The sequence below is a fragment of the Durio zibethinus genome, chromosome 19 (assembly GCF_047325235.1).
Source record: "Durio zibethinus cultivar Kanyao isolate XHJ-2024 chromosome 19, ASM4732523v1, whole genome shotgun sequence".
Classification (NCBI taxonomy): domain Eukaryota; kingdom Viridiplantae; phylum Streptophyta; class Magnoliopsida; order Malvales; family Malvaceae; genus Durio; species Durio zibethinus.
In genome coordinates, this window is record NC_143180.1 from 9,611,013 (window position 1) to 9,681,918 (window position 70,906).

The following is a 70,906-nucleotide window of genomic DNA, read 5'->3' on the forward strand; positions in this document are numbered from 1 at the left end:
ACAATCACAATACACAATCATCATCACAATTCAAAATACATAATAGTTTTCACATTTCACAAATATCATCTCATCGTAGTATACTATAAAGATAGTTAAGCAACAATCACAATTCACAACTAGAATCACAAAGTAAATGATGCAATAGTTTTCACTTTGCACAAAGACTTTACATCACAAAACACATAAGATATTATTTATTTCAATAAAGCAATGCAGCAATTTCAAATTATTCACAGTCATTTGAAAGTCATGTACACTGACAACTCTAGACTTGTTGTCAAGCAAATTACCACATCCTTTTAAACATTTGTGAGTGCGATTTAAAAGTTCTATAAAGTTAGGTTCTCATTGCAAATGAAGTGACTGTATATGTTTAGACACATTCAATGAAACATGTAAAAATACAATTTATATAATTTGTTGACATTTGATGTTAAAAATAACTTGTGAAAAAAGATCATACCATTCTTTTTCTATAAATAGGAAAAGCAATCAAGCCATTAGTATGCTTTGTAATACTTTCTTCTTTTTGTGTTCACCAATTTTGTTTGCCTTTGGCAGAGATTTGCCATTTGGGAGTTCTCCATACATTTTCAATAAAAGTATTCCAAATTGGAGTTGCAATCTACCTTTACTCCATACCTCTACCTTCTATGATATTATCAACTCTATGCTCTTTCATTGCTAATTCTCTCTCGTCGGACAATAAGTCTTTCAATAAATTTTTTGAAATATTATTCCATGCTTTTTGAACAAGATCATCATTTGACTCAGCCCACTAACATTTTTCCTAACATAATAAATAGGAATATAATAAGTCATTGACAATAATTTGAACGTTTAATTCAAATCAAATAAAAATATAACAAAAAAGAAATTTGTTTACTACTTTAAATTTATCAAACATCATAGACTTAACTAACGCAGATATAATTCACTTGAATTGTTCCTGAAATTATTGAGCCAACTTATGATTGTTTAAAACAACTACCAACATCCATTTGCTAGTAAAATTAGTTTAACTGAACAAATTCATTAAAAAACAAACAACAATAAGAAAACAAGTAATACCTTTCTCTTAGCAAAGTAATCCACGCCCACTTTTCTGGATTTGTAGGAGTTGGTAACCTTTTTTTTTTACCCCTTAGTCCTCTACCTAGTTGCCCTCCCTTTTTCTTTTCCAACTGGTGGATCATTTCATCAATGGATCACCCATCATTGGTGTTAGAGGTGACCAGTATGGTTGATCATACTATATCTGTAATGAAGCTAACCTGTATGATGAAGCTGACTTATATGGTAGAACATGTTGTATTGGTTCTGATTATGATCAGATAAGTAAAACCTATCATGGATCCTACCTTAGAACTAGCATGATTAATAGTACTGTTTGCACAACTTCCCATCATAACTATCATATCGAACAAAAACATTCCATAAGTATTCTAATAAAACAAAGAAAAAACTAACATATATAATATTACTTTAGTAATTCAAGATTAAATGATTTACTAATTAAAAAATAAACAAACATTCCATGCTTAGCAGATGATGAAAACATGACTCATTAATGTTAAACTCTAATTTACAATTTAAAAGTTATGACATAACAGAGAGGATTGTATGCTTCGTACAGCCTGACCACAACGGTTCACCCACATCATTCAACAAAGAATAGAAGCTTGCAAGGTCTACACTTGACTTTTCTTTGGATGGTTCTTTTGCCTTATTGGCATCCATAACTAGTTCTCTTGTCATGTCTGTCCCAAAATCAAGATATACAGTATCTATAACCATTCAATTATAGGAATTTTTTTTCTTATTTCCTCTGTCTGTTCAAAGGTATCTCTATTTTTTAAAAAAGCTTGTTCTATTTCTAACTACCCATGTGAAACCCAACTCGTTTAACCTATAGTAAACCTTTTATAATAAAGGTGCTTACACACAGCATTTGTTTTTAAAAACCTTTTATTCTTACATTTGGCATAATGACATGTGATTTTCTCATTACTAATAAAGTCTTGTTGAGAATAAATATATCCAATAAATTCATCCACACCATCGCCTAAGTTTTGAGCAATGTATCCATTAGCATCTAAATGAGAGTACATCCAAGAGCGATATTTGTCCATTATGAATCCTAATTGATTTGAAATATGAGCAATTAAAGTCATATAAAGTGTTAAACGTTTTTATTGATTGACCGTATGAGCAATTATTGCTATACTAAACAAAATTTTCTAAATTATAATATGAGGTAATTATTGGTCTACTTTAACAAATTGTCCATCAAATGGCACAAAACATCTTGCAAAAATTCATCATACTTACTATAAGACAACACATTTACAACAAAATATTATTGACTTTAATGACATAATTCTACCTTTGATCTTGGGCTTTTTAGTGCAATTTTTCATTGATTTTGTGAAGATTTTCTCTAATTAAGACACTTCTACATACAAAGCTTGTTCTACTTTCAAAGTAGGTGGAATGAAAAACAAAGCAAGTTAGTATAATGAAATGAATAAAAAATCATATTCATTATAGAATATATGTCTACTTAAACCCACTTTCAAAATATACATTTTTGGATAAATTATGGAAAAGAAGAATAAAATAGAACAATTTAATTTATTTAATAAAATAGAACAATTTAATTTGTTTATAACAAGTTTGATCAATACAACAAAACCACAATATGTTAATAATTAGTAATATATAAATTATTTCAAAACAAATATAAATCTTATTCTACATCAAACCCAATTATAACCTCAAATCAACATACATAATTTTAATTTCTATAATAATTATTAAATTTTAAAAAATATTAAATATAAACATCCATCAAAATATATATAAATCTTAATACACATCAAACCCAAATTAATCAATATAAATCTTATATATCTAAAAGTTAATACATCTACAATAAAACCTAACAAATCTCAATAATACTTTCATAAATAAAAAAAAAAAACTCAATGAATCAAAAAAACTCATCAACAATACTAAAAATAAACCTAAAAAAATTTAACAATACTCAACATTAATATTATAGACATCGAATTTTATCTAGGATATTTTTCAACATGATTGATTCGGAGCTCATTTGCAAACATAGGTTGAGACCATTTAGAAAGACCATTTACAACCATAAAAGGCTCACAAATTTGGCTATTCGAAAATTCAAAGTCAACCCAAGTCAATTCTAAAAATTCAAAATCTAATTGAAATCAATGTGGTTTAAAATCAAATTTGAGATTTTTTGAAGCATTAAAATTTTCATTGTGCCTTGAGAAGGGTAAAATTACCAAAATACCTTTATGAGGGTATTTTTGTAATTTGATCTTTTCAAACTTAGATTTTTATGAAACTTTTTAGATCTTAATTTTATAATATTTCATGATTTTTTGTGTATTTAAAATCATAACCGTACTTCGAGAATGGTGAAATTATGAAAATATTTTTCTACGAATATTTTTGTAATTTGACTTTCCTGAGCTCAAATTTTTGTTAAACATTTTAGATTTCAATTTTATAATATTTCATAATTTTTGGTGAGTTTGAAACTACAGCAATACACCAAGAAGTGTGAAATTACCAAAAACCCTTTAAGGGGTATTTTCATAATTTGGCTTTTTCGAGATTGGAATATCATGAAACCTTCCAAATCTCAATTCTATAATATTCCATGATTTTTTATGCATTTAAAATCACAATAGTACCCCCAAAAAGTGTGAAATTACCAAAATACCCTTATAAGGGTATTTTCGTAATTTAGCCTTTTTGAGTTCGGATTTTAACGAAACTTTTCAAATCTTAATTTCATAATATTTTATGATTTGTGGTGCTTTAAAATCCCAAAAATGACTATGGAAACATTGATTCTAAGAAAATGACCATAAATACCGAAAACTTTACACCATGGGTAAAATGATCTTTTCATTAGTTTAGAGCATAAAGATTCAACCTTTGCAATGTTTAATGTAAGCTATTGGATCTTTTTCTATTTTTGATTCAATGGCCAAAGGTAGCTCATTGGAAAGAAGAAAACGATGAACTTTGACCCTTGGATGAGATTTCATCCAAGGGTCCTTATTAACAAAGATTGAAATCTTTTCTTTCTTAGAGGAAGGTCTACCAAATGGATAAAAAAGGGGGGGCTAGAAGGTACTAGAATATGAAGAGGGGGAAACTGATTGAAAAAAAGAAAAGAAAAAATGGAGGCTTTTGGTTAAAAAAAAGAGCACAAACGCCAAAGAAAAAAAGCTAAAAATAAAAAAATTTCAGAAGGTAAGATAGCCTACACAAGGGCATAAGCTTGCCAATTACATAATTTGTTTTTACACTATTTTTGCACCTACCTAGTTTTTTCTGCAAAATGGTCTTATTTTTTCATCACATGTTTTATGTTTGGTGTGAGTGTTGAAAAATTTTGAAGCTTTACATGCTTTATGTTTCTGTTTTCTTTACCAAATGGCTGGAGTTTTGTTTCCTATTTTTTGGTTTAGCCAAATGGCTCCTACCTTTTCTAATTGCAACTGCAGCAACTGACTTTATCCCATAAAGTTTTGACAATCCTTACCCTTCCATTTTTTATGACCAACCTTTAGTGAGTATGAGCTAAAAATAAGTAAAAAGAAATCAGAAGGTAACTAGATATCTAAATTGTGCTGCTTAGCTTCTTATGAGCAGTCATGGTTTGGTTGTTTCTTCCACTTAGATTTTGAAAGTTGTTTCCTTTGCTACCTTAAAGGTTTCAACCCTCTCTTAGGTCTATATTCTCTACATATATTTCAATTTTTTCGAGTGGGATTTATATGTGAGTTTGGAATCCAATTTCTTTACAAATAATAATAATAATAATAATAAGAAAAGGAAGCTTCAAGTTCCATAAAACATGTTTTGGTTTAGCCTAGGTTCCCTTTTGACTACTCATAAATTCCAAAACTCTATCGATGATGGTTTAAAACAAGTTGTATGTTGTTTTTTAGTCTAGTCCTTTATTTTCTCATATAAGCTAGTATTTACATCATCCATAAGTCTTTTTTTTAGGTACTGCAATTTTGTTTTTTTGGTGACCCTTGCTTTGCATGTGGATTGTTGTTTGGAAATACAAAGTTTTCTATTTTCATGTGCTGTATGTGACATGTTTGTTTGAGAGAAAGTTCAAACCTTTTCCTTCCATGCATGTTTTTGGTTATGTCTCTCATGAAAGGAAGTTTAAGGCTTCAAATTGCATGTTGTTTAAGTTTCATTCTATTCCATGGCTGTAACTTATAGGGAGTTCTAAATCCTTAAGTTTCCTCCATGTGTGTTAGTAGAATGGTACAAAGGTGGTCCTATTTTACAAAATATATATCTCTTACATGTATGATAATAACATCATCCATGGAAAGCCATGGTGTGGGACTTGGTGGCAGTAATTGAATCTCATAAATATCTTTTATATTTGACATGAGTACAATAATAAAAATAGATTAATATGGTAGAAATTTTCTTCACTTAGAATTTTGTGATAAATGCAATTTTATAAAATTTATAAAGCTTAAAGTTTATTCTCAATAAGTTTATTTTCATGTGTGCTAATCTTAATCATACCTATATTTAATGTGTGTTAAATTTTTTGTAGCTTGGATTCTTATGCTTGTGTTAATACAATGTTTCATGTTTAAACTTATGTTTGGTATATTTTATTTTTGCTTTTCATGCACTTTAAATTTATGCACAATAATAATAATAATAGCAACAAAGATAATAAATTTTATTAAAAAAATGTGTATAAAATTATAGGAATATAAAAATTAATTTTTGGGACATTTATAAAAACGAGGTTATTTCGAAAGTCTGCCTAGATGTTGGAGACTTTTAGAAAGGTTCATAAATTCTTAAAATTCAAACTCAAACCTGCCTAAAATCATAAATTCATTTTTAATTTTTGAGGATTTGCATGAAAAACTTTTATGAAATGATCTATTCCCGAATGCTACCTAGATGTTGGGATATTTAGAAAATTTTATTTCATTAAGAATATACATACATATCCGCAACTCAAGATAATTTCGTTTTGTTAAAACCACAAGTATAAAAAAATAAATAATAATCGGACAAGATTTTTTTATATAAAAATTTGCACCCAAACTTTACCTAGATGTTGGAGAGTCCAGATGGTTTCTCTATATTTGAAAATTTAGTCCTTAAATTCACATTTGATCATTATTTTACATTCGTTATGTTTCTAAATTAATGTATCCATTTATAATGCATATAGATATATATATATATATTTGCTCTAGTTATGGATGTTTAATATTGATTATACTATATTCCATTCTTCTTTACATAAAGTTTTCTTAAAATTTTGATTTTAAATAAATACAACTAAAATAGCATTCTATGAAACATAATTAATTGATATTCTACCTAGATGTTGGAGAGTTATCAATAATTATCATTTACAAAGAATGTTATTTTATTATTTTTAGAAAGAATGTTATGATAATCTTAAATGGAAAGACTATTTTCGAGTTATGTCTTTATGTCAAAGATTTCAAAGGTATTTTTTTAATTTGAAGATTTTCTTAATATTCCTTAATCAAAAATCTTTTTTAGCTGATTTTATTCCTTACAAACAAAGGGAATTATAATTACATTTCATATAAAAAACTATTTTTGTCCAAAATTATAAATAATGCATAACTAATTGGTACCAATTTATAAGGGTTGTGGAGGTGCTAATTCTTCTCCATACGTAACCGACTCCTAAATCCAATCTTGTTTTTCGTAGACCAAAATCATTTTTTTGATAAAGCTTTAAACTTGATTTATTGTTTTATTAAAAAGATAAAATTTTTGAGTAGCCAATCACACCCTTAAAAAAGATTGGTTGTAACTTCTCGTGTTTTTCATAATATTTTCAAATTCTTACATCTAGCGATCGAGTCTCTAGACTGATGCGTTATGACAAATACTCAAAAAAAAATCTAATAAAAATAAATTAAAGGTTCAACCTAACAAGAACTCACCAAATATATAATAAAAAACCTAAACAAATTTCAACAAATTTATAACAAAAAATTAAACCCTAAAGTTAAAAAAAATACTACACAAAATACATGATAAAAAAATGTATTTAATAAATAAACTTGATGTACCGATGGAGAGGGGCACTCTACCAGCTAGATAGTGTAGGCGCACTGTGGGGAGGGAACGTCGACGGTTGGGAAAGAGAGAGGGGAGAGGGGTTAGGGATTTGGGGGTTTAATTTGGGGAAAAAGTGGTTTTGACCGATTCCTGAATATGAAAGTTTAAATTTTTTTTACTGACAGAAATTTCATTGATAATGTGAATTTTATTTTGCAAATTTGTCGCTAACAAAAATTTTCATCTGTAATTCCATAGGAAACTTTCACCGATGAAAAATTTCATAGGTAAATTTTGCAGCAATTGGCACTAAAGTATCACTTACGAATTATTGACAGAATTAAATTTGTCAGAAATCTATTGGTATAAGTTCTTTTTTTTTTTATATTCTATTGGTAATCCATTGGTGATTACCGATAAAAAAATTCCATTAGTAAAATATTGTCAATATAAGCTATAATTCTAGTAGTGCTTTAGTGATGGAAATTACGTCACCAATAATAGAATTCTCTATTTTCTTTGTGATAATTTTTTGAAGTATTAAGTGTAAGTTGTTAAAGACCTTTTAGAGCTTAAAAGAAAAAGTATTGCTTTTGAATAAAAATGAGTATAAAAGCCACTTGGACAACTTCAAATTATGATATAAAACTTTTTTAAATAGTTTAAAAAGCTTAAAATTCATTTTTAACATATTTTGCCTATTGTGATAGTATTTTCAAAAAAAAAAAAAATAGGGCTTTAATAGTTGACTTTTTGATTTCTTTCTACCCAAGGCAATATAAACACTTGAATAAATTTTTTTTGTCACTTGAAACTTATTAGCATAGATGAAAATGGTTATAAATGACCTTGACATGTTTTGATATTTTTCAATTTTTTCCAAGCAAAAATGAGATTTAAGATGCTAAATATCAAAATGTTATATATATATATATATATATTAAATTTTGAATGGTTAATCCCATTTTGTTTTACATAAATAAATTTTCTTGAGTGAATTAGTGCTACAAATATGATTTTTATGGGCTTTATGCCTTTTAAATGCTATATGGGACTATTTGACTTGTTTAAGGCTTAAAGTGTTTGCTTAAGAAATTTGCTCATATTTTGCATGTTTTTATCACTTTGACAAGTTTAATGAATATTGAATATGCTTGTGAACTCATCTTTTATATGAGAAATCCTATTTTTTATGCTTCAAGTATGTTTATAGCACTAATCATTGCATAAATAGGGTTGAATCTCTCAATTTTTAAAACATTTGTGTTTGTTGAATATCTTTGCTTTCATCATATCTACTTGCATATTTCAAACTTGTCGAAATTGATTTTAATGCATAAACTTTTTCCAAACTATACAGCATACTTGATTTCTAAAAATAGAAAATTCGTTGGAACAATAGCAAAATCATGCCAAATTTGCTCCAAAATTGTGTTTGATTTAAACTTTTTATTCTCACAAGTTTAAATGATGTTTTTAACATGTTACTAGTTTTACTACAAACATCAAATTCACGGATTTGGCATAGAAAACCACAAAGTTTTGCTTTTTTCCTTTTGCTATAGATTGGTAAAAATTGATCCTTACATATAGAGGATTGAACTCTTTCATTCCATAAGTAAAATTTGGAAAAATTTCAAAGAATAATCAATCCTTGTATACTAGAGGATTTTTTATGTGTGGATTTTTTTAGTAATGCCTAATTCCAAATCATTCCAATCTCATGCAAGAAGGCTTTTGGTGAGTTTTTTAGGTTACAAAAGAAAGAAATTAGGGTTTTTCTAGTTGAATAATGGATTTTACGATTATTTTTCTTAGTTAATTATTTTTTCATTAAAATGAACTTAATTCCCTACAAAATGCAAATCTAATGAGAATTTAACAAGAGTTTTCCATGTTTGCGCCATATATGTAACACGTGTATATATATTATAACTTATATAACTTGATCCTAGATGATGATTTGGCAATTTTGACCAATTGTCAACTTTTGATTAGTTGTTGGGCATCTCAATAAGTTATTTTTAACAGTGTTAATGATTGAATTACATTGATATACAAAATAAAAATTTGAGTATCATATTGAATATTTTATAATACAAGTACAAATATTAAAAATTTTCTTAAACTATAAGGCTTTAATAGTTGACTTTTTTATTTGCTTCTATTTAAGGCCATATAACCACTTGAATAACTTTGTTTTGTCTCTTGAAACTTGTTAGAATAGTTCAAAATGATTATAAATGAGCTTCACAAGTTTTGATATTTTTCAAGATCTTTTTCCAAGAAAAATGAGATTTAAGGTACTAAAAATCAAAATCTTTGACATATTAAACTTTGAATGGTTAATCCAATTTTGTTTTGCCATAAATAAATTTTCTTGAGTGAATTTGGTGCTACAAATATGATTTTTACATACTTTATGCCTTTTCGTTGCTATATGGTACTAGTTGATTTAGTTGAAGCTTAAAATGTTTACTTAAAAAATTTGCTTATATTCTACATGTTTTTATGACTTGGACAAATGAATATTGAATATGTTTATATACTCATCTTTTAAATGAGAAACTCTATGTTTGATTCTTCAAGTATGTTTATAGGACTATTCATTGCATAAATGGGGTTTAGATCTCTCAAATTACAATTTTGCTGCTTTAATTTTGGAAAAATATACAAATTGGTATATGAAGAAATAAAAAATACAATTTGTACCTTGAACTTTTGAATTATGTACCATACTAATCACATTAACCACATCAACTTTTATATATATGTGTGTGTGTGTGTGTGTTTGTTCACCACATATAATATCACCATCTTTTATTCAATATAATTTAAAAAAATATTTTTTTTACCTAAATCATAAATATTGTCTAAGATCGATCAATCATTTTTTATCATGTAACATCCATATGAAGGTTTTTACGAAATATTTAACACGTTTATTTAATAAATAACATTTATCTAATAAAATTATACTAGTTAAATACTATATAAGCGAGTTAGTAATATTAAAATTTGGATTAAAATGATATATTATTTAAAAGTTAGGGTGCAAATTGTGCATTTTATTTCTTCTAGTATCGATTTGTACATTTTTTTTAAAGTTTAGATACCAAAAATATAATTAACTCCTCAAATTTTAAAATTTACACATTTATTGAATATATTTATGTTAATCATATCTATTTGTATATTTTAAACATTGAAAATGATCTTAATGCATAAACTTTGTCCCAACCATTTAGTACACTTGATTTTCAAAATAAAAAATTTGTTCGAACAATTGCAAAATCATAACAAATTTGCTCCAAAGCTTAGTTTGATTAAAACTTTTTATCCTCACAAATTTAAAACGATGTCTTTAACATATTTTAAATTTTACTTTTGGCTAAAAGCATCAAATTCTTAGATTTTTGCTGCAGAATAGTAGGGCATGATCCTTACATAGAGAGGTAGATTTCCTTCCTCCCATAAGTATAAGTAGAATGTGTCCCGCACTTTCTTGCAATATTAATTTTCTAATATAATTTTAATTAAAAATTCATAAAATTTAAATTTTATTATAAATAAATTATTAAAAAAATAAACTTATTACAAATAATCTATTAAAAATGTTATAAAAGACTTTGTCAATCTTTGATTCAAATTTAAGAAAATTAAAATTTTATTTAATATCATAATATAATTCTTTAAAATTCATTCTTTGAACATTTTAATTTCTATTTTTATATTCTATATTGACATGTATAAAAGAATGTAGGATGTTTTGTGACTAAAACAATTTTTTTATTTTAATTATACATATTTTCGTCTATTATTAATTATTTACCATATTTCATTTTTATAAATTTTGAGACTTTAATTTTATTTTTTTCATTTATTTTTATTTATTCTTTATAAATTTAATTAATTTTCAAGTTGAAAATTTTAAGACTTTTTTAATCTTTTGGTAGAGTTAATAAAAATCTATTAACCTTAAATTTTATTTAATTCTAATTTTGAAATTTTCTAAAACTTCATTAACACTTTGATAAATTTTATAAAATTCTCATTCACTTTAAAATTTTATTTTTAAAATTTTACTTTAAAATTTTGCTTTGTTTTCTACAAAAAGTTTGAACTACTTCTAATAAAGTTAGCATGCATTCACTTTGATAAGCCAAGTAGAACTCTTTGGAATATCTCACCCATAAAAAAATAGTAGATAAATTCTTTATTTCTATTAAAAATTTTTTAACCCACACCAACAAAAGTAGACAAAAACATTTTCTAAGAAAAAAAATGATAAACTGAATCTCATTAGGTCTCATTGCAACTTTCCATGCAAATAAAATCCAAATTCAAATGTCAAAATTAAAGTCCCAATAAATATCCAGCTTATAATAAATTTAAACAGTTGTCAACATTTATCCCTTTAGAATTCTTTTAATCTATAGTAGTATAGATTTAAAAAATTTTCAAAGAATGATCTATACGCATAACTAAAGGATTTTTTATATGTGGTCTTTGAGTAATGCCTAATTCCAAAGCCATTCCGATCCAATGCAATAAGGCTTTTGGGATTTTTTAAGGTTTAACATAAAAGAAATTGGGTTTTTCATGTGGAGGGATGGAATTTACTATTTTTTTAGTTAATTAATTTTTTCATTAAAATGATACTTGATTTTCCGCAAAATGAAGATCATCCAAGGAGATCTTAACACGTGGTTTTCATGTGTGCGCCTTATTCGTAACACGTGTACATATTAATCTTAACCTAGATGAGGACATGGCATTTTTTGGGCCAATTGTCAACTTTTGATTTGTTGATGGATTATGAGTAAGCTATTTTAATAGTGTTAGTATTTGGATTAGATTGACATGAATAAAAATTTGCGTTACCACACACATTAGAAATTTTCTTAAACTATGAGGAATAAAAATGATATTATCCCTTTATGTTACTATAAATTATGTCCAAAAAGTTACTCTTTGAGTTGGTATTGCCCAATAATACTAATATTTACTCTAATGTCTTGCGTCAGTCCAAGTTACATAAATGATAAATCCAATGAGCTATATGAAGATTTGCTAATATATACATGCCACATTATCTCCACAATGATTATAAAATCTTTCTTTGGAACCAAACTTTTTTGAACAAAACAAGCTAGGTGGTTCAAAAAGTGATTTAAATATATAAATATGATGTTATTGTGGATGAGTCATCACACAAAGCAGTGGTTTTTCATGTGCCATCTGCCATGTGCATGTGGTGTTATGGAACTAGCTTCAAGCCTAGAATGTAATTCCAATATCTACATATCCTCTCTTTGATCAAGACACAAATTATCTACCAATTAAACAAGTGCATAATCTGTGGTTAAAAAGCATTAGTTGACTATTCTATAAATTGTTGGAAAAAAAAATCAATCAAACCCTACCATATTTGTTTCTAATTTTCAAGAGTCCACGTACAACTGGAATCCAGTCTCTTTCACTCCATTTTGTGGCTTTGAAATCTATCACCCTTTTGACTTCGAATAATTCTTGATGTCATTATGTAAAACTGTCACAGTTTGTATTGATAATTGAATAAAATTTTGAGATAAATATTTGTCATTTTTACTTTTATAACAAGGATTGATTACCATCCATCAAATTTTATCATAGCAGCCCAGTCGATATCTTCTTTATTGCATGATGGATTATTTATTGAAACTTCAGCAAATAATATAATATTTTTTCACTTATCTTCGAAGAAAGTAAGCAATAATATCTTATTTAAAATTGTAAATTGTAAATAAAATTTTAAAACCAAAAAGTCCTATCAAGCTTGTACCTCAAGAATCAAATAGGTTAATTTGAGATTGAGATTGTTCTAGTCATCTCTAATTCTAATTACCTTACCATTTTTTTTTTGTTTACATTTATGAAATCAAGAATTTACTTAACGGTCCAATGATGGTATGACTTGTAATGAAAGATGATTCTTAATCAAAAAACTTATGTAATCTCTTAAGACACGCGATGGGTTGATAGGAGCTTAAGATTTGAATTCAAAGCCTTGAATTTAAATCTTAAGATGAAAGAGATAGGATTTATGGAATGAGGTCAACTTTTATTTATTTATTTTTGGTTGCCATTAAAGAGTGGTTGCCCACTTTACACTACACAGGCACGTGGCCTAGACAAATTTATCAGAGAATGAAGTAAAAACTTAAGTAAACCATCTAGAGGAGAATGAAGCAACTGAATTCCAGATTCCCCGTCTTGAGCCAAGTTAGCTAAAAAATCAGCACAGAAATTCGCTTCTCTATAAACATGTTTCAAAGAACAATTCCAACCCCTTCTCATCAAACTTTGACACTCATGAATCGCTTGATAGAGCGGGTCTTTGTCATTTAGTGATTGAAAGATTTTCTGAACAACTAACATTGAATCAAATTCAATAATTATATTCCTAAAACCAAAATCCCGAGCCACCAACATATCTGTGTAGATAACAAAAAGTTCTACTTTAATAATAGAGCCCTGGTCCAATCTTCTGGTGAACCCAAAAAGCCAATCACCTTGACTATCCCTACATAAGCCTCCTGCAGATAGAAGACCTGGATTCATTTTAGCCGCAGCTTCCACATTTAGTTTAACAACGCCCTCCGGAGGTCGCTCCAAGCAATATAACGAATCTGCCTAAGAATTAATAGCTTTGTAACTCATGAAACCCCTAATAGAAGCCAAGATTGTTTGAAAAACATTAGATGGCCAGGTTAAACCATCTTCAAAAACAAATTTGATCCTCCACTTCCAAACATGCCAAGTAAAACCAAACAGAATAGACCAAGAAATATTACCTTTCACCAAAAAACCATGTCTACAAAAATTAAAATTCATCCAATCTTTCAAAGATAAGGTATTAAAATGATCTAACCTTGCACCCTACACATCGAATAAGCCCAGATGACTTGAGATTCAAACAATCTTTAAGAACTAACATATAGGTTTTTGGGGACCGTTAGACGAAAATTTTTAAATGTTTCAAAAACAAAAGAGTTATCATTAATTTTTTTATAAGGTGTGTTGATTATTTAAAAATTTTATCTTTTTAATAAAAATTTAAAATTAATTAAAATATATTAAAAAGATAATTTTAGTTTATGAAAATCAAAGTCAGGTTCGAGAATACAATTACAGGTAGGGAAGGATTAGCATCTCCACCACATCCAAAAAAAATTGATACCATTTGATCATATGTTATTCTAACTATTGATAAGAAATAGTCTTAATTTTAATATTTAAAAATAATTTTTTTCTATTCTTTTTTTTTAAAGAATCTTTTATTGTCGGAATAAAATGAAAATCTTTACTATCGAAATATTTTCTAATTCTCTAATATCTAAGCGGAATTTCAAAAAATATTTCTCAACCTAGAATACTTACAATATTCTTTAAAATGTAATATACCTTCACAAAAATTAATTATCGAAAAGCCCACCAATATTTGGGCAAAGTCTCAATAATTACTTTTATGTAAGTAAATTAACCATTTTTTTATACATATGAAAACAAATTTCCAAAATTATTGAAATACCAACTCACATTTTTTATTCCATGACATGATGCAATACAAGATAAATAAATAATGCCAATGTCATTAATAATCTTACCTTATATGCATCTGACCTTACATCTATCATATCCATTATATTTACTATCATTATTATTTTAAAAGAAAATTAAGAATGAAATAAATTCCATTTTTTATTATTTTTGTTAAGGAAAATTTCTTTTAATTCCTCATTATTAAGGTGGAATTCTAAAAAATTTATCCTTCAAAAACATATTTGGATTCCTTCCAATATCTAAGTAAGGTTTTCAAGATAATCATTTTTTTAATAAAATATCTTTTTAAACTTTATGCAATTAAGAGGTAGTTAATAACATATGCAATGAATATAGCAACAAAATATAAGAACATTTACATGACAATAATAAGGAAAGTAAGTGCCATGGAATGAATACAATATAACACAAATCATGCAATAGACATAACTAGCCAATTTTAATCTTTTATTTATTATTATTATTTTTTATTGATGAAGGAAGATCTCTTTTAATTTTCAAATATCTAGGCAAAATTTGAGGAAATTCATCTTTCAAAACATTATTTGGATTCCCTCCAATATCTAGGTAGGATTTCCACAATCATCATCATTTTTCTTATAAAAACATCATCAATATTATTTCTCGCATAAATCTAAAGTATATGGGAAATAAATTGCACCAAAAGGAAACTAAAGCATGAAGAAATAAATCACACAAGAATTAAAATAAGCATTGAAATTTGACAAATTAAGGAAATTAAGAATGCATGGAATTTAAATTGTAATTAAACTTAATCAACATAGAAGAAATGTGCATGAACATGAATGATATAAAATATATGGGAAAATAAACCTTATTGATAACAAGCAAATTTTAAACCTCATATTTTAAAATTTTTATTAAATTTTGTGTTAAGGGTAATTTTTTTAATTCCCTAATATTTAAGTAGAATTTAAGGAAATTAATCCTTGAAAACATGATTTGAATTCCCTTCAATATCTAGACAAAGTTTCTAAAATCAATTTGATTTCATTTTTTAAAACCTTTTTTCTTTTAAACATTTTTACTTATTTATCCAATATTATTTTTATTATTTCAATCCCTTTAATCAGACTCATGCCAAAACTAAAAGCCAAAAAGTACAAAAAAGACAAAATCTAGTTACCCTTAACCAAACCTTTATCCCCCACCTTTCCCATATGAAAACCCTTCTTATTTTATTTCTTTTTGCTTCACTTTTGCTTATTTAAACTTAGAAACCATAAAGAACAAAAAATAAAGAAAGGGCTTACATGACACACTTTCACCTCATGCATATGGGAGATAAGTCCTAAAATACTAAACTTTGTAGACAACCAAAGGGGAAAGACACCAGATTACTTACTAACAAGAGTAAATGGTAGAGTTTTAAGCTTCTTATTCCCCCCATGAATGACCAACACGTAGATAAAAGGCCTATAAAGCTTTAAAACTTTTTCTACCCCATAAACGATCAACATACAATTATACCAGCAACCATGTAAGAGGAAGCTTTGGGCTGCCACTCAAACAAACCATACATAAGGGAAGAAAAAGAGACAAACCAAACACCTAAAATAGCCCTATACACATTAAACTCCACATGCAGAAAGGCTTGACACTTTGGAACCCTACAAAGACCTCACAGAAGAATTCCTAGAAAATTACCAGTTGCCATTGATTAAGGGAATAAAAAGAAAGCATAAAACATTTTGAGAAACAAGAAAACTAGAAGTAAAGCATGAGCATTCTGAAGAACATTAACACTTTAAACCTTACGCACCAAAAACTTAAGAAGAAAGAGCACAAAAGTTAACCGAGTCTAGTTTTATCTTTGTCAACTACATATATCAATCAAAACATGTATTACATCTATCTAAAAGGAAGAGAAAGGGAGAAAAAGGATTACCTTTCCTTTGAAACCCTTAAATATGGCAACTTTCTTTCCTCTTTCGGTCAAGCCAAGCTTTTTTTTTTCTATTTTCTTTTTTCACTCGACTTTCTTCTTCTTGTTTTTGCACTTTCTTTTTTGGTTTCTCTACTAATATTGGTGGCTACCTGAAAGCTTTCCCTTTCACTAGGTTCTCTTTTTTTTTTCTTTTTTTTTCTTTTTTGTTTACCGTTAGCTCCCAAGCTTTTTCATTTTTTTTTTGTTCCAATTTTCCAAAATCCCTTTTAACCTTTTTTTTTTTGTTTTTTTTCCTATTTCTTTTTCCTTTTAGCTTTTCTTGAAAGCTCTTTTTTTTCTTATTAGTTGTTCAGTTCTTGAAAAACCTTTTTTAAAAATTTTTTCTTTTTTTTTATTTTCTTTCTCTCGATAGCCTTTATTATTTTTTTCAAAAACCCTCACAGGCTTTCAATTCCTTTTTCATTTATAGTAGTCGAAGCCTTTGCCCTCAAGTCTCTTATTTTGTTTTCTTCCACGTCTTACTATCCTACAATAAATTTGGTCTACCACTAATGCATTAATTTTGTTTGCTGTAGGTGCCAGCAGCTCCTGTCCCGCTTGGCTATCTCTTTCATGCATAGTCATGTGAAAATGGCGAGTAAAGCTAGGCTTCCTTGCTATCCTTGCTTTGAGCCCTCAAATGAAAACCATTCTTTGCTTTCTTTTTGCATCATTTTTATTTAAGAGAAACCTTCCACTTTTTGTTTCCATTTTTCACATGGCCTTTCCATGCAAACTTTTGTTATTTATTGTATTATACATGGTTTTTGTCTAGGCTTCTGCTTAGGCCATTCGAGTTTCATGGTTTAGTTTGAGCCTTTCTTGTTTTCATGCAAAAAAAAAAAAAAAGCCTTGAAGCCATTTTGGAACTAAACAATGGGCCTTTCCCTTTTTTTTAGTCGTTTGTGCTTTTTTTCTTTTTTTTTCAGGCCAACTTTTATGGCTGATTTGGGCTCTCATTTTTAAGCCATTGCTAAGACCAAGTTCTGGGTCAAAAACTTTGGTTTTTTTGTTTGGGCTTTTAAATGGGCCATGTAATGGATTGTGTACTAAACCTTCAAATGGGCTAGAATTATGCCATATTATAGGTTGTGTGATGGGCCTTTAAATAGGCCAAGTTACAAGTATATAAATGGGACATATTGTGGTCCTAAAAATACAGTGAAATTATAGACATTGGCTCCCCATGCTACAGGTCTGATACAAAATTAAAACATCAAAATTACTCAGGATAAAATTAAGTCTTTACAAGAACATGTAAATTATGTTCTACCTCTACACTACACCTTGGACACCTAGGTGAATTTGAAATCCGTCACTTGATACAAGCCTCCTTCATTAACAACTTGTTATGCAACACTAACCAAAGAAAACGTTGGATTCTAGGAGGTAATTCAAGCTTCCAAAGCCTTTTTCAATAGAACTTTGACTGCAAGTCACCCTTAATGAAAGAATAAGCTGATTCAACAGAAAAATGGCCATTGAAAGAGGCTGTCCAAGTTGTCTTATCCACGTCTGAAGGCAATAAAGGGATCAGTGAGATTTGATTAACAATCTCCTTCTGCAGGAAGTGTAATCTCGACCAGTCTCAGTTACCCTTATCATCAAATAGTCATTAACACTATCATCTTCCTCTCTAAATGTATAGAATCCCTAATTTCCTTTGCTAGAGTTCTATCAACAATCCATCTATCATATCAAAAAGAGGTACTTTATCCAGTACAAATCAAGTGAAATCAACCCTTGTTCACCAGTTCTTTACGAGAACAAATATTGCACTATGTAAAAGAAGTTGACCCTTTTATTGTATTTTGTAGAAAAGAGTTCCCCTCCAGATATTTGCACCTTAACATTCAAGCACAAAGACTAGAATCACCTTCTTGCATTTGTCATCCAAGTTTAGCTAATAAGGCATTATTCATATCAATAGTTTTCTTAATTCCTAAACCTCCCTTATCTTTTGGTTGACAAAATGTCTCCCACTTCAATAGGTGAACTTTCTTTCTATCCTTAGTAGAGCCCCATAAAAAATTCCTACTAAGAGCATCAATATGATTTGTAGTGAAATTGGCAACCTAATTGTTTGCATAGTATAACTGGTTATTATCCTAGTTACTGATTGCACCAACATAGCTCTTTCTACTAATGAAACATGATTCACCTTCTATGAAGATAACCTTCTTTTAATTTTCTCCAACAAATACTGGTAGTTATTCCTAACCACTCTTTGAGAATGAATTAGCACTCCCAAATAAGAACCGAAATCAAAACAGTGTTGCATCCTAGAAGTCAATCGAATGTTCTCCACTAATTTCACGATACATTTGGGGAAGTAAGGAATTTAGATTTATCAAAATTCATCTTTTGACCAAAGATAAAACAAAAGGCATTCAAGCAATCAACCATTACTTGGCATTGCCTTACTAAGGCTTTACCAAATAAAATCATCAGCGAAGAAAATATGAGATAGATAAGTAAAGAGAAAGCGGTTCACCTTGTCTATGCCCTCTAGAGGACTTAAAGTTGGATGTCATTTCTCCATTCCATAAACTCATCTCTATTAAAGTTATACAAAACATAATCAATGCAATGAGAGAAGAGGGCAAACTTAAATATGATAAACCCAAACATAAGAAATCCCAATTCACTTGATCATAAGCTTTTCTAAGTCAATCTTCATAATTATTTCACCATTTTTTTCCATGTTTCCTACTCAATGAATGCACCGCTTGTTGAACAATAACAATATTATCTGAACTTCCTCAACCCAAAATAAAACTACATTTAGTTGGAGTGATGATATCAATAATAATAAAAAAAAGCCTTAGTCTACTCACTATGATTTTAGAAATTAACTTCATTGAAACATTACACAAGCTTATTGGTCTGAATTGATTCACCCTTTCTGGATGCTCCACCTTTGGAGTTAAAACAATCAACACCTTATTAAATGATTTATTGAATTGTCCATTCAAGAAAGCATCACTTACAAAATTACACATTAAATTCTTCACCACCTCCTAATTGGATTGATAAAACCCGCCTGAAAACCATATGGACCTGGTGTTTTAAACGGAGCCATAGAACAAAATGTCTTATATATCTCATCCCCTTGGGGAAATGCATAAAGTCAATTAAATGTTGTTCTTTAAAATAAAATTTTGATTTTGGACATACCTCATCGATATTATCTGTCAAAGGGTCAGCCATGTAGACCTGTTTAAAAAAATCGATCACCATGGCACATAACTCATTTTGATATATACACCAATTACCATCATCATTCTTTAATGTTAAGATGTTGTTCCTATTTCTCCTTACCACTGTGGAAGTATGAAAAACTTTTGTATTATGGTCTCCAAATTGAACCTAATTTGATATAGATTTTTGAAACCACATAATCTCCTCATATAATAAAATTGAATTATACTTAGAAACAAGCTCTTCTTCTGGCTTATATAAAAAGACATTAGATTTCTCCTCGAGGGCATGTTGTACACCATTCAGTCTAGCCAATAAATGTTTCTTCCTTTTAAACACATTTTCAAAAATCGAGGAATTCCATACCTTTATCACTTCTTGAAACTGAGATAAGTTGGCATGCAAAAAGTCATCACTCTTCCAAATACGTTACATGAAATTAGAGAAAGCTTCATGAGTTTGCTAAGCAAACTTAAATCTAAAAGGTCTTGAACTTAGACGTAGCATGAATATACCTTATAACTTCAATAAACTGGACTATGATCAACAAGCACTCATAGTAAATTATGAACAACCGCATCTTCGAAGTGAAGTCTCCAGGTTGAATTACAAAAGGCATGATCCAAGCTTTTTTTAATTAATCCTCCTACCAATTGCTTGTTTGTCCAAGTAAACTTGCATCCCATAGCTTCTAGCTTAGTGAGATTTCAAATAGAAATAACCTTCCAAAAAAGCTCCATATGCCTAACACTTTCCTGTCTACCACTTTACTTCTCAAAACTTAATAAAACCTGATTAAAATCACCAATAAGCAACCAAGGTACGTGATCAAAATCATCAAAGAAATTTAAATAATTCTACAAATGCATATGAGTAGATGGGGTTAGGCTTGCATAAATCGTTGTCAAAGCTCAATGAAATCCATAATTATTAGTAATCAATGTTAGGCAAAAAGCCTCCAATCAATCAAGCGAACAGAAGTAAAATCGAATAATTAATTAATCAAACACATAAGAGACAATAATTTAACGTGGTTTGGTCCAATCGACCTACATCCACAGATGAGAAAAAAAATCCACTAGTTGTAGAGAATTACAAATATACATCAAATCAACCACTTATAACCAATACCCATAGATCCTCTTAATCTCCTTTAATCCTATGGAGTATTCTCAATCTAAACAAACACATACCTATGTGCATCATTTCAACATAAACAAACACATACCTATATGCATCAATGCATCATACCTATATGGACCCTCTCAATCTCCTCTAGTCCACTCACATGCATTATACCTATGTAGACCCTCTTAATCTCCTCTAGTCCACTCATAAACATACAAACATACACACCCATAAAACGTAAATTTTTAGTACTTCTATGGGGTGTCTCTCCTATAAAATCCTACAACTTTCTTACATCTTTTTTCTTATACCTAACCCTACAGAGACTTCACCTATTTATAATAATATAAACTTGCCTATTAAGAATCTCTTTCCTCTTAAAATTCTTTTTCTATAAATCAAACTTATCTTTTAAGAATCCATTTTTTTTTAGAATTTTTCTTTTATAAGTCTTCTTGTCCATCAAGCAATATCTAACCAATCCTAAACAAATCTCTTATGGGATTTAAGTCACTATTCCTAACAATCTCCACCTTGACTCAAATTCTATCAAATCATTTATCTTCATGCTAGAAATCTTAACTCCACTTACAATGAAAGTATCATAATCATCTTTTCTTGTGTGTCTTCATGCTTCATTTAAATTGATCTTCAAAATATGAACTCAAACTTTTTCTTTGAATCGAGCTTCTCTAGGCTTACCTCTTTCATGTCTTGAACCATGCTTTGATACTACTTGTTAAAGATTACCATAACTCTGATATCACTTGTTAGGCTAAAAAGCCCTAATCCAATCACACCAGCAGAAGCAAAATCAAACAATTAAATAATCAAACACACAAGAGATAACAATTTAACATGGTTCAATCTAATCGACCTACATCTACATATGAGAAAAAAAATCCACTAGTTATAGAGAATTACAAACATACATCAAATTAACCACTCATAACCAATACCCATATATTCTCTCAATCTCCTCTAATCCTATGAAGTATTCTCAACCCAAACAAACACATACCTATGAGTACCCTTTCAACACAACCAAACACATACCCATATGCACCTATGCATAACACTTATGTAGACTTTCTCAATTTCCTCTAGTCCATTCCCATGCATTATACCTATGTGGACTCTCTTAATCTCTTTTAGTCTACTTATAAACATACAAAAATACATACCTATAAAATGTAAACCCCTAGTACTCCTATGAGGTGTCTCTTCCATAAAACCCTACAACTTTCTTACATCTTTTTCTTATACCTAACCTTGCAGAGCTTCACCTATTTATAACTATACAGACTTACCTATTAAGAATCTCTTTCCTCTTAGAATTCTTCTTCTGCAAGTCAAACTTGCCTTTTAAGATTTCTCTTTCTCTTATAATTCTTCTTCTGTAAGTCTTTTTATCCATCAAGCAATATCTAACCAATCCTAAACAAATCTCTTATGGGATTTGAGTCACTATTCCTAACAATCAAGACTGAAATGAACTAACTACTTTTCTTAAACACATCTACCTTTCCAATTCTCAATTTTCAAAGCACCCAAATTTTTTTTGAAAAACCTTGAGCATCCACCTTAGAATAGTTATCAAACCTAATCATTTAATAACCCTATTAGACTCCACACCATTAATACATGGCTCTACTAAAATTAACTTATCAAAATTAATTTATCAACATTATAAGCTAAGACAAGCTCTTAGCATTCATCTTAAATTTTGTATTATCGGCCCTTTTACAATTCCAAAAAATTATATACATAATAAATAATGGTAGAGGAAAAGCACTTGGCAATGCAATCGCATTACCCATAGCCACAAACTCGATTCCTTTACCCTACATCAACCACCATGTTAGATGTTTGAATTTGCTTTGGAGAACAATGATGACACATGGTTGAGATTCTAAAATCCTGTGGAGCTAAATATGTTTCATTATGCATGGCATTAACAACGATGTCAGATGGTGGGTTTTGTTATGGAAGATTTGTAGGGCCTATAGTAGAATTATGGACCACCAAACTACTTTTATTCATAATGAGCCCCATAATAGGCCTATTATTCCCAATTGAAAAAGACCTTAAAGTAAGCCCAAAGCCTTGGCCTTTAGATGATGATCTAGCTTGGAAATAAAATTTTATATTCCAACTCTTATTAGTCTAAGAACACCCTTTATTATCAAAACTAGAAACCTTCTTATTCAACATGTTCTTGAATTAACTATACAAATCCCTAACTTTGACTTTTACCTTGCCTTTATTACTCTTAGCTGCCTTACTAACCACATATTCCTTAAAAATTGAAACCTTATCCTGATTTTTCTCTTTAACTTGATCAACATTGATCTCATTATTCAAACTCATAAACCTATTTCTATTTTGGTTCCAAGAATCACTCTGACTCTTCTTCTTTCCATTACAGAGTTATCATGTTGCTGCTGCTTCCTTTTATTTCTCCTTTGCATAAGCATCCATGGACTAAAGCTCGATTCATCATGTTTTTCAACTGAAGCTTTAAGACAAATCGATGAATCATCCTTGCTAGCAACCAGACTTGGACAAGCATTCATTCTATGACCAAATCTCCCATATAAAAAATAAATCAAATGAACCTTCATACTCAACCAACTGTGTATGTATGCCAACAATAAGTTTAGAGACCAAAGGCTTGGTTAAGTTAATTTCCACATATATTCGAGCAAACTTTCCTTGAATTGCCCCCCATTGTGTTTTTATCAATTTTGATAACCTTACCCACATGTGTTCATATTTTTGCCAAAGTAAGAGAATTGTAATATTCTATAAGCAACTTAGAAAATCGAATCCAATCAATCACATTGACGATTCTATTTATGGAATGATTGAAGTTAAGGGACCACTACCTCACTATTAGATAATTGCCACCAATAATCCAAGAAGCTCCCTCTAGCACATGTTTGTAATCCTCTAGTTTCTCAAACTTGAAGAGAAAATAATCATGGCCTAGATCAATTACTTTGTACCTCTTTTCAAGTTGCCATAACTGCTTGATGATAGGTACTAGTGTTTGAAAACCAAGAACCTTGCCAAGTAATTTGACAATAAATGCTTTTTGCCATGGCTTTCTTATCTGAACCTTTCATTCTCTAACAAAGGGAATTTTTGGAACCAAATCATCATTACCATCTTTATCATCTGACACCTAGTTATCAAATAGCAAATCATCACCATTATTTCCCTCTTTCTAACCAACCCAAGCAGGTTTCTGAGATAACCCAACATCAGCCATTATATCTCTATATGAGGATCTAACTTCTTACTCCAATGACTATTTTTGGACACTTATCTTCTCCAAACCATCATTAGCCTTTTTAGTAACAACCCTTCCTTTTTTAAATTTTTTCTTAGTTCATTTCAAAATCTCATCTTCATTCATGGGAAAAGAAACTTCATTGTTGTTATTCACTGTTAGACTCTATTTAACCATAAAAGAAGACAAATAAGTTTCCAACTTTGAAAATTTTAAAATCAATGTACTTATACATATTACATAAATAAAGTTTTAAATTAGTAAGATATCTCTATTATATGAATTGAGATATATATTTAACATCTAATATTTAAACATTTTTATTACAAAACAAATAATTAGACAATTTTAATCAATTCAAAATTTGACATGCTTGATAGAAGCATGGTATTGAACGATTTGATTAAGCAAATATAAATTGTATAAAAAGTTATGAAAAAGTGCAAAACTAAATTAAATTTGTGGATTTCTCCCATAAATATATATTCATAAAATAAACAATCTTTTTGGAAAACTTGAAATATTCAATTAACGATGTTGTTAAATAAAAAAATATATGTTGAGATAAAATTTTGCATAGACTCAAATTTGTTTCATTTTTAATATATCTTGATGTTTTGTAAAAATATCAATACAGCTTTTCATGTTTACTTTGATCAACTAAAGATAAGTTAGACCCTTTAGTTGCTAATTTAGGCTTGAAAAATTCTGAAAAAAATATAGAAAATTCTTAATTTCAAAAATAGCTATAAACCACACTAATGACATATCATATTTATAGCACATGTAAAAGTACTACAAACGTGACAAAGCACTAGTGAGCTAAAAAGGACATTTTCAAATGAAAATATGAGAATTAAAGCTTGAACTAAAGTTCTAAGCTCAAATAAGCTAAGGAAACCATAGAAGAAAAGGATAAAAAAAATCTCATGTGGCATTATAGCTTTTTGCACCAAAATTCCTCCAAAATGAGTCCAAAAGCTCCCAATTTCCTCATTTTTCATATTTTCACCTATACATTAAATATTTATGCATTTAGGAGTATTCTTGCCAATTTTCTCAAGAAATAAGCAAATATTCAAGAGAATTTATGCTAAACAGAGGTGATGAAATGGTAAAATTTTAGTGCAATCACCGATAACTTAAATTTTATTATAAATAAACTATGATATCTTTTGCCAATCTAAATTACTATGTTTAATCTTGATCTTGAATAAATCAAAGGCGTGATGACCGAGCTAAAAAGTAATAAGTTTGCTTACAACAAGTCAACTTAGCCAGGCTAAAGGTCCTAATGTGAAATTCAATATTAAATAAATAGATATTTTGACAAACAAAAAAAATAAGCATAAGTATGAAAACTTTTTGATAAAATGAGCTATTCTTTACAACCTCATAACTATTTGATAAAATAAGTTATTCCTTACAATCCATTAGCAACTGTCACATAAAAATTATAAACATAAAATTAATTTTAAATCTTTTCTTCCTCCCGACCCTCAAAATAGTGGTATCCCATGCTCTTGGCAAAATCGTGTTCCCTGGTCTTCAACTGTATTTGATCCCCACCATTATCATCCCTATCAACATCATGATCTTCATCTTTTCCCTCATACTTCAGAGGTCGAACAGTCTTAAGATCATCGATAGAGACCATTAAAAGATTGAGGCTGAGGTAAACATGAAGAACCTCATCTTTGGCCAAGTTAAAATACCCACAAATGCCGACCTTGTTAGTAACTATAGTAACAGCTTGAAATTCCTCAATCTTTTAAAAGTTTGTAAAGGCAACCTTCACAACTTCATTAACCCCTTTATGATATTTGCACATTGCTTCAGCATACTTAAACTTAAATTCCTTGAACTTAAGTTAGAGCTCATTCAATTCAGAATCTTTTCTCTACATCTCTTATTTTTTCATCTCAAGCTTGGATTTAAATTAGCCCAACTTAGTCTCGATATCTATGTACATGGACTTAACATTTTTGTAGGCATGTTTGAACCTGTCAAGCCTCTTTTCTTGAGCATATTTCTTCATACTCTTAGGTATACATTTAAGCTAGGTCAACATGAGCTAGAGTAGCATAAGCAAAATGCCATGCAAAGTTGATGTAGTTGACTAAGGGGATGTTTAATTTCTCCTTATCTAAAAATAATAATGAAATAAAATGTTAAGACTAGTCACTGTCATAATGTATTGGTTCAAAGAGTCAATCATTAGACGTAAATACATAAAAATCATGAAAATGTAAGGGGTCACCACCAATCTTTTTTAGAGTCTGATTGACCACCCAAAAAATTTATCCTTTTTATAAAACGAGTTGCTATCCTTCTTTGCATATTTCTGAGGATCAAGAATAATACAAAGACATGAACAACAATTTTGTCTGGATACTACCTCATAAGGTGCATCTTTTCTTTTTTCTCTCTTTTTTAATTTTTATTTCTTTTTGGTTTATGGTTTTTTTATGATAATTTTTTAAAATGTTTTTTTTTTTAATTTAAACTGAAAATCCATAAATTGCTAAAAATAATTAAAGATACATAAGTTAAAGAATGAGAAATGATTGAGATCAAGCCACAAACTAAAAATAAAGATGACTAGAGTTAAATCGTAAATCAAAAAATAAATGATGACCATGACTAAGCCATAAGTCAAAAAATAAAGGATAATGGGATTGAACCGTACATTAGAGGATAAAAATGATCAAGACTAAATTGCAAGTCAAGAATAAAGATGATCAAATTGAATTGCAAGTCAAAAAATAAAGGTTACCAAATTGAACTGCAAGTTAAAAATAAAGAACGACCAGGAAGTCGATAAAAAAATGATCGAGATTAAACCATAAGTCAAAAATAAATGATAATCGAGACTGAATCATAAGTCTAAAAATAAGGATTACCAAGACTAAGTCACAAGTTAGGAATAAAGATGACTGGATTGAATCGCAAATCAAAAAAATAAAGATGATTGAGATTAAATCATAAGTTAGAAATAAAGGACCACTGGGAGTGAACTGCAAGTATAGAAATAAAGATGACCAAGACTAAGCCGCAAGTCGGGAATAAACATGATTGGATTGAACTACAAGTCAGAAAAATAAAGATGACCAGGATTGAACTGCAAGTTTGAAAATAAGGATGACTAGGACTAAAATATAAGTTAAGAATAAAAATGACTAGATTGAACCTTAAGTCAAAAAAATAAAGATGGCTGGGATTGAACTGCAAGTCAAAAATAAAGATGACTAAGACTAAATCACAAGTCAAAAATAAAAAACAAACAAAACTTTCAAACCCTAGAGGCTACCCTGATATCTTTCATCTTGTTTCTTTCTATTTTTTTTTTCTTTTTTAATAGATTGAGTTTTTTTTTTTTACAAATGTTTTTTGAGATCCCTTATTTATTTGGAAGCTTCATCCATCCCTTATTTATTTGGAAGCTTCCTCCAAATTCTTTCTTTAGTCATCCTTCTCACCAATCTATTTATTCTTACATTCTTTTACTGTTATCTTTTGTTATTCCTTTTTTAGCAACACATAGGTCTATTATGAGCATTATCAATAATTATCCTAACTTCTAGGGACAAATGCAATAATTTCAAAGTTCAAAGTGGAATATGGGCTTTAATCAATGAAGAAATTTATTTTGGTTTGAAAAGGAAAAGATAAGTCTATTGAAATAATGAGGATTAGAAAATTTAAAAAGGTATTTAATGAAATCAAATATCATTTCTTTAAATAAAAAACATTTGATAGGCCAAGTCAACTTAGACCAAATCTTTTCTTAAAAACTTATTACATTTACAATCTTACTAGATTTGAACTCTTATAACCAATCCTTGCCCTACAACTTATAGCTGACAAAAACTTGGCCCAAACTTTTTTTTTATCTCTAATTAGTCCAACTTTGTGCCATTTCACTTTACCTTTGCAAGATTTTCAATTAACTCCTCTTTTGTTTAAGCTACCTTTTTAGGGTTTTAGCTTAAACGACTTCCTTGTGGTTTAAATTTTCTTTTCCAGGTTTTTAATCTAAATCCTCTTCCTTTTTCTTTTTTTTTTAATTTTTATTTTTTTTCAATTTTTCTTTTTTTTTCTTTAAATAAAATATTTCTTTATAGCATCAAAATTTACTGGAACTGGCAATTCATCACTATCCATTTCTGCTAAAATTAGGGCTCTATCATAAAATGTTTTTTTCACCACATATGGGCCTTCCCAATTAAGTGCCCACTTTTTCCTACTATCTTATTGATTTGACAGGATCTTCTTTAGAACCATTTATCCTTCATAAAAATATCAAGGCCGTAACTTTTTGTCATGTATCTGCATTATCCTTTTCAGTACATTTACCTATGACAAAGTATCAAAAGTCTCTTCTTTTTTATGAGGTTTAATTGTTTAAAGTATTCTCGAACCCAATCTACTGCATCCAATTTCACTTCCATCAATACTCGTAAAGAAGGAATTTTCATCTTAATCGATAACATTGCCTCCATTTCATATACTAGTGAAAATGGGGTGGCCCCTGTTAAGGTCCAGACTGATGTCCAATAAGCCAACAATATAAAGGGTAATTTTTCATGCCAGTGCCTATATGTATTAGTCATATTTTTTAGTATCCTCTTTATGTTTTTGTTTCCAATCTCTACCGCACCATTCATATTCAAGCAATATGATGCTGAAGGATGATGCTTTATCTTGAATTGTGCACGCACCTTTTTCATCAATTTGCTATTCAAGTTGCTACTGTTATTAGAGATATTTTTTTTCGAAAGCTCGTACTAGCATATTATCTTTTTTTTATATAAACTTGCATACCACTGACTGAGAAAAACTAGCACAAGAGGTTGTTTCAACCCATTTGGTAAAATAATCAATTATCAGAAAGATAAAACAATGCCCATTTGAAGCTTTTAAAGTTATAGACCGGATCACATCCATTCTCCATATAAAAAATGGCCATAAAAGTGCCAACACTTGCAATGGGACTAGAGGAGAAAGAATTTTATATGTATAAATCTGACACTTATGGCATTTTCTGGCATAATTGATGCAATCATTTTCTAATGTGGACCAATAATAACCTATCCTTATTACCTATCTGGCCATCATATATCCATTGGCATGTGTTTCATAAATCCCATCATGAACTTCTAATATTTTCCTTGCATCCACAGCATCTACACATCTCAATAATATCTGATCTTGACCTTTTTTGTATAAGATTTTCTCATCAAGCACAAAACCTACTGCTAATCTTAGAATAATCTTCTTATCATTTTGCAAAGCCCACTTGGGATATTCTTGACACTTAATATACTGTACAATGCCATGATACTAGGGCCAACGATCTATTTTTTCCTCAACATTTGAACAATTAGCCAATGAATCTCGCATCTGTACTCTAATAGGTTGGGTTCTCATATTAGCATTTAACTTTAACATCACAACCAAAGTAGCCAATGCATCTACAATCTAATTCTTTTCTCGATGAACATACTGAAATTGGATCTCTTTGAACTGCTTAATCAAATTAGCTATATACTTTTGGTATAACACCAATCTCAAGTCCCTAGTCTTCTATTCACCTTTTCAGTTGGTAAATTACCAAGGCTGAACCCTATATACTTTTAATACATCAATCTTTTTTTCAATAGCCATCTATAATCCTATAGCATGCTTTATATTCAGCTACATTATTTGTGTAATTAAAATCTAGCCTTGTAGTGCTAGAATAATAATTTCCTTTTAGGGATATTAATACCACATTAATGCCATGCCCTATTATATTGGATGCCCAATTGAAAAATATTTTCCATAACTTTTTCATAGGCTTTTCCCTTTCATCTTCTAAGATTGCCATTAAATTTTCATCTAGGAAGTCAAACTTTATGGGCTCATAGTCTTCTGTAGCCCTATTAATAAGAAAATCAGCTATCGTACCTCATTTTATAGATTTTTGTGGCACATACACAATATCATACTCTTATAATATGACCTGTCATCTAGTATTTTTGCTCAAAAGGGATGGCTTCTCAAACATATATTTGAGAGGATTTAATTTTGATATAAGTCGCATTATATAATAAAACATATACTACCTGAGTCTACAAATACTCTTTAATATTCTCAAAAGTACTTTGACATTCTTCATCCAAACTGCCAGGATTATTTTTTTTTATCATACTTTGAATTAAGCTGGTATATAAAGCAATAAATATAATTCAATCATCTTAAAAAGCTTCTCACCTCTTTTTGTATGTGTAAAGCTACTAAATTTCAAATGACTTCAATGTTATTAGGATCTACCTCAATACTCCTTTCAATAACTGCAAATCCTAGCAATTTCTTCAATTAGCATTGAATGTATATTTAGTCAAATTTAGCTTGAGCTGGTACTTTCGTAGCCTTTCAAAGAACTTTATGAGATTAGCTATATGATTTTCTCTTTTCGTAGACTTTGCTATCATATCATCCACATACACCTCTATCTCTTTATGCATTATGTCACGAAAAAGAATGACCATCGTTCTTTGATATGTGGCACCAACATTCTTAAGCACAAAAGGCATAACTTTATAGCAAAAATGTGCCCCACATCGTTACAAATACAGTCTTCTCTATATCCTCGCGAGTCATCTTGATTTGGTTATAACAAAAAAACCATCCATGAATGAAAAGGTAGAATACTTAACAGTATTATCCATAAGAGTATTAATATGTGACAATGGGAAATTATCTTTTGGGCTAGCCTTATTTAAATCTCGATAATCCATACACATTCTCACTTTTCCATTTTTTTAAGACTAGGACTATATTGGCTACCTATTATGAGTATTTGGCTATTTTTAGAAAATTTCCATCAAACTACTTCTTCATTTTTTCCTTTATTTTCAACATCTCTAGCTTTATGCACCTCAACTTCTATTATACTGGTCAATACTTTGACTTTAACGATAATTTATGTTCAACAATATCTGTACTAAACCTAAGCATATCTTAATAAGACCATACAAATATATCTACACATTCCTTTAACAAGTCCACTAACTTCTATTTTTCCATTGGCAATAGTGAAAAATCAATCCTAACTTTCTTCTTATTCTCTTTATCTCCTAAATTCAACAGATCTATGGTCACTTGATGAGGCTCTAGAGTTGTTTTTTTCTTGTTTCATCAACTTTAACAATTCATGAGGCAAATCATAATCTTCAGAGTGAACAATGTTGTCCAACTCACTAATGTCAATTGAATTTTTGAAATCAAATATGGCATTATTGTCTTATTCATCCATAATGTTCATTATTTAAAAACATAAAATAGGGTATAATCATAAGAAAATACAAGCTAATTGGGCAAAAGTAACAAGAATATAACCAACCAAGAAAATAGAAATGGAAAGATGATGTATGGGAAATACATTACATCCATTACTTAGGCTAGGATAACTTAAAATAAGCCTATACATTTACTCTCTACATGCTTTTAGGCAGAAGCAATTGTAATTAAAAGTTTAGATGTTTCAAGGATAACAGTAACAAAATATCATTTTTAAATCCCTAATTCTAGAAAAAAAAATATCTCCTCTTTTTGTATCTTTTTCACATCTTTTTTAATCTGAATCTAAGAGAAAACTTCTTCCATTTTAACAATTGGTTCCCGTTTTTTCACTTCTATTTATCTAGGATAGATGTACTCACCAAAATTAAATGTCTTATACAAATAAGGGAATACTATTTCTCCATCCTCTGAATCATACCCTTTGAGGTGTGCCATTCTTTTCGCTCTCTTTCTCATCATCATCCTTTGCCTATCTACAGTAGTAAGCTTGAAACCTAAAATCCACATCTCCTTGTTTTCAATTGTGACTAGCATTTTCTTGATTCTTTATAAAGATGCTCCCAAACCATGCCCAGCTCACTAACCTTTGTTGATGGTCTACTTGACTACCATGTTTGTGATCTTTGACAATTGAGGCATAGGTATCTTTGACCCTTTGCCAACATATATAGCACTTACAATCTTAAAAGCTTTAAACGAACACTAGGGTACTTCTTTGGCACCCTCGACATAAAGAATAGATGAAGTTTTAGTTACTAGTAAGTCTTATTCGCCATCCAAACAAACCTGTTTTCCTTCAATAATAAACTTTACCTTCTAATGTAAGAATAAAGGTATGGCTCCTACTGTATGAATTTAGGAACTACCAAGCAAATAGCTATATAAGGGTGTAATGTCTATAACTTGGAATTAAACATTAAAGGTGCATGTACCAATTTGCAATGAAATTTTAAAATCACTAATTACTTCATTTCATGCCCCATCAAATGCCCTAACTATCATGTGGCTATTTCTTATATGTGACTAATCCAGTGGCAGCCTTGAAAGCATAGTCATAGTATTACATTAATGGATGACTCATTATCAATAAGCACATTGATCGTCGATGAGTCTTGCACTTAATACTAATATGTAAGACCATGACACTACCTCATTTTTTAGGAGGTATCTCATCATCATTAAAAGAAATAAAGTTTGAGGTTATGATATTTTCTACCATGTGATCCACATTCTCTATAAAATATTATACTCAACATAAGCCTAATTGAGCACCTTTAACAAAGCATTCTTTTGTGGTTTAGAGTTCAGTAGTAATGAGAATAGCAAAATTTGAGCTAGCAACTTTTTTAACTAGTTTGTTACATTGTACTCACTGTGCTTGATAACCTTAAAAAACTCACAAGCTTCTTTCTCAAACACAAGCTTTTTTTCTCAAACACAAGCTTTTTATACTAAACTTCTAGATTTGTTACAACACAACCAGATTCTCTATCTACTGTGACTTGCTCTTCTCCTTTACTTTTTCTTTTCTAACCCTTTCAAGCATTTTAAAAGTGTAATAATTATAACTTCCAGTCATTCCTCCTACTCTCATTATATTTATGATATGTTTATTCTCTTTGTTCTCTAGGGCTGTTTCATTATTAGACCCTTGAACTTTCACTTGCCAATTATAGTTTCACAAGATTGACTTATCACTTTTATAATGAAAAGGACTAGGAATATAAATTGTTAATGGTGCTCTATGAAAATGCACTGACTTCTCTATAGCTGGTTTTGTTTCATTATCATAAAATATGGTGAAGGGCTATAGAATGAAAGGTGTTTTTGACCCATCGCCTATATTATTCACATTGCTAACATTATCTTTAACATAAAATTTAATCACCTATTCATCTATTAACTGTTGTAACACCATTTAAAATCCTTGGCAATCTTAGATCACATGCCTTACATTCCTTTCATGATAATGACAATCATGATCATCATCTATATTGCCTTTATCATCAATTGTAGGTACGATCATGCTTGTCTTAACCAAATAATCAAAAACTTTCTTCATTGAAGTTTTCACTTCAGTAATCCATCTCTTTACTTTTAACCCTTATCCATCTAACACTATACTAGTATTACCACCAGAATGATTAGGAAAAGGGTTTATATCAATATTAGGTTTAAACTTAGAGTTAAAATTCAACAAACCCTAATCTATTAACTTTTGCACCTTATGTTTTAAAGTCTTGCAATTTTTAATAGAATGACCTATTACCCCATAATGATAATCACATTTAGCATTAGGGTCATACCATTTTAGGTATGATAGCTTCAATAGCATTATCACTTAGGAACAATAAGGTGACCTCTCATCAAATGTGGATACAAACTGGTGTATGGCATAGAGATAAGGTCACACGAAGGTTTCTCTCAATTATTGTTGGTTTGTGGGTTCTTTTGGCCTTAACTGGCTAGTTGAATTGACATTACTGGAGTGAAACTTGGTGGTTGTGGATTAAATTCTGGTCTATATGGTGGTTGTTAGGATGGTTGATAGTCATATGATGGTTGGATAACTTGATTGGTGGTGGGATAATAGGCAGGGAATTATGGTCTGAAGTTATATGAGACAAACCGTCGAAATAAAAGATTCCTTATAAACACAGCATGTACCTCTTGCTCTTTCTTTCTTGGATTAGCTGACTTCTTGGTGCTAAAAGCTTCAAGCCTTTCAATCTTACCAGTTTTAATGGCATTTTCAATCATTTCTCTAAAATCACCATATCAGAAAAATTTTTTGTAGCATTTCCCACTAGTTTGTCATAATATGGAGCCTTTAATGTGCTAATAAATCACATTGTAACTACATTTTCAATTAATTTCTTTTTCTTATTTTACAGAGATAGCTTATCTAGAGTAGTGTAAATGACTTACTTATATTGAGCCAAGAAAGTTTTAGCTAGGTCTTTCCATAAATGATCTAACTCTGATCCAATTGGACATACCATCTTATTGTTGATTCAATTAAACTGTCTTGAAAACAACTTATCAAAAGTTTGTCATTATGCGTATGACCTACCATCTTACGATAGAACATCATAATATAAATAGAAAGACATTTGATTCCATCAAACTTTTCAAAATTGAGAACTTTGAATTTTGTTGGGATAACAAGATCAGGCACCAAACTGAGCTCATTTGCATCCATGCTCTTAAAAATATCATTCCTTTTCCATGGTTTTTAGTTTTTCTTCTACTATGTCATACTTATTTTTCATCTCAACACTCACTACTAATGCAAACATGCTGTGTAGTTTTTTTTGTTCAATAGGATCATCTAAATTTGGTACAATGATAGGATTGATAGGTCTCGATCTTTGATTGACATTCATATGTATCTGGATTGACTAGTAAAAGGTCCAGCACCAATGTAAGGTTAGGATTAACTAACAAAAAGTCCAACAAAAGTGAAAGGTTGTGTGGTTGATGTTGCAAATGGATTCATCGAGAAGTATAAACTCAAGGTGGAGCAAATTTTGGAGAATGTACTGATTCTTCTATAATAATCCTATCGCTTAATCCCTATGTGCTAGCAACTTTACCTTTAAGGGAGCTAGTTAACAATTGTCTTAACTCAGACATCTATGCCTCGATATTTAACTGTATTTCTATCACTCTCTCTTTTATCTCCTTTTGTGCCTTCTCTACCCTTTCAAACCTAACTAAATTTTCTTCTTCCATAACTCGAAAATTAAAGCGAGTATTATACTTGTGCGAAATTTCTTGACCTAACTTCTTTGGCTTCACTATCCTTAAATCTTTTTTATTAATTATGAATTAGAACATATGTTATAATCATTATTTTCATTACTATTAATAGTATTATTATTATTATTATTATTTTGCTTTTATTAATTTACATGTATGTAATACAGAGAGGTATTGCTTTGGATCAAACTAAGTAAAAAGAAACATTAATTAACCATAAAATCTTTATACATCAACCAATCATTCATGCATTAGAACCATAAAATCACCTAACTTGATCATACCGTTCCCTAGCTTCATATAAGAAACTCAACAATTAATGACTGCAATGCTGAGTTGGAATGACCTCTTACTCAAGTTCTTCAGCTCTCTCCACCATTTTGTTAGCTTTTTGTGCCACTGTGTAGATTTGAAAAGTTAAGTGCTTTTTATATGGTTGCCTTCCTAGGCTTTCTACTCTTCATATTTCCTGAGCTTTCACTTTCATATTATAGGTATGATGAGCCCAATAATCCTCTATTTTTTGTCATTTAGTCAAAATCTTATATATATGGTTTCTGATTATTAAACAATTCAATTTTCAAGCTCATTAGCTCCTATTTCAAAGCTTTTTTCTCTTTTTGCAAATCAAAATTCCTATTTTGTTCTTCTTTCAATCTGACTTTTAGCTTTTCATTTTCCTTTTAGCACTTGACTACCTTTGCAAAGACTCCAAAAAGCTTATCTTTCCATGTATGTTGTTCTTTGGTGAGTGTAGAGATCACTTTTTTATTTTCTCAGGCTTTACTTTTCCAATACTCTACCATATTTCTTAATTCTTCCATTTTCTTCTTAGATGCCTTTGAAGGTCTGATGTCCATCCTCAATCTCTTATTCTCCTAATGAAGATTTTACAAATCTCTTTTCAACACCTTTCACTCTTTGATCAACTTCTATAATGCATCATCTTTCATTATCAAATCATACCTTAAAAAGTTAACCTGATCTATCATTGCCATCTTTTATTTTTCCATCTTTTTTCTTTTAATCTTGAACTCTCGCTAGGTGATCTCAAGAGCCGACAATACCAACTTTGAAGTAAGAGTGGGTAATTGATTTGAAACATCTATTGGTAGGGGCCTAACTTCATTGACTTTTTTTATTCTACATGTAAGGTACCATTTTGTAACATTATCTACATATATGGTTGGGTTCATCCGATTAATTAGCTTTCATGCTTTGATGACCTTTTTGACCTTTTTCATATAACTAGGTGCCCCATAGTCAAACTCAAGCAAACTAAGTCCATAAGTCATAAAGATGAACTAACAAGAATCATATTGCATTTGAACTATCAAAGGTGCATAACTCACTGCCCCTATATCCCTAGCAATGGTATCCATGACTTATCTCCACAACTGTACAAAATGGTTATGGAAAGCATCCAAGGCACCTTCCATGTTATAGACTCACTAGTAAGCTTTAGAAAAAATGACATCCATTGACTTTTTGTCCAATCCCTCTACCATTTCTTGGTGATAAACTCCTTGATGGAAATAAAATGAATGGAGAAAGGCCGAAATGATATCTTTTTTTTTCCTCAAAAGTGACTTTTGAGGCAAACAAAAAATAGTTGAGCACATCCTATAAATCACCCCTCATCCTTCTTTCAACAAAAATTTAGCAATTTAATGGTCTTCGTTAAGATGGTCAGCAAAGGATTTATACCTTTATCCAACTATTAAAAAAAGTCAATCATTGATGCTTCTACATGTCCTAATACCTTAAGGAATATCATCAAACTATACACGACCAAAGCAAACAAATCTAACCTATGATCATCATTAAAATGCTTCCTTATATGCTTTACCAAATAGGCTAATGGGATTTTTTCAACTTATTCTTTTCCTTATTATGCTTGGCTATCTCCTCAACTCTTATTTCCATGACCTTAGCTTGCTTCTTTTTATATCCAATGGTCTTTTGCTTCTTTCAATAGATCTTGTCTTACTTGAAGGACTCCATCTAAAGTAGGGATAAGTATTCTTCAATTATGGGGGCTAAGTATTGTTAGTTGAACATAAAACACTGATAAGACGGATCCTAAAACTATATTGTAGCCCTAACTAGTGATTCATCAATCTTCACCATCATGAGTAGTGTCACATCCTCATACTTCTTCGTAAAAGACCTTTTTTTTTTTACTTCCCACTGTTGCCATATGATTTCTAACTTGGCTATGCCATTCTGACTCCAATGTACATGTACCAACTACAGAAGTGTAGAAATATAACCAACCCCTAAGTAGTCTCTTTCTTTCCCTTAAGTGTTTTTCGATTGGCTTTTAACTTCCAAATAGTTCTTACTAGAGGCTAATGCTACTGATGGCTTAATGAGTGCTTCTTTTACTGTTATTAACCCAAAATAAATATCCCTCTTAAAATGGATTATTTATATGATGTATGCAACAAAATTAAATACTATACAAATAAAAAAAATCAAAGATCCAAACAAATAAATAATAATAAGAACAAAATGATCATATTAGACAACAAAAATAACATAATATAAACAACGTTCTAACTTTTGGTGATTTTTTAAAAGGTGGCATAACTCTACCCTAGGCAAGCTTTTTATGATGCACAATATGGTGAGTTGGGATTTATTCATCTAAAGGTTTCCAAATCAACTTTACATCATCATCCATTATAGATTAATAAGGTACACCAATCCTCATCCATTGCAAGCTACAAATGGAAAGTAGAAGTGTTTCGCTAGCAAATGCGGAGGTTATCACCTCATGAGAGCGTAGCTACTTCAATTCCTCCTAATAAAGACAAAGTCCAAGTTTAGAGCTCATACATGTAAGTGAATAGGTAAAGTTGTGCAAAGTGACATATTAATCAAAATAACATAAATAAATCATAAACACAAAATCAAAACAAAGTAATAACTAACATGCAATTTATTTTATTTATTAACTTATATATTTTTTCTTTAAAAATTAGAATAAAGGGAATTAAATTAAATATCAAGAACCAATTTAATCCAAAAAATTTTTAATAATGCATAATTCAAAATTTTAGCCTGACTCTCTTAATATCCCTAGTGGAGTCGTGAAGTTGTTATAACGTACTGGTTCAAACATTGAATCGTTAAATGTAAAAATTTAAAAATCATGAAAACACGATGAGTCACCACCAATTTTTTTTAGGGTGTGATTGGCCATCCAAAAAATTTATCATTTTCATAAATGGGTTGAAAATTTGGTCTACAAAAACAAGATTGGGTTCAGAAGTCAGTTATAGGTGAGAAAAGATTAGCACCCCTACAACGCCCACAAAATGACACCAATTAATCATGCATTATTTATAATTTTAAACAAAAATGATTTTATAAGAAATTTAATTATGATTCCCTTCATTATTTAGAAAGAAAATCAATTAAAAATATTTATTTAAAAATATTATGAAAATCTTTAGATTAAAGAAATACCTTTAAATTTTCTATTATAAAGGTAGAATTCAAATATAGTTTTTTCATCTAAGATAGTCTTTCATCAAAGATTTATTACAACATTCCTTTAAAAATAATAAAATAACACTCTTTATGAATGATAATCATTTATAAATCTCCAACATCTAGGCAAAGTATCAACAATCATATTTTATGAAATATTATTTTAATTTTATTTGTTTAAAGTTAATTTTTTTAAAGGAACTTTTTGTGTAGTCAAAAAATGAAAAATGATATAATTAATATTAAACATCAATAATTAGAATAAACATATATATGCATCATAAATGTACACATTAATCTAAAATGCGATATAGACAAATGATGATAAAAGATGAATTTAAGAATCAGGTTTTCAAATATAAAAAGATCACCTAGTCTTTTCAACATTTAGGTAGAGTTTGGATACGACTTTTATATTTAAAATCTCATTTTATCATTTTTATTATTATTCTTTATTCTTTATTTAATTTTTTTATTAATATTAATATTATTTTGTTATTATTGTTTACAGAATTATATGAAAATTTCTTAAAGAAATAAGATTTCCTAAATATCTCATCATTTAGGTGACATCGAGAACAAATTATTTGATGAGAAATTGAAATTTTATGATGGTTTCGGAGTTTTACTTAGATTTAGGCCTCAAGGTTTTATTTAGAGTTTGAACTAACACATAAGGATTCAGGTTTCATTTAGAGTTTTATTTAGGACTTTAATTTTAGGGTTTCGTTTAGGATTTTGATTAGTGTTTTAGGGTTTAGGGTTTTATTTTAAGGTTTTGATTTAAGGGATTCAATTTTAGAGCTTTGATTTTTGAGTTTCGATTGGGTTTTTAATCTTAAAGTTTCATTTCATAAATTTATGACCCTATCTAAAAATCTCCAACTTTCAGACAAACTTTTGGAGCAAACTCGCTTTTTATGATTTTCAAAAATTAATTTTTATATATTTTTCAGTACAAGCTCATTTTTTATAATTTCTAAAAATTAATTTTTATATTTTTCATATATTTTTCTTTTCCAATAAAAGTTTAATTATTATTATTACTATTATTATCATTTATTAATCTCTAATTATTTTATTTTTATTATTTAACAACTCCCCAACATTTAGGAGAAATTATTGTTTTTTAAATTTGATTTTTATTCCTTCCAAAATCTAGGCATGGATTTCAAACAATTATTTTCTTTTAATTTTTTTACATTATTATTTTTATATATTTATCACTTACTACTATTATTTTTTTGGAGAATTTTTTTAAAATACAAATAACTATTAAAATGCATAAACATGATCAACAATATCATAAGCATGCTTGCTTAAAAAGCTAATACCAAGATAAAATCATTAATCAATCTAAACCAACCATAAACCAAAATAATTACATGATGGCAAACTTAATAACACTAGTAATAATAAAAGTAATAACAATAATAATGTAAAAATTCTATATGAACATTCATGAGTCTTAAGTTTTCTCACATACTGTTTGTATTCTTTATTCTTTATTTCTTATTTCCTATATGTTCTAAAATTTTATAGTTATATATTCTTTTAACATCATGTGGACAACAAGAGGGCAAAGATTGAATACGACACTAATCATCCAAATGAAGAAAAAAAAACTCAAAAGTTAAGTTGCAAGAAAACTAGAGTAAACCTTAAGCTTTCTTTCCTACCATGTAACACCAATGCACATGTGAAAAGAGAAAGGACAACAAAACAATATAATGCATAAACTAGATGAAAAACACAGTGTAACATGCACCAGTAGAACATTAACTTAACATGCACTAAACTAATAGGCATGAGAATTACAACAAACCATGCAATCAGCAGAAGAACCCAAAATGAACCTAGCTAGATGCATTCAATAAAAAGAAGATAGGGAGGGCATGCTGATTTTCTATTTTTGATTCACCTTACAGTGTTCTAATTTTTTTACTTGCCATTGCTACTTTTTTTTTCATTTTGTGTTTTCTGCTTCAATTCTCTACTCACCTTTTTTTATGTCTTCCTGTTCATTGGTTTTTTGTTTTTTGCTTCAACTTTTTCTCTTTGTTTAACTCCTTGCTTCAATGTTTTTGGTTTTCTACTTTAGCTTTTTTTCAGTCTTTTTTTTTTTTTTTACTTCTCTTCTTCCACTTAAGCCTTTTGTTTTTAGCTACTACTATTTTCCAAACGCCTTATGTTGCTACCATTTAAAAAGGAGAAAATGATGAAAACTTTATTATAATGACTTGTGTTTTACAATGAGGCTTAAAGCCTATTTATACAAAGGTAAGCTGTTACAAAATAAAAAATATAATAGATAGAAATAATAACTAAATCAATTCTTATAATCACCTAATCAATATCAAATCAATATCTATCAATCTAGAATAATACTGAAATATTAGTATAATAATATCATCAATCTAGAATATTACTAGAATATCATTGACACCCCTTAGCAAACTCTAGATGGTAATGTAGAGGCCAACTTATGTTTGGAAACTTGGATGAGAAATTAACCAGATGGATGTGATTTGATGTAGATATCTACTTTTTTATCAGCATTAGTAAGAGGAACAAGGCAAAAAGTTTGAGCAAGCAGATAGTGACAAATAAAGTGATAGTCAATTTCAATATGTTTAGTACATTCATGAAAAACATCATTGTGAGCTATTTGAAAAGCACCTTAATTTTCACAATATATAGGAGTACTAGAGTGATGAGAAACACTCATATCTTGAAGTAGCCATTGTAACCATAAAAGTTATGATGTGGCATCTGTAAGAGCTCGGTACTCGACTTAAGTGCTAGAGCGGGATACCACAATTTGTTCTTTCACTTTGCCAAGAAATAAGAGAAGAACCAAGAAAGAAATAGTAGCCTATGGTAGAACGATGATCAATAGGATCTCCTGCCCAATCAGCATCATAATAACAATACAAGTCCAAAGAAGAACTAAAAGAAAAATACAAACCATGGAACATAATACCCTTGACATATCATAAGATCTAAAAGACGATAGCAAAATGAGTAAATCGAGGAGCAAATAGAAATTCACTAATCAAATGAATAGCATAGGCAATATCTAGATTAGGAACTGTTAAGTACACGAGATTACCCACCAGAGTTCAATACCAAAAAGGGTCTGGAAGTGGTGTACCATCAAAAGGAAAAAGCTTTAAATTTTGTTTAAGTGGTGATGATGCAATCTCGCTATCAGTTAAACTTGCTCAAGCAATAAGATTAAAAGCATACTTTGTTTTAGACAAATGTAAACCAGTAGAATCATTAGTGACTTCAAGCCCAAAAAATAACTCTAAAGACCAAGGTTTTTCATCTTAATCTTAGAATGAAGAAAAGTCTTTAGATCTTGAATACCATTTGTATCATTACCCGTAATGATCATGTCATCCACATAAAGTAAGAGAAGAGTAGTACCATTTCAATAGTCTAAGTAAAAAGGGCAAAATCATTATTACTAGATGTAAAATCAAATTTTGCAACTATGGCACTAAACTTCGAGAACAAACCTTTAAGGGTTTGCTTAAGATCATATAAAGCATGTTGAAGATGACAAACCATGTTGAAAGGTACAAATGAACTAGAAGGTGGCTTCATATTGACTTTCTTGACAAGATCACTATTTAAGAAGGCATTTTTAACATCATTTGAAAGATTGATCACTTTCTAGCTGTAGCAACAATTAATAATGAACGAACAAATGTGAGACGTGAAACTGATGCAAAAGTCTCTTCATAGTCAATGCCATATTCTTGTGTAAATCCTCGAGCAATAAAATGAGTTTTGTAACATTCCATTGACCCATCAGATCTAGTCTTGATCTTGTAGGCCCACTTAAAATCAATCACTGACTTATCAAAAAGTTGTTCAACAATATCCCAAGTATGAATTTTCTCAAAAGCCTGAAACTCTTTTACCATTGCTTATTGCCACATAGGATTAGAGACAGCTTCATGAAAACTGTGAATTCATGTAATATGGCTAAAGTATAATAATAGTGAAAATTATGAAGTTGAGTGTTGGGTTTCCTTACTTGGATGGAACAATGAAGTGAAGGCTGTATATATAAGAAAATGACAACTGTATCAATAGAAGCCTCATTCAAATCAGACATAGTAGGAGTGAAAGAAGATCTATCACTATTTAAGTTAAAAGTACCTATAATAATCTCTTTACTTGAAAAAAAAAATTAAAAGATGAATCTACAAAAATACATTGAGAAAAACATGGTGAATGTAATGAGGATACACTAGTGAACTTTTTATGTTCCCAAAAAACTACATGTCTTAAGATGCGAAGACGTTTAGACGTTGGATATAACACTTATACCCTTTGTATTCTATACCATAACCCCAAAAAACAACACAATCTAACTCTAGGTTCAAGTTTAGTCCTTTCATGAGTAGAAATTAGAACAAAGCAAGCACATCCAAAAACTTTAAGAGAATGATAATTAGGTACCTTATTGTATAGACACTCATAGAGAGATCGTGTACCTAATACTAGTGTAGGAACATAATTAATAGTGTAAACAACAATGAAAGCAACTTTACACCAAAACTGTTCAAGAAGGAAAAAAGAAATGAGAAAGGCACAAACTGTGTCAAAAATATGATGATGTTTTCTTTTTGCTCAACATTTTTTTGTGAAATATGTAGGCAAGACCTATGAAGAAGAATCCCATCATCCTTTAACAAGTTACGAAACTCAATTTTTGTATATTTAATAGCATTGTCAAACTTGAAAATTTTTATTTTTTTAGAAAATTGAGTTTGTATGATGTTATTCAATTCATAAAAAATGGATAAAAGTTCAGTTCTTTATTTGAATAAATATATCCAAGTATAACAAGATAAATCATCAATAAAAATAACAAAGTAACGTGAACCTCCTAAGGTTGGTATGGGAGCTGGACCCCAAATATCAAAATAGACTAAATCAAAAAGAGCAATGAGATATAATCATTTTTATTAAAAGATAAAGCACTTTACTTTCCAAGTTGACAAAACAAACAATCAGAAATATCATGAGAAATATTACCTAAGACACAAATGGAAGCAAGTGACTTTATTCGAAAAATAGATGCATGTCCTAGCCTAAAATACCATAAATCTAAAGAAACTGAAGAGTTGGTTGTTCGAGATGTAGCAGCAGTAAGCAAATGTTATGGAATTTTCAAAGTTTCAAGCTCAAACAATGTTCCAACCTTATGCCCTATCCCAACTTTCTAACTTGTTTGAGGATCCTACATAATACAACCATATCATTGTGAAAATTGCAAATCAAGACCAAGGTCACAAAGTTGGCCAATATAAAGCAAATTTAAGGCTAGATTAGGAACAAGGTAAATGTCAAATATACATAGTTTTGAAGTTTCAATATTACCAATGTGGCTAACTTTTAAGATAGATCCATTTACTATTTTAATGATTGGACCATTAGGTACAAGTATCTTGCTTTTAAACAAGGAAGGGTCAGTAATCATATGATTTCCATAGGCAATATCAAATAATCAAAAATTATCTAATGGGGAAGCAAACATGGCATGAACATGAGATCAAGCTAATACTTGATTGAACAAAGTTTGAAGATTGATGGTGGAGATTATAATGGTCTCAAAAGAAGACTTAAAAATGTTTGGTTTAGTGGTTGTTACCGCAACAATCTTGTTAGTGTGAGGATCAAAAATTAGACTATCATTATAATGATATTTAGCTCTACATTTTTGAATAGGGTGATTAGTCCTCCCACATTGTGAACAAGACTTGTGAAAAGTAGAGCTAGTACTTTTTTAAGGAGCACAACAACAATAGTATAACACTATGAGTCTGACTCATACCCAACTAAGTTTTCTCAGATATCAATTCCATAAAAGTATTATCCATAGTTGGTAAGGGATGTCGATGCAAAAGTGAAGACTTGGTATTTTCAAATTCATCTCAAAGTGCCATTAGAAATTGAATAAGATGAATTTGATTTTGATAAGTAATAAAATTATCAGCATCACTTTCATTTTTGAATTTTGACTAAGAATTTTCAAACATGTCCTATAAGTGTTGTATTTTAAAATGAAAATCATCAATTGATTGACTCAGTTTTTTATGAGGGTGAGATAAAGTGGTTAAAATATGATATTGATGAGCAAAGGTAATATAGCTGTACCATGTGGCAAGAAAATCTCAAGCATCTTTTGCAAGTTCAAATCACCCAAAATGTACATTGATAGAAGAAACAGTGGTGTTGATGAACCATGTTAGAATTCGATGATTTTTACTTTCTTATTCCTTTAGTTGATCTACAAACTTATCACCAGATTCTTTTTCTTTTCTTTCTGGTTCTTTGCATTCTCCGGTAACAACAAGCCATAATTTCATTCCATTTCGATAACTACACATAGCCATAGCCCACCTATTGTAGTTATTTCCATCAAGGATAATGGATATTGGTTGTATATTTTCTCATTGAATTCCTGCCATTAAACTCTTAAAAAAATGGAGATTTAAGAAGTTATAAGTATTGATATAAATTATGAATATTAAAGATGGGAAGAGAAACCCAAAAAATTAAAGTGCGAAAACAAAAATTAAGTTTAGAAAAAGAATAAACCAAGGATGAGAATAAACAAATATTAGTTATTCCAAGGTGATTCACCTTTGGAATGAACCATAAAATAGCTTTGATACCGTGAAAAAGGAGAAAATGATGAAAACTTTATTATAATGACTTATATTTTACAATAAGGCTTAAAGCCTATTTATACAAAGGTAAACTATTACAAAATAGAAAATACAATAAATAGAAATAATAACTAAATCAATTCTTATAACCACCTAATCAATATCTAAATCAATATTAAATCAATATCTAATATTCTCTAAATCAATATCAAATCAATCTAGAATATTACTAAAATATTACTAGAATAATATCATCAATCTAGAATATTACTAGAATATTATTAGAATATCATTGATAGCCATTTCTCTCAAAACCCCAAGGTTGTGCTTGCTTTTTCTAGTTTTCCCTCTTTAGTTTCTTTTTTTTTTTTACTTGTAATTTTTTTCACTTTCTTCCCTTTTTCATATCTAGTTTCTATTTTTTTTTTCATTTCTCTTTCACCTCTTTTCTACTTCCCTTCCCACGTGACCAGTCTTTTCCATGTCTTTCATCATTTTCCTTGCTTATTCTTTTTTTGCTGCTTGCTGGTTTTTTGCTTATGCTTTCTGCTACATTCTTTTTTTTTTTGTTTCCTTCCTCTTCCATGTTATTGCTGCCCTCTTTTTTTTCTTTTTGACATCCTAGTTTTTTGCCCTATTATTTTTCCTACTACCTCATACCCTTTTTTTACTTTTGTTCTCACCAATTTTTCAAAAATGCTTCTTCTTTCTTTTTCAATTATTGTCCTTCTCCTCTTTTTTCTTACTACTAGTTTCTCTTTCTTTTGTTCTATATTTTTTCAATTTTTCCCCCTTCTCACACCCTATCACATTTTCATGCAACACTTCCCCACCTTCCAAATGCACCATACAATTTTTTATTATTCCATGCATGGTTTTTTAGTCAAGCAATTTAGCCATTTCAACTTCATTTTCAAGCTGAAACTTTAAGCCAAATAGGCTCTTTTATAGGCCTTCAACAAGGATGTGTTTTTAAGGCTTTAGCCCTTTTGTTTTAACTTTCGAAAAAACTTTTTAAGGTTTTATATATATATATATACTTTTTGCCAAGCTTTTCCTTATTTTTTATTAATTTTTTAAATAATAATAATTATTATTATTTTATATGTATTATTTTTATTTGATTTATATATATATACATATTTTATTAATTTTTTTGTTTAATGGCCATTAATGAGCCTTTATGAAGCATTTAAAAAGTGGGCCATGTATTGTGCTCAAAAAAAGATGATCAAACTAAATTGTAAAAAAAAATCTGAATTACAGATAAAGTATTTTTAATAAAATTAGATGTCTACAGTCACAAAGAAGACATTAAAAGATATCATAGAAAATAGCTAAGTTACAAAACTCACCTGCATACGGTATCATAAATTGTGTGAACTTGTGAGAAAATGTAGTGAAGTCATAAAAACTTTCATTTGCAATGCTTTGTGTGAACAAAGGGATCGCCTGAGGAGTGGTTTTTGTTGAAACATCGATTTAAGGAGAAAAAGACTCAAGTACGTCAATCACTTCAGTTAGGCAAGGATATTTTATAACTGGTTGGAGAGGTTAGACCTCCACGACCTTAACCTCAATGGGAGATCAAAGCAGGGGAAGGATGGCTTAGAAGGTTGAATGATTGCACTAAAATTTTAGTGATTTAAGACACTTTTTTAGGGCATTTTATGGTGAATATTTGTTAGTTCCTTGAAAATTTGACAAAAATACTCCTAATTGCTAAAATATTCGATGTGTAGGTAAAAATATGAGAAAATAGGAAAAATATAGCTTTTGGACTCATGTTGGATGCATTTTGGTGCAAAAATCCACCATTTGGCTAAACTTAGTCAAGCTTGTGCAAATGTCGTACTTAAGAGATTTTTCTACCTTTTCTGTCATTATTTCCTTTACTTAATTGAGCTTAATTTAACTTTAATTCAAACTTTAATCTTCATATTTTTTTTGTGAAAGTATTATTTTTAGCTCACTATTACTTTGTCACCTTTGCAATACTTTTGCATGTGTTAATTTGGTGACTATTGCATTGGTACAATTTGAAGCCATCTTTGAAACTAAGAATTTTCCAAAATTTTTCATGGACAAATTGGCAACTAAATGGTCCTCATTTGCCTAGAATTTGAAGAAATAAGTTAGTTAAATTTGGCACCAAAAAGGGAAGCAAAGGAATTCACTATAAGCTATGTGATGCATTTGATTGATGATCAAGCTTGTGGCACCACTTCTTGGATTCAAAAAGGCAACAATTGGGAAACTTAGTTAGCAATTCAAAGGCTTCTCATTGGCCATAATTTTGACATTTTAGAGCTTACAAGATCAAAGGAAAGAAGCTTGAAGTAAAGTGAAGTGAAAAGAAGCAAATAAGGAAGCTAAGGGAACTAGATGGATAACTTGGAAAGCTCTAAAAAATGTGGCATCTTAGCTGGCATTTTCCTGCAATTTTATTGGTTGAACCATCTCATCCTTGGCTTATAAATTGAAAGGTTGGCCAGCCATTTAAGATACTCTTGGAGACTTTTCTAGTTTTTTTTTTCATTTTTTAGTTTCTTGCATTTACTTTCTTTTCTCTCCAAATAGTTTCCTCCTTATTAATTTAGAGGGCTGTTTGAGAGAAAATTGTCTTTATTTCCCATCAAAATTTACTTTTATTACCTTATTTTTAATGCATGTTAAGAATGTTTCAATAAAATTTCATGTTCTTTAAGATTTCAAGTTCAATTTGTTACAATTTCTCTTAAATCTCAAATCTATTTGGCAATTTTTGTTCTAACCTAGTTACGATTTTTCCATTAGATCTCCTTCAATTTTTGTGAGATTTTATCCATTTCTTTCTATGAATTCTCAATTCATGCTTCTATAAATCTAGAAAATTTATTATTCAAATTAATTCTACAAAATTCTACAAAAATCCATAAAGTTTTAGTTTGCATATAGTAACGGAGTTAGCACTTGAGTGGGTGATAGCACTTGAAGGCTATTACCTCTTAGCTAGGTGATTGATTTACTATTTTCTCATTTTATATTTCTTAATTCATGAGCTTACTTGCTTAGATTCATTCTCTTGCTTTTAATTCCATGAATTTCAATGCTGCTGGGATGATTTTCTCTTAAGTGCTCAGTTTTTCTCTATATTGCACCTAGTTTTTTGAATCTTGTAGTAATCTTGTAGATCTAAGTTTTTTTAGCTTAGTTTTAGTTCATTTGCTTTATAAGAGTGTAGATCTAAATTTTTCTCTCAATTTGGTTAGTTTATAGATTTGAAATTTCATTTTTGGTTTGTGCTTTTCATGTTGTTCTTGCTATTTCTCTTCTTTAATTGCCTTTCAATTGTGTTTTGATCTTTGTTTACTTACTATATAGTCAATTTAGAAGTTGCTTGAATCAATTTTAGGAAGTTTTTAAATCACATTTCCTTTGGGAGTTAGTACTTAGTTATTTTTGGTTACTACTTGTTAGTTGCTATTTAGTTGATATTTGAGCTTTCTAATTTCATTTCTTTAGCTATTAGCTTACTTTTGTATACTCTCATTGATTGAATTAACTTTAGATGAAGTGTGGAGATAATAGGTACTTAAAATAAACTTTCTTTAGCTAATCCTTGTGGGACAATATCTTGATTTTTGGTCACTATTATTATTTAAATGACCTGTATGCTTACAAAAATCACCAAACATTGAGCTTGATGGCATTCAACCTATTGAGCTCTTCTTTTTCCCTTTGCTCTTGACTTGCCTTTTAAAAGTCTTAACAAAAGTAAAAATATTAAATGCAAAAGCTTGCTTCTTTTCCCTTTCGCCAGCCTGCAAGCTTGATCTTGCCTAGTTTTTATTACCTACCATGTTTGAAAATATATAAAAAAAAAATTAGACATTTACAATTCTCAAGTCTCACAAACTTCTAAACAATTATGTATTCCTAAATACCTTTGTTTTTAAAATGGCTAAGAGTATTCACTAAGGCCAAAGGATTCATGTCAATCAAAAAGGTCCTATATTTCCTGATTTTATTGATCCCTTGAAAAACATGGATGTCTTCCATAAAGAGTAAGTATGGCCATCAGGATGGCCAATGAACCAACCTAAGCTATTTCGGACTTCCCATTTTTCATTGGGTGTGATAATGGAGTAAAAGAATAATTTTTAAGTTTTTATTGAGGTAGGAATTTTATTGAATAACTACCTATTAGATTGAGCTATAACATAATACCAACTATGGTCCTAAGGATGAGCTTTTATTAAAAAGAAAATCCTAAAAAGTTTAAAGGTTAAGTGTCAACCCAAACCCTCTACCAATATTGTAAACCATATAATGCTATAGCAAGAGTTGGGTACTAGCTAAAAAGGAGCTAGACCAAAAAAATCCATCACGGATGCAAAGGAAATCTTAGTCTAGCCATCATGGCCTCCTTATACACCCATAACTTATTATAACCTCAGTGTTGAGTTATTTTATTAGAAGGATCAAAAGACTCAACCTTGTAATCTTTTGAGAGGTCAAAAACATTGCTAAGCTCATTCATATGACCATCTGTACAAAGGTCAAAGCAATTCTCAAGAAAGTATGACCTTTCAAAGATCTCATTATCTCTATGGGTTTATTACCTAGGAAGATGTTACTGGCTTAAGCTAAGTCATCTCAAACTTCATTTTTGGGTTGAGAACCACCCTTATCCTTTGAGTGGCGAGAGCTTTTAAATTTTGACCCTAACTCTTCAGGAATGGGTTGATGAGGAAAAACATTAATAGAAAAGATTTTTTGGTCAAGAATGACACTTCGATCGCCTTGGCCAAAGGCTCAACCCTTAAATCTACCTTGGCATCTAAAAATCCTAGAGATGAATCACAATGAGATATGTTGTAAAAGATACCAGGTTTTGAAAAATAAGATAAAGATTTGAAGAAAGGGAGGACTCCAAGAATAGCTAAAAACACAAAGACCAAATGAGAGTTAGAATACCCAAAAACCCAACAAAACACCTAAAAATGATCTAGAATAGCTAAAAATCCAAAGAATACCTAAAACATCAAAGAATAGCTTAAATCCTTAATTAGCAAGAGTTTTGCCAAGGGATTCGAATGTGTTGGCTTTGAGAGAATACCATATATATAGAAAAAAAAAAGGTGACCTTTTGACTTCCTAATTTAAAAAAATATAAATAATTAAATAAATGAATGAAAAATGATAATAAATGAAGTCAATAAATGTGTTTCAATCTTAACACCCACTAAAGAAGCCTAAAATGTTATAAGTTATCAAAAACACTTATTGAGCATGACTTGATCAGCTCTAGCAATATGTTGATAAAATAGCTTATAGGAACGCCCAAGCCTCATATCGACATCAAACCAAAAATTTTTCAAACAATCAAGTAGATCTCTTTCACTGACCTATGGATCCAACCTAAAAACCTTTAATTAGCAAAGCACGTCTATTTTACCCAAATACTTGGCCCATGAAAAATTCAATTTACATAGTCTAAACTATCAGACTAGTTGTTAGGGGGACAGAATAATGTGGACATTATTTACTTTAAAGACAAAATGAACATTTAGGCAACACTTCCTAATCAAGGGCATTTTAGTCTTTTAGTTGACCTGGGGTATTTTCATCCTTTTTCATGACTTGACATTCTTATATAGTTAGTGGGAGGTAGACCTGACACAGCTAGTGGAGGCGTACAATTAACTCCGTCAAACTTTCATTACCTGTCACTAATGTTGATCCCTGTTGTCACCTGAGCCTCCATAGATAGGCGTGCTAACATTTTAGACAGCTACCAAACCACCTAAGGTCACATCAACATGACCTATGCCTAGTTAAACACCATCTTTTGCTTCAATGCCTCATAAGAAGGTAACTAACATTTTTTTTCTCTTCCAATGCACCTACTTTCCTTCCTATTCAATCACATTACTGATTTGTGCATCAAAGTGCAAATGCCAAAGCAACCTATGGCTTTTGTTTCTAACCTTTGTTCTTCTTTGACAGAAGCCTACCCCGATTCATTTTGGGGCCAAACAGCTTCAATAAGATAGATATATGGATGGTTCTTATTGGAGTTGTTCATAAAAATATATGTAAGTACATTGTCTAAAATTATTGGTAAAGAAATATTAAAGAGATATGCAAAGATTAAAAAAAAAGTCAAAGACAATAAATCTAAATCATGTAAAAAGGCAACAATGCAAAGCATCACATGTTAATTTTTTTCATTCTATGGAAATTACAATTTGTGTAAAATAAAAAAATTGCAAATAAAAAAAAATAATATTCTAAACACTACTAAAAAACGATGTATTACTGACGAAAATTTTCATGAGTAATACTTAATTTTCGATCGATAATAATATTAACGATGAATTTACTAACAAAACAATTTTATTAGTATAAGTCATGTAGGTAATGCTATTCCATCGATATTATAAAATTCCATTAGTAAATTATTGACAAAAACTTTTGTCAATAAAAATATTTTTTCCAACGATATATTACTTTAATGATTTCTTTTTTCCAAATTAATTAAAAATTTTTCAAAAAATCTACCAATAATAATTAAAATTTTATTATTTCGGCCAGTAATATTTATTTTTTAATCATATTTAACTATTGTTTTATAATTTTTATAACTTTATTATATTTTTAAATTTATTTTTAAAGTAATTATACGAATATTAAAATATACATAAATAAAATAAATAAATAAAACATTCCATTTCATTTGTAAAAAAAAATATAATAATATTTTACAAAATTATTTATAAATTTTAATTACAAAATACTTTATAGTGCACCCTACATAACTCATCATCTTCTTCTTCTGCTAAGCTATGATTGCATCCAATATATGCAAGCCTATCCTTATCATAGCTACAAATTAAACAAATAAAAGTAAGAACATAAATCAGCCTTGATTTCTTTACAGTAATATCAAGTTATCAATGTTATTAGTTATCATGAAAGTAAAGGCGATACAATACACCCATTTTCATGGCAAAAATGCTTATTCATGCCAAATGCAAACAAGTGTATAGAGCAAGGGAAATGTAGTCTTGAAATGCATAAGAAATACATTTATTTTGCTTGCCTCAAATGGAGAACGAGATAAGGTTTACCATTTTGGTGCATTCTAAAAATCAAAATGTGTCCAAGTTCTTCAATTAAAGCTGAATGTTCTATTACCCTATTATTTACCCGTCATCTTAGCTTTTGTATGGATTTTGGGATACCATTATTAGCTAGCTAAGAATCTATATGAGTAAAATAGATTACTTTATGCTACTTCAACAATATTAGGACCTATGCCTTTTAATAGCTAACCTAAATGAAATAGTATATGTTAGTTACTACCAATCTCATAAAGAACCAGTAATACAACATACAAGTATCACATTTGATATAATTCATTGGAAGTAAAACCATTTGTATAGTTATATGACTGGGATACTTAAATGATTGCCATTTTAGGCCAAAAACAAAAACAACCATCCTCAATAGTAGGCACATTCTTTATTTTCTATATGGACATTTGGCAATGACAAAGATAAGTTTGTACTAACCTTAGACCAAGATATTAACATTTTTTAAAAGGTTCAATTCTAGCATATTTAAGTGGCATCATCTTTCAAGGTCTTAATGACGTGTTGCCAGTCAAAAGGATTTTTAAAGCCACTGCAAATATATCACAAATGAGGGAAGGACAAGTGTTGCTTTCATAACCTTAGCAACAGCAACCATATCACAAATCTGCATTCTAAACTATTAATAATAAGACTAAAGTAATAATAAAAGTTAGGCTATAAAAAACAATGAAAAGCAAATAGACCCTAAATCTCATCTAATTCAAAACCAGCATTAGCATTATTTAGAATAGCCATTTGTCTTTGTAATTAGCTTTACCAAGAAAGCAACATTTAGAAGCTTAGAATAGGAAAAAACATAGAAATAGATTGAAAGTTTGCAACATACAAAATCATCGGAATGTCTGTGAACACACACATAAAAAATAGCGAGAAAGTGTCAACAAAACTTAAGATAATTTGTTACAAGATAATTTGCTACATCTTTAAACAAGGAAAAAAAAAAGATTACCAATTAAATAAAAGCTAGATTTGCTAAAAACTACCTTTCCTAATAACACGGACATCCAAAAAAGTAAGAAACATTTATGTTATGTTTGGATAAATATCAATAAAGGAAAGGAAAGGAAAGGAAAAAAAAGTTTTTTAAAGGAAAAGAAAGGATACATATACCCTTTGTTTGGATAATTAAGATTAATAAAGGAAAAGAAAGGAAAGGAATGTTAACAACCATTGTTTAGATAAAGAGTGGAAAAGAAGGAAATGATTCATTATAATAATTTTTTTCAATTATAACACTTCATTACTTGTGATTTTAGAGCACTCCTAGACCATAATATGTTTGTTATCTTATCTAGCCTCACAATTGCTACTATATCAGTGGTTTTTAATCAAGTGAAACAAAAAGATGGTTTATAAACATGCATTGATGGATTTGTTGGCCATTATCAAAATTTTAGCACATTATCACTCTGGCGATGTATTCATATAAAAGCTATTAAATATAAAAAAATGCAATCACATAAAAACATTACATATGAGTGAATTATATGTCTTTTTTGCACCAAACAAAAAGTAATAACATATCACCATATGGTTGTCCAACATAAATTTATTTTACTAAAATAAAAAATAAATATTTCCATCCTAAGAAAAATAAACTTATTTCAATGAATTAAAAACTTATGTAGCAAAGAAATCTTTGACATCTTTAATGACTAGTTGAACCAAACACCGACCTTTCAACAACCTCATTTCTTTTATACCATGGGCATCCAAGTACTGCTCTTACTTTCTCAAGATTATTAATAAAATATAGGTAATTAGTAGTGATTCGTTATGAGTCAATTCCCATCTCCTCCAATAGATTCCATATTTCACTTTTCTGAAATTCAATCAACACAAGTGTTGAGCTTTTCATAAATAGCATTTTCTACAATAAGTGCATTAGCAACCATTTCAAACCCCTCTCAAATAAGTTCACCGTCTTTGTCATCTTTTGATTTTTTAGCTCTTTTATTTGTTGAACTACTCGGAAGATCAAATGGATTCTTAGAACGAGCTCCAGGGGATGTCATGAGATCAATGTACTCTTTACCCAAAATATCATGATTCTCCAATGTTATCTCATTTTGAGAAATTAAATTATCAATATCATCAATGCTCTCTCTTAACTCATCATCAATTCTAGAAGATTGCTTTCTTCGTCTCATTTCTGCTGCAGTATCAGTATGTTCTCTAGTGGCTCGATCATTACCATAAAGAATCACCATCTTGTCATAATTTGGAATGGGTTTAGTCATCCACTCTTAGGCATGCGGATGTGCTTAAAAATTTATGTGTTATATTGTGAGAATATAAATAATAAAATGTAAAATAATGAATAAAACAATAATTAATTGATTTTAATAAAATTTACCTCAATCAATCTCTACCAAACTTTAGGCTCAGCACCCTATAATTTAGTAATTGGATTCCAAGAAAATCCATTCATTCCTTACTTGAACAAGTCATAACACTTTGAGAAATTTATTTTTATAGTCGTCCAACGATTTTTCATTTTTTCTTTCTCCATGTCTCTCTGAAAATTTTCTTTTAAATCAATGATTATATTATCATAGGCATGTTTAGTGAAAGTTCCATTTACCCTATTCCCCATAGTATATTGATTCAAAAATGCATCAACAAGAGCATCATCCATTGTTGGTGTCCATGTCAAAACATCATCCTTATTTGTCCCTTTATCACTTTCATTAGTTGTAATCACTTTTTTCTTTCTCGACATAATTAAATCTGCATAATAAAAGAAGAAACATGCAAAAAGTTATAATAACAATTAAATATAAATATTGAGAAATAAGTACTTTAATTGTTCAAATGAAATACGTTCATTTAATCAAAGAAATACATTTTTTCAATGACAATAAATCAAATATAAATTCAAAAAAATACAAAAATATTAATAACCATTCAATTTATATAATCTATCCACATAGCATTAGCTATAGAATCTCTTAATTGTTCTCCTCAAGCAGCATCTTCATTCTCAGTTCTAGGAGCACGATACTCTTGTTTAGTGGACCCAGTATTTAGTTCATAATCAACATCATCAATAAGAGCATCATCGGGATCTACTATTATTAAGTAATTATGTAAAATACAACAAGCTAAAATCATTATTTTCTGGGTTCTAACTCCATAAGTCGGTGCATTTGCACTTGCTATAATAGAAAATCTTTTTTTTAAGACATCGAATGCTCTTTCAATTGCATTACGCAAAGATGCATGCCTAAGATTGAATAATTCTTGATAATTTCTTGGCGGATTATTTGAATATTCTTTCAAATGATACCGTACTCCTTTATATGGTGCCATCATTCCTCTTCTCAATATAAATCTAGCATTAACAAGATAATATTTACCTATTCAAAATTGTAATCATATCACTATTTCGATCTCATAAGTAACTAAATTAAATATAATATATTGTATTCATTACCTTTTGGAATCATAAGCCTATTTTTTCTTGATAGTGCATCTTTCATAATTCTTGAGTCAGACGCAGTACCTTCCCATCCAGGTAATACATAGGTGAATTTTAAATCAAATAAACATGTGGCCAATACATTTTGTGTTGGGTACTCTTTTCTACCATGATATTTTAAAGCATCTAGATTTGATACCTTAACTCTAATATGTGTTCCATCAATAGCTCCTACACAATCCTAATATTGATTTTATATATTAATACTTATTGGATATAAAACACACTTGTGATTAAATTAAAGTAACTAATAATTTCTTACCTTAAAATATGGGTAGAATCTATTATTTCCAAGTATCTCAGTTGGAATATGTGAGCCATTTGGTTGTTTAAGGAATCTCTCCTCTAACTCTATTATAGCTCTTAAAACACGATGTAAATGGCGACTAGTTATTTCTCCTGAACGTCTAAACTAAAATTGTATCTCTCTATTTTTTGCATGATGAGATAATACATAAAGAGTTTTAGCAACTTGTTCTTCCACTATAACTCATCTTGTTGGTTCTAGACCACCATATTTTTTTAGTATTACACATAAATATAGAAAAGCTTTAGGTCACATTCTCACAATATCTTTACCTTTCTCACCACCAACAATTTGACTCATTATTTCATCTCTGACCCGATCTCTTTCTAAACTCATACAATGATTAATAACTTCTCTTTGTGATCATTTTTTATGTATAAACCAATAAATAGCTAAACACATAATGTAGACAACTGCCCTTCGATGACTTTTTCTCCAAAAATACTCAATCATTGTCTCATTTCTTTGTTTATCCATCTATACAGCAAAATATTAACAATAATTATTATTATCATAAAAATAAATACACTAACACTTGTATGAAAGAAAATAATATTAAAACAAAATTAAATTAGAGAATTTTGAGACATGAGGCATTTAACAATAAATCATATATACTACTAATAATAATACTAATATTTATCAATTACTCACATATATTAATTATTATAATACTAATATTTACCAATTAAGTTTGTGTGGAAAGCGTACTAATATGTTTATAATCATAGCCAAGTTAATTGTGTTTCAATGAAACATCTCTCTTTTCCAACTCTTTTTTCTATAATATCCTAAAATTGCCAACATCTTAAACTATAATATATCACATATAAAAATAAAAAATTTTGAGTTAGTTTGACATCTCATAAACTTAAAAAATATGTCTATTCATATTTAATCATTCATCAAGATCAAATCACCAAAAAATTATAAAAAAATTTTATATTGGAAGAGACATGTGAAACTTACTTGAAAAAAGAGATGACTTTGAAAAAATTACAAGAAGATTGTGATGTAGTTAGGTTTTTTTTTTTACTAGGCTTTTAGTATTAATAAAAAGTTGGATATAATAGTCTTTTTACAATAATAAATTTTATTTAGTTTTCCTTTCCTTAGCTCTTTCCCCAAATTGGGGTATTAACAAAGTGAAGACTATAGGGGAAACCAAGGGCTATTAAGTTTCCACCTCTTTTCGTTCCTTTAAATTAAAAATTTATTCAAACAAAGGAAAGGTTTTTTTTGTTTCCATTACTTTTTTTTTATTTTCCTTTCCTTCCCCTCAATCCAAACGTACTGTTAGATTTTTAACGAAAATACTATTAATTTCAATCAAATGTAAAGTTGAACGCTGCAAAAAAGAACTATCTTTATCTTGTAAGCAAAATTACCATAAAAACAACCAAAATATCAGACAAGAACAATATAACGAACAAAACATCTTCCCAAATTACAATCAGATCCACTTTTATTAATTGGATTTTACCCACCAAAAAATGAGATAGGGAAAAGGTCAAAGAAAACAACCCCCCTTCACACCTACTGTCCAAATTTCAAGCAAGTTTCCTTTTTTTTTTTATGTAATGTCAAACTAAATTTATCCAAAAATAAACTTTCCCATTGGAATAAATAAAGATACAATTAACAATGAAACAAAGCAAAAGCATATATTTTTCAAATTTCAAACATTACCAATCAAAAGAAAAAATAAAATACAAAAGAACAAACCTAAAGAGAAAAGAAAAACTCTAATACTTAGTTGAGATTTTCAAGCTTAGTGTCTTTACACTGTTGGGAATAGTGACTCAAATCCCATAAGAGATTTGTTTGGGATTGGTTAATTATTGCTTGATGGACAAGAAGACACGCAGAAGAAGAATTCTAAGAGAAAAAAAATTTTTAATAAACAAGTTTGTATGCTTATAAATAAATTAAGTTTGTATAAAATTAGGTATGAAAAAAAGATGTAAGAAAGCTGTAGGGTTTTATGGGATAGATGCCCCATAAAACTATTAGAGATTTACATCTTATTAGTGTGAATGTTTGTATCTTTTTTAGTGGACTAAACTAATAGGGTCTACATAGGTATGGTGCATGTAAGTAGACTAAAAAGGACTGAGAGGATCCATATAGATAGTGCATTGATGTACATGAATATTTTTTTTTAGGTTGAGAATACTCCATAAGACTAAAAAAGATTGAGAGAGTCTATGGGTATTAATTGTGAGAGGTTGTTTTGATGTTTTGATGTAGTTCTCTACAACTAGTGAATCTTTTTTCTTATTTGTAGATGTAGGTCAAGTAGGCTAAACTACATTAAATTGATATCTCTTACATGATTGATTAATTATTTGATTATGCTTTCGCTAGCTTGATTGATTGAGGTCTTTTGGCCTAATAAGTGGTATCAAAGTATGGTTCAAGGTATGAAAAGAGGTAAGCCTAGAGGAGTCAATTCAAAATAAGAGTTTGAGTTCATGTTTTAAAGATTAAAGATCAATTTGTGTGAAGTATGAAGACACATAAGAGAAGATGATTGTGAGACTTCAATTATAGGTAGAGCCAAGCATGTATATTATAAAGATTGATTATTGATGGAATTTGAGTCAAGGTAGAGATTATAGGGAATAGTGACTTAAATTCAATAACAGATTTGTTTGAAATTGACTAGATATTGCTTAATAGATAAGAAGATTTACAGAAGAAGAATTCTAAGAGAAGAAAGATTTTTAATAGGTAAGTTTAACTTATAAAAGAAGAATTCTAAGAGTAAAGGGATTCTTAATAGGCAAGTTTGTATGCTTATAAATATGTAAAATCTCTATAAGATTAGGTATGAGAAAAAGATGTAAAAGAGTTACACAGTTTTATAGAATAAACACCCTATAAGAGTACTAAGGATTTACATCTTATAGTTATGTATGTTTGTATGTTTGTCAGTGGACTAGACGAGACTAAAAGGGTCAACGTAGGTATGATGCATGGGTGTACATAGATACGTATTTTTTTGGGTTAAGAATACTCTATAGGACTAGAAAAGATTAAGAGGGTCTATGGGTATTGCTTTATGAATGGTTGATATAATTTGATGTATGTTTATAATTCTCTACAACTAGTGAATCTTTTTTCTCATCTGTGAAAGTAGGTCAGTTATACCAAACCACATTAAATTGTTATCTCTTGTGTGATTGATTGATTATTTAATTTCATTTTGCTGATATAAATTAGGTTGGAGCTTTTTGCCTAACAAATGATATCAGAGCTATGGTAATCCCAAACAAGTGGTATCAGAACATGATTCGAGCAATGGAAAGAGGCAAGTCTATAGGAGCTCAACTCAAATAAGAAGTTCGAGTTCATGTTTTGAAGATTGATTTGTGTAAAGCGTGAAGACACATAAGAGAAAATGATTATGAGACTTCCATTGTAGATGGAGTCAAGCATGTTTAGCATAAAGATTGATGATTGATGGAATTTGAGTCAAGGTAGAGATTGTTGGGAATACTGACTCAAATCTCATAAGAGATTTGTTTAGGACTAGTTAGATATTACTTAATGGATAAAAAGACTTGTAGAAGAATAATTATAACAGAAAAGATATTCTTAATAGGCAAGTTTGTATACTTATAAATAGGTGAAGTCTCTATAAGGTTAGGTATGAGAAAAAGATATAAGAAAGTTATAGGGTTTTATGGGATAGACACCCCATAAGACTATTGGAGATTTACGTCTTATTGGTATGTATGTTTTTATGTTTTTGAGTGAACTAGAAGACACTAAGAGGGTCCATATAAGTATGGCACATATAAGTGGACTAGAAAAGACTGTGACGGTTCACATAGGTATAGCGCATGGGTGCATATAGGTATGTATTTTATTTAGGTTGAGAATACTCCATAGGACTAGAGGAGATTGAGAGGGTCTATAGGTATTAATTGTGAGTGGTTGTTTTTATGTTTTGATATAATTCTCTACAACTAGTGGATTTTTTTCTCATCCATAAACGTAGTTCAATTGGGCCGAACCACATTAAATTATTATCTCTTTTGTGATTGATTGATTGTTTGATTTTACTTCTACTAGTTTATATATTTGATTGGATTTGGGCTTTTTGCCCAACATGCATGTCATTAAAATCCACAAATAAAATCTAGCTTGTGCTTAAAACAATGAAATAATAAATTAAAAAAAAATAGCTCCAATGAGGTAGTGAAACTTATGGGAAATTCTTCAATAGCTTGAGAAGCCAACGACAGTGTGATGACAAGAGGAAAAAAGTGGCACTTTGATGGACATCTGAAAATTGGATAGTAATGACTTACTAGTGACGAGGGGCAAGAGAAAGGAGTCTGACAATGGTTGGGAATTTAGGGTCAAGAAAGAGAAGAGGGGTAGGGATTTAGGGTCAAAAAAAATAAAAAAGGAATTGGGAGATTTTAATTTTAATGAACTTAGGGATGAATTATCAATAGAATTTTTTGTTGATAAAAAAATTTTATTTTTTATAAATAAATTTATTTTTGAAATACTAATAGAATAATTCATCATTAATCTGCTTATAAATATTTTATCGATGGATTACAAATAGATTACTCTGTTAATGATTTTTGCACCAACTTTTGTCAATCTCACCCAATTTTTATTTATAAAATATCAATGAAAATTGTCTCTATTGATAAATTTTATCAATATTTTATCAGTATTTCATCTATAAATATCGCATTATTTTATAACTATGGTCTATCAATAATTCGTCGATAAACCGTCGATAATTATCAATGAAAATATTTCATCAATAAAATTTTATCGGTGATACCTTAATTTCAAGTAGTGAAATACTAGAAAAGGTAGAAACCTATATTAAAAGTAATTGAGGATTAAGTTATTTATTTGTAATAGTGAATAAAGAAAATAATAAAAAGGTTTTAAGTATGAATATTTAATGTGTTTATCTTAACAGAAAAAAAAGATTTACAATATGAAATTTGTAATAATTTGTGATTGACAATTAATTGAAATATTTATATGCATGTAACTATTGGAATTATTGTTGGCTATTCTTTATTTTTTGAATTATATTTATTTTTAAAATTTGGATTTAAATAACTCCAATGTAAAAGGTAAGTAAGCCAAAATCTTCTTTAATATATTTGATCTTTTTATACAAAATTAAATATGTATGTTAATTTATAGCATATGACCATAAATACATAAATATAATAAAATTACCTTAAAACTTAGTTTTTGAAAGTTATTATTTATAATAGTACAACATATATATAAGGTAAGTCAATTGAAAATGTAGAGGAAATAATTAAATATAATATATTATATAAAATATTTTAAAATTTAAATTAAATCAAATCAAAATAATTAAATGTAGAATACATAGCGTTTATTTAAAAGTGTACACATATCAATAAAATAAACTATTAATGTTAGATTTTTTTCATTTTTAACAAAAATTTTAACTTTTATGTATTTATACAAGATTTGTCACAATGATTAACAAAAAACTTTAGACACCAATTTTGGATCTTGAATTCAAATCTTAAGATATGAGAGATAGCATTTATTGAATGGGAGATGAACCCCACAATACCATTGGTTAGTCCAAAATTACATACACCAAAAGGTTTAGGAAGGGAAACACTTTGAAGCCACTTTGCTAAAATTGGCCTAAGCTATTGTATGCATTTAATTCATTAATAGATAGGGATACTAATCTTACCCATACCTAATGTGGAATTCGGCATTTTATCCTAATGAGAATGCAAATGAGTATTATATTGTGGTTATGGGGATGGGAATGGGTATGATTTTAAATTTTTATTGAGTATGGAGATGGGGATGGGTAATATAGTACCTATCACGTATCTATACCTTATAGATTTTTTTATATATTTAGTAAATAGATTTTTTTTTTATTAAATAGTATAAATTATTATTTTAGATTAATTAGAATTAATATATTTTTATTGAAAAAATATATTAATATATATAAAATAATTACCTAAATATACAAGATAAAAATAAAAATAAAGTTAAAAATATTTTTATTTTTTATTTTTTTTTAAAGCTATGGATAAGGGGATTACCCACACCCATTAAATACCCATAGGGATGGAGATAAAGATATATTAAAATATCCATTAAGTATAGGTACAGAGATGGATATAACATAAAAATCTAGGGACAGGGATGAGGAATGCTCTACTCTACTCATACCTTATCCATTAACATTCTTAATAGTAAAGGCATTTTTAATCTATTAAAAGAGCTTATAGGAATCTTTCTCTCTTTGAGTAAAAGAAATAATCTAAAATTAATGTCTAAGATAAATAAATTGGAACGAACATTATAATTTGTATTAGGGATAATACTGAAATAAGCTCCTGAATGTTACTCAAAAATAGAAATCAGCACTCCATCTTTTATTACATAAAATTTAGGATATAAACTTTTATTTTATTGTAATTGCAGTAAAATATTCAATAATTTTGTTAAAATCTTTTAATTAGATGGAGTAATTTTACAAAAAAAAAATAATTATTAAGATTTATTCGGATGAGCTAAATAATAAATATTTGAAAGAAAGCTATTTTAACAATTTTGAAATGGCACTTTTATTCATCTATTTTTAAGATTTACTAGGTATAATTACAATGAAATAAAAGCTCATAGTCTTAATTTCATAAAATAAAAAATTCAAAACTTATTTAGATTTTTTAATAAAGCTCAAGAGTATATTTGAGTATTATTACTTTAAAATTTAAGGTGGAATCCAATTTTGTAAAATATTATTATTATTATCAATGAATTGAAGAATTTTATTTTTATTACATTTTAAAAGCAAATATTTTCATACAAAATACTTTCTTTTTTCTAGGATATTACCGACAAAATTTCCATTGCTAAAACTTTTATTGACAAAAATTATTGTTTTGTGAAAATACTTTTAGCAACAAAATTTATAATTTACTGTTGAAAATTTTCGTTGCTATAACTATTTTTGCACAAAAATTATTTCCATTGATAAAAGTTTTAGTGACAAAATTTTTCATCTCTAAAACTTAACCTATTTCCGACAAAATTTTCTTTTTTTCGATGGAAAACTTTTAGTGATTTCAATCTTCCCAATGGAATATTTTTGTAGAAATTTTCATTGATGATGTTTTCTATGGCAACTAGACTTTTAGTGACGAGAAAATTCATCACTAAAAGTTTGTTTTCTTTTAGTATTTATTCAATTATTTTTAAAATCTAATTAATATAATTATAATGAAATAAAAGTTTATAATCTTAATTTCATAAAATAAAAAAAATGAGGATTTATTTAGATTTTTTAATAGAATTTGAGAGTTTATTTGAGTATTTTTACTTTAAATTTAAGGGGGAACATTTATATCTATATATAAAAGTAATCCCTTCAAAATTAAGGTGTTCAATTTGTTGCCAAATCGGTATTTCACTGTTCATCCAAATCATCAAGTAATTTTCATATCAATCCCAAAGCACGTGTCTTTTTTCAATTGAAATCCCCTGCCTTCTACAACCTGCTGCCACCACCTAACCAACCACCATCACCGACCACCCAACCCACACCATCACTTTTGCATACCTAAACCCATCACTGATCACAACCCAGATCTTGCCAAAAATCCATCATACTACCATAACTAAAAACTACAACATCACAAAAATCCACATTAAGCAACAATCAATAACCATAATCTAAAATCAAAATGGAGTTTTGAAACCCCCTATAACAAATCCACATTAAACAATAATAAATCCATATTTATCCACAAAAAAACTAAAATTACAAAATACTAAAAAAAGTAAAATACGAATAATATAAAAAAATTCCACAAACACATACTCAATCCATAACTAAAAATCAAATTCTAAAACATGCACCTAAGAATCTATAAGAAAATTCGTGTATTTAAAATTATGAAAAATATATTAAGATTTTCAAAAGCTTGGAAAATTGCAAAAATTCCTTTTAAATTTTTGAATAATTTTTTTAAAAAAATCATAACCAACATATGATGTAACAAAAGGATATACAAAAAAAATTTTTAAATCCAAAAGCATTATTTTAAGAAAATATCTCTTGATCTTAAACATTTTTCTTAAAATTCATTTTACATCTCATCCAAAGTAAAATAATTTGAGAGTACATAAAGGGTATTTAAATTGAAGAAAAAATTTTGGAAAGCAAAAAGAAGAGGAAAACAATATGAAAAAGTGTGAAAAAAATTTTAATGTGATAAAAGAGAGGATGATAGAGTGAAAAAAAAAAAAAAGATGACAAAAAGCTACTATTGAAAGAAAAAAAAAAGGGAGAGAAAAAGAAAGTTAGAGTTTTAATTTTTAAGTTAAGGTTTGAAAAGATTTGGTGTGAGAAAAAAAATGAAAGAAAGAATTAGGATGGATTGTTTGAGGATGAGCCCAATAAGTTTGGCCCAATCCATTATTATTAATAATGGCATTTTTTAAGAAGTAATTTCTAAATAAGGAATGTTTCAAAAGTTTCGGCAAAATTTTTAAGGACGGATTAGTTTTCAAAGAATCTTGATAAAAAATATATATGAAAATATACAAATAAAATTTAAGGAATTTCTAAAAAATAAAATTGAAACTATGATATAATTAAATAATAAATAAAATAAATAATTAAATTTTTATTAAATTACAAAAGATGAAAAAATGTTATTCTTGCAATTACTGCAATAACATTTAGGGTCTATTTGAATAGATAATGAGATTAGTTTTGGTGAGATTAAAAATAATAGTGGGGGTTAAATTGATTATTGTTAAAGTAAAATTAAAATTAATGATAAAATATATATTTAAATACAAAAACAGTTATGACGATGAGGTCAAATGTAATAAGAAAAAAAATTACCTTTAAAGATATTAGATTAAAAATTATATATTATAAAAAATTTAAATGATTTAACATTTATAAAATTTATTTATTATATAAAATTTGTTAATAAATAATATATTTTATTTAAATTATTTATTAATATATTATATAATAAATTTTATTTATTATATTAAATTAATAAAATTATTTCACAATAATCAAAATGAAAAAAAAAAAGCTTGAAAGGCATTTTTAGATATAATGATACAATTCAGAGGAAAAAAATGAAAAGGAAAAATAAAAACATTAGCTAATCACCAACTGGACCAAAAGTGACCAATTGATCATTAGTGTTTATTCAACTATATTGACACACCATTTGGATGCAAAATTTGCAAATTACACAATTTTTTAGAGTAATTGCATCGATACTAATTTTGTTTTCAAGTCCAAACTTACCTTCAGTGGCTATACATAATAATAATCTCCAAAAAATTTGTTAAAATTTACAAGATATACATAATAATATCTCTTTTTGACACGTGATAAATATTTAATAATTAAATAATATTTACAAATGCATATAAATTATATTTGCAAATGTATTTATATTATATATTACAAATAATTAATTATTATATATTTAATTTTGACAATTAACAAACTATATTTATATTTTATAGTAATATATAATATATATTAAAACATATAAAATAAAATTTATTTAAGTAAATTATTAAAATATTTTTTAAATTAAATAAAAAAATTCCTTGCAAAGTGGGGTAATCATTCTTGTTATGATAAAAGGTGACTCCGTATGTCAAGCCAGGTCTAGTTAACATCTTTAAAAGCTTTTTCAAGGTTTGGATTGGCCATAAAAACCAGTTTAAGCTCTATATTATTTGAAGTATTTTAAAATTTTAAGAAAATATTTTATATTAATTGAATTAATATAAAAAAATTTAGAATTGGGCTAGATCTAAGTGACGGTCAAAATTGGACCGGGCGTCTAATTGTGATTTGCACTTAAATTGATTAGCCTATGAGTAAAGGGAATGTTAGGGTAGCCTAATATAATCAACAATAGTAGCATTGCATGATTTTGTTTTGTTCTTTCAAGGCTCATTTGTTCTTATATGCACATAAGCTTCAACTTTTGTAATCGGCCCAAAGGAATTTGGAATAAAACACAAAGGCCATATGACCATTGGCTGCCAAATTTTTAACATTCCTTTTGCACTTAGTTGCCTTTATTTTTCTCTTTCTTCTCTCACTTTTTGCAACCAATAATATTTAAGGAAAGCTAAAAGCTTAACCAAAAAACCTTTTTTTTTTAAAGTCCCTTTTTATTTTTAAAGTCCCCTATTTTAAAGAAATTTGGAATAAAACACAGAGGCCATGTGACTATTGGTTGCCAAATTTTTAACATTCCTTTTGCACTTAACTTCCTTTATTTTCTCTTTCTTCTCTCACTTTTTGCGACCAATAATATTTAAGGAAAGCTAAAGGCTTAACCAAAAAGCCTTTTTTTTTTTAAAGTCCCCTTTTTACTTTACACTCCTGTTAATCCCACATGACGACACTAGCTATAAGACTTACTTTGATCAAGGAGAAAATTATATCTCGTACTAGAGCAATCCTCTAAATGCTAAATTACATCTCATTTTTTTGAATCAATAACTATCAAATACTTTACGTGTAAATTTTAGATTTAATTTTTGTTGTTAACAATTTTTTTTAATATTTTGATATAAATCTTTATTGAGACCTACAGTATATCTATGCCTTGAGCTTGAAATCTTCTTTTCATCTAAACCATTATTGTAAATATATATATATGTTAAATTAAATCTAATATCGTATAATCCATTGTGAAAAGATATTATCACTAGTGTATACAAAATTATTTTAATAAAAAATTCCCTCTGATTTTTACGTTTATGATATTCTTTTTGTCTAATTTACAAATCATATCAAAAATTTTAGGAAAAAACTATTATTTAACAGATATTTCAATTGGATTCCATTGGATACAATCTCGTGTTGACATAAAATAATACTTCTTAAGCTATATTAAAGTTTTTTTGTGGGAATTTGGTTTCTTAAAAAAATAACATTTCGTCAAACTAGAAATACTCCTCAATAAAAATTGCAAAAATTGGACCATTCAATTATAGAAAAAGCTCTTTGTCTCAGCTTTTCATGATTTTGTTAATGCTAATTTGATCACCAATGATTTGGACATTGGAGTCAGGTGAGTTTTATTACATCATATTGCATTTACCTTCCAAAGTCTCCAAATTTTAGTTAGATAATGATTTCAAGCCACCTTACCTAAATTTTGAATAAGTGGAAAGGTAGCAGCGTGGGTTAATTGGTGATCTTTAAGATTTTATATTTGAGTTATAGTGTTCTCTTTAAAAAAAAAAAAGAATGATATAGGTTTAATTATAAAAAATAAGCCTTTAAACAAAATTTAAATAATTACTCAAATTCTTATCATTTTATTACAATTAATCGAGTCTAAATATTTACTTTCATCTAATTGAATTTTTAAATATCTATTTTAAGCTAATTAAACCTTTGATCAAATGAAAATAAATATTAATGGTAAAAAAATTTCATATAATAAAAATTCAATGGATGAAACAAGTATTTAAGAGTTTAACTGATTACAATAAAATAATACAAATTTAGATAATTATTTAATTTTAATTTAAGAAATTTTCTTATACTTAGGCCAACGATATATGTATATCTCTTCATTAACTTTTGTTTTCTCTTGTTAAATACCCAAGGGATGCACATTGGTTATGATTTCTTTTTGTACAATGAATATAGTTCTGTCCACGAGGTACAATTTCTTTAATAAAAAAATATGAATTCATTTCTATTAATATATATATATATATACAATTTTAATCGACATATCATATACTTATTTGTTGGATTTACAACCTATATGGTAGGAAAGGTTTATATATAATAATTCCTCGTATATCTTCATTATGCTTGATGAAAAGGGAAGAAAATGGAGTGAAATGAAATTTAAAGAATGAGATACAGATAAATAAAAGGGGATTGTTTGCTTTAAACCTAGGGAAATAATATGTGAAACAATTAGGGTCAAATGATATAAATATAAAAAGGTACTTGAATTAAGGAAAAAGTTTCCCTTTTTTTTTTTCTATCAAGATGTTATGAGTGCTTTCGGATTTTCTTTGAGCTTATTTCTCATTAACAATTTTAAATGCATTATTTGTCATTGATATGCTGCATTCAAATTTTTCTCAAAATGTTTTTTAGGAGTATTGAATCTAAATTGACAAAAAAGAACTCAACCCTTAACAATTGGATTAATATTGTTTTTTTAAAAAAATGTAATGTTTGTAAATTACCTGAAAAAAAAAGTATCAAATCCAAGTGAAACCTAAAGCTCTAGTTACAATCAAGTTATTTTTTGGAGATTTTTCTTTCTTGTCATTGTCAAGAGAAAAGATGATATTCTTGTTGTCATCTAATTTTTTCCTTGCGTTCATCATCGTATCAAACAATGTCTTACGATTTTGTCAAAACTTATCTACTTATTTCTCCACATTTGTCATTACGCATGAATGATGAATCAAGCTTTTCCCAAGTGGAAGATCAATCTATAACCAATTTTTTTAAAAATAATAATAATAGACAAATAAAAACAAGTAGTGACGTTAATCAACTCTAATCAAGCCCAACATAATCAATTACATGCTAAATCTCTAGTTGTTAATTAATTAGATATTTATCAATCTTGGTGTGGTTGAGTTTTTTTTTTTTTTATGAAGGGATTTATTTATTTATGAGTAAATTACATAAATATATCATGTAATTTAACGTGATTTAAGTTTGTCTCTTGAGATTTAAAAATGATACTTCACCACCATGAGCTATGTATCCGTCCAACTCTTTCCCCAAAATTTTTTTTTTGTTTGCTATTTCTCATACTCAAACTTTTCAAAGAAAAATTAGACTAGAAGCATAAACTGTTCACAATCTTCAGCAAGGGATCAAATGTTGGAAATATATGCTATTGTGGTGTAGAATCATCTATAAGAACATCTAGAACAAGGAACAATCGTGGGCAAAAATTTTATGGGTGTGGTAAAATTGAGGTGAGATGTAATTTCTTTAATCTTGAAATAGCTTATAGGATAATTGAAATAACATATTTAATCTTACATTTCTTGTTAAGGAAGTAGAAAATGTGATTTCTTCCAATTGGTGGATGAACCATCCCGTGATTTTTGCAAAAAAGAAATAGTTAAATTGGAAGAAACAATCAAGAAAACAAAATATGAGATTTTCGCATCAAATTCAACGAAACAAGAATTATTTGAAGAATTGGTATTGTGTTTAGAAAAAAAGATGAGTTTGCAAGAAGAATTAGTTGAAGCAAAAACTAAAAAGCTAAAATTAAAGGGAAAACTTGCTGACACTCAGAATAAAGGGAAAAAAAAGTGTTTTTAATTTTTTTTTAAGTGTTTTGGTTTTGTTTATGGTAATTTTATATGATCACTTTAATCCAAGAATTGTAGAAATCAATTTCTGGAATTGAAGAATTGAAATTCCAATGTTGATGTTAGTAAGAAAGATTTAATGCTTTAGGTGTACCAAGTGTTTGTGGAGATGACCCAATGAACTCTATGATTAATATATACAGTTTTCTTCCATTGTAACTTTGTTAAATCATTTCATCTATTGTAGCTATGCTATTTTATTTATGACACGAATAGTAAACCTATAAAAAGCCACATTTCCATAAATTACCACATTTCCTAACACCTAATGCCACATTTGCAAACAAACACATTTCCATCATCAACATTGTTTGATTAAGAAACATAGCAAAGAACATAAAGACCAAAAAATTCATATTGATGTAAGAAACAAGTTGTGCTTTAACATAGCAACATTGTACATAATGAAACCTATAAAGATATTGGCTATAAATAAAAAAAGATTATATGTTAAAATGGTTCATCCATATTCACCTAAAAAGAACTATAACACATTCACCTAAAAATAACTATACCCTAAACTGATTCCTAACTTCCGCCCAACAAGAACTATACATCAACATACATCATCAGAATAACATGTAAGAATAGTTCCCAAATTGCACCCAAACTCCTTGCTTACTAGTTGCTTGGCTATCAGCTCTTTGGTTGCTAATTTCTTAATTTCTGCCAGTAGTGTGATTGCCAACTGGTTGGCCACCAGATGTATGGTTACTACCAACAATAGGTATCATAAACGTATAGATCCATGAACCTACCGCTAGACATGGATTAAGGGAGTCACCACTAATCTTTTTTTTTAGGTGTGATTGGCCACTAATATAATCTATCATACTTAAAAAAGAGTCTTAAGATTGACTTAGGTATCTTTAAATTGTAAATTTTATTCCACAAAATTGGATTTTAAATTCGAGAGTATG

General features: G+C 28.8%; 1 pseudogene; it reads right to left on the reverse strand.

Annotated features, from left to right (window-relative positions):
* Positions 1-54,418: 54,418 nt before the first annotated feature.
* LOC149513433 (L10-interacting MYB domain-containing protein-like) lies at positions 54,419-55,492 on the reverse strand (annotated as a pseudogene).
* Positions 55,493-70,906: the final 15,414 nt, after the last annotated feature.